The sequence below is a fragment of the Aythya fuligula genome, chromosome 1 (assembly GCF_009819795.1).
Source record: "Aythya fuligula isolate bAytFul2 chromosome 1, bAytFul2.pri, whole genome shotgun sequence".
Lineage (NCBI taxonomy): Eukaryota > Metazoa > Chordata > Aves > Anseriformes > Anatidae > Aythya > Aythya fuligula.
The window spans coordinates 62,552,740-62,624,828 of record NC_045559.1 but is presented as its reverse complement, the minus strand read 5'-3'; the positions used below and the strand labels follow the sequence as shown (position 1 = coordinate 62,624,828).

Below are 72,089 nucleotides of genomic sequence, written 5' to 3'. Positions count from 1 at the left end.
GCATGCATACTGTGGGGAGTGAGTGGGAAAGGCAGGTCTTTCACTGAAGAACAGGATGTCTGGGGATGCTGAGTGCTTCATAGGGGTGCAGTTTATTGTCTGTGTTGCCTGAAAAGTGCCCACCTTCTTTTGCAGCAATTGGTGTTAGCCCATTCTGAAATCTCACTTCTAGCCCTTAAACTAAAGCCATTTCCTGCCTGCCTGAAGCTAGCCATAGTCAGCTTCATTGCAGCTGGAGTCATCAACACTGCAAGGACATTTCAGCACTTCTTTGTGACGATGGTAAAAATTGATAGCCCAGAACCATGAAGTTTCTGAGAGGCAGTGGGTTTTGTTGGCTGCAAGCTGCAGTGAGTGTCGGGTTGAAGCATCTGTCAGCCCAAACCTTGTTTGAGCTGTGAAGCTGTGATGTTGGCCAGGCCAACCCAGCAGAGACTGACGGGCAGCCAGACATACCAGCTTTCTCAGCGGTGAATTACTCCAAGTGATAATGCCTGCCATCAATACCAGGAGTAAGCTACTGCAGGCGCTGGCTGGGTCAGCCTATGCTCACTCTCATTATCAGCTAAATATACAGCCTTTGTCCCCTGAGCTGCAGAGTAGTAGGGTTTGTCTGAATTTTCACCTTCCCTTTGCCGTTCCTTAACTATGCAGCTATTGCAAGCTGGGAGACATCCATGGAAATCAAAGCTGCTCCATCGTGGTTTGGGTAATGGAGAATTAAAGATGTCCTTAACCTGCTGAAACAAGCAGGCAACAGGCAATCCTCATTTCCCTGGGACTACAGTGACATTAACAGCGAGGCAGAAGATGTCTCTGTATTTCCCCATCTGTTATTACTTAGTTTTCTTTGCAAGTAAGGAGAGAGACTGTTCCTCAGTACAATGTGTATCCTACCAGTATGACTTACTGTAGGGTGCTGTTAGCTGTTTACGTTGCTTAACTTTAATGTCAAACAAGACAAACTGTTTTAGAGCCCAGGATAACTCCTGGCTGCCAAATAGTAGGGAAGAAGTCCAGGTGCAGCTGGGTAAGCACTTTGATTTTTGTGTGAACCTCAAATAACCCTGAGGAATTCATTATTCGGTCTTTACTATGAGCACACAAACAAACATACTTTCTATAAATAGAAGTTTCATTAACAGTGGTGGCTAGAGGAGCCTCTTGCACGTGTGGCTTTGATATTGTGGTTACACACAAGCAGCAGATCCTTTTTAACACCCATTAGTAATAACCATGATTAATATACAGCCTTTTAGGTTATATATGTACATATACTTATGAAAGGTTTTTTTTTTTTTTTTTACAAAAATATGTATATAAAAATAAGTGGATTCATATACACATATATACATATATAGATATACAGAACTACAGCCTTCTAGCCCTTTTAAGCTACACTGAAGCTCATGTGAGGAGGAAAAAGCGAAGCCTGGGGAGGTTAACCCCACTGTTGGAGACTTTCCCAGCTAGCTAACAACAATGCAGCTGCCTCTTTGCTGTCCGTCTTCCAGACACTTGGACTGTGGCCTGTGGCCTGCTGACATTTCTTAGGTCCAACACACTTGAGTGAAGAGGAAGAGCACAAGTAACTTCAGGAGCCAACTGTTATAAAGCAAAGCAACAAACTCAGGAGGCTGCTGCCTGCACATGGCACAGGCAGATTTGGAAGCTGCTAGGACAGTCCCTCAAGCACTATTAAAGTCATGGTAATCCAGAGCATCTCTTTGTTACTTCCAAAATATGCTATGTTTGCTAGGGAGTGACAAATATTTTAAGCCCACCTTCTCTCTTTCTGTGGTTTGCTGCTTTTGGTTCCTTGACATTCTGCATCCCAGGCCTCTGGTCACAACAGCCTCAGAAAAGCCCTCTGTACCTACCCTCTCTCAGCTATAAGAAGTGTAGATCTTCAGAGCCGTGTGCCCTCAGTAAAGTATTGTTTCAGCTCAAACCAAGGGCAAGTACTGGGATCAAAAAGGTTGAAGCTGGGGAATGAGAAGAATGTGAAAAAATCAAGTGAGCTGGGAGGAAGATGTAGCTGATGAAAAGATACTTAAGATAAACTTTCTTTACCTGAGACGTTGAAGAAAGGTGGTCTTTGTCCCACTAAAATCTCTTCAGCCTTTTGTCACAATTGTTTTTACTTTGTTTGGCAACTGTTCCATGGTAAAAACATTGAAAAAGTGGGAGACCTTTCTTCCTCTGAAGTCCCTTGGCTGTCCACCCAGGTATGGTAAAATTTGTGCCTCATACTAAATAGAGATGAGTCTCTGCTTTGTTCCTGAAGCCAAATTTCAGTGGTGTTGTGAATGACAGATAGCCAAGCAGAGGTAAAGGATACATTGATAAATGATCAGGATAAAAGGGTTTAAAACCAGCCATTCAAAGATAAATAGTAAAGTCACAAATAGTGTATCCATTAAATGTAATAAGAATTATTGGACTGTAAATCAGTTGCAAAAACTTTAGTGAAACACTAGCTTAAGATATTATGAGGCAATATATTTACTCAGAAATTTTGGCAACCATTAGCCCAGAATCATTCTTGTTTGCCATGTACACTATGCAGAAGTTTTATCATGGTTATATTCCTGTTTTTTTTTTTTTTTCACTTATTTTATTTTATTTGAAGGAGATAAACCCCCATACTTCCCAGGCAGCATTTTTCCTCCTGAGACTGCACTTTAACTGTTGAAAGCCTTTCTGCTTTTTGCTCATTTGTATTTGACTTGCTCTTCCCAGATAGTTTCCATGTCAGTACCTTGTTTATTACTTCTGTTCACTGCCCGATACATTGCCGTATCTTTTTAGTGATTACCTAAAGGATCATGGAAATTATGTGCAAATATAGAGGAAAAGTCCTACCAGTCAGCAGTATTTTGGGTGGAAAAGACTTACAGTGTGTAGGGTTTTGGTAGTGAAATGAAGAGGTCATTTTTTCTGGATAGCCATGATGTGGGAAAAACAGCAGCAGCAGACATCCAGGACTCCTGGGGAGACCCCACACTGTGTGTGGGCACTGAGGAGGTGATTGCTGCACCAAGATGGTGTTGGCTCAGCTGAGGTGCCTCAGGGCTTGCTGGAGGCTCCTGCAGCTGGAGATGTGGCCACACTGCTCCTCTCCCTGTCATGGTGCTGCCCATGGCCCTGCTAGGGAGGGTTGGTGGTGGGCTCTAGCCTGCCCTTGTCCTGCTGTCCCGGGTGTGCACTGAGGGGTAAGTGCTGCCCCACAGCTTGGTGGCCACCTCCAGCTGAGCTTCAGCCCTTTGCCAGAGGGTGTCTCACTGCACTCAGCCAGGTCTCTGGACACCCAAAAACGCAACTGCTGCTGTACCAGCTGCTGGTGACAGCAGGCCCTAGGGGGCTTCCAGGGAGACAAGCGCTCTGCTCAGCAGTGAGGTTGGACACTTGCATCCGTGAGCAGACACGCGGCTGGTAGGCTTCCTCCCCATGCCTCCACCACTTCTCTCTGGTGGCCATCCAGACCTGCCTTTGGGAACACCAAGCACTGCAGAAGCAAAGGCCCAAACGCATTTTTGATGGTTGTTTTTTCAATTAATTCTCCCTGTGCAGTGGAGTTAAACCAGACATTAATTTCGCTCTGGCACATATAATTTCCACTGGGTTCATAATGGGTTTCCTTTGTGCTGAGCAGCTTGATTTTTGTTTGGTTATTTAATATTGCCTGATCTGTTGCACTGTGATAGATGATTAATCTTTACCAGTTGTGTTATTGAGTAGTTCCTACAAAGTAGGAATTAAAATGTCTGCACTTCCCATTCTGCCTGGGCACATGTTGCATTTCACTTCTAATTACACACGTTAGGATGAATTATGTGCTATTATTCAAAATAAATTGTTCTTTGATGTAAGTTCAGCATATGAATGGACGCTTATAATTATACCAAGTTGAAACAGAAATTAGTGCTATTGTTCCTAGTCCAGAATAATTCTGTGTGTTTTATAATAGAATCAAATCAGCAATTTTCTATTGTTTCTCAGTTCAACGTGGCCATTGTGAAAGCATTTTTTTCCTTTGTATGTTTAGGTTAAAAATGCAAGTGGTAGCTGAATGGCATTGACAGAGGCAGAGGAAAGCTGATCCCATCCAGTTTGCTGTCTGGTTTCCATATCCCTTCAAAGGCAGCAGCCGCTGCACTGTTGCTTCAGTTCATCATTCCCATGGGAACATGCTGAGGCCCCCCAAAATACTGTGTGTCCTGGTATTTGTTTTAGGAAGACACTGCACCCATGCGTTAACTGTTCTGTGGAGTAACATAAAACCGAGTTGTCTACAATGTGGGGAAGGGGAAGAAAGGGAGGAGGACACACACTCCATTTTCAGGGGTTTAAAGATCCTGTGGATGTTGCTTAGGTTGTTTTGATGATTCACAAAATGATCCCCTGCCATGCTGGGGACAGTGTCCTCTGGAGCAAATCAAGTAGCTGTTTTTAATGCAAACATAAGATTTTATTGTTATTATTTTTAATGAGAGGACTAAACACATTCTCAGTGTCAGGCCTTAACTTCAAGGCATTTGGTTGTTTTGGTTAATCTGTAGCTAGTACCCACAGAGTGCTGGATGGAATCTGTTATCAGTCACAGATAGGTGCAGTGCCAAGGCCGCGCTGAGCCATGAGGTTCTTCAGAATTTGCAGTTCTGCTGTTGAGCTGCCTCTTTTACAAAAGCCTGTGTGCATACACGTGTTCCATTTTGGCTTTAATTAGTGGTGGTAAATATACTTAAAGAGTGAAATGTGTTTTGTCAGGAGAAATCTGGAAGTGCTTTCTCAGGAGAAAAATAATTAGAAAGGTTAATGCAATCCACTCTGTAAAAGACTTTAAACTGATTTGCTTGGAGATGTGAAGCAGATGCTTTGTTCACAAAACTATATTAAATTAGCCTGGGGCTGGGGGAGAGGGGAGCATTACTGTTTCTCAAGTGTAGCAAAAATGGCAAGTTAAATATAAATCAATTTTAAATATTGAACATAAAATCTGCTTCCAAATGTGTATGATGCCCCCTACAAATCACAGTTGTTTTACCGTGTACTTTGTTTCGCACAGACCTTAGGAGAGTGGAAATGAGAATTGCAACTCGTCTGTATTGAAATTGTAGATTTCCTTGGATCGGCCGTGCAGGAATGTAATTTCAACAGGATGGCAGAACAGAAAAGCCTGAAACCTGTAAGTCAGCTCTTGGCAACAAACACAGACCAGCTTTGGGAACAATTTCCTATTGAGGTAAACAGAATGAGTCGGTGGGTGTCCCTGGCCAAGAAGGGCTTGCTCCTTTTTGCAGAGAGGCTTTCAGGACAAGGCTGTAAGCACACACAGAATTGTGAAGGGCCTCACCCTGTCTTTCTGGGGCTTCTGAACTACCTGTGCTGGTTCACAAGAAGCTGAGGGGTGCAGGAAGTCTGGCCCAGCAGTCATGGCTCTTGTTTGGCGTGGCGCGGGCAGTACTCCGGCTTGAACCAAGTTTGCACAGTGATAGCAACGCTCACCTGATGCCAGCCATGTCCATGACTCTCACTCAGTTCCTCCTAGAGCCTAAGTGGCTAAAATCTGGCTGTGGTTCCAGCATGTGGACTTCCCTCAGGATGTTACAACCCAGATATTTCAACCAGAGGAGACAGAGCCTAGTCCTTAGAGAAAAAGCTAACCAAGAAAACACTTTTCTATTAAATATTTCAAAGCTGGATAAATCTGTGGTTGTGCTGCATATAAAACAGCCTTAATCTCCTGTCAGTGAGAAACATCGGTTGTGCAGATCTTATTTCCTCCTGTAATCCAGAGACGAAAGAAATGTTAAAGCACAAATAAGCTTGTTCAGAGAGAGGTGTGAGCCTCAAATCTGTTGTAGGTGTTAATACAGGATGAATTGCTGGAGCGAGAGATGCACAAAAATGATTCAAATGTGAAATTTTGAGTTTTGTGAACTTCCTCCCTTTGAGGCTAGTAGTTCCATCTGTCATTTCAGTTACAATGGGTTTGTTACCTCTGCAAATAATTTTTCACTGCTGAAAGCATAGCCATCCCTTGGATGGCATTAAGGCAGAAATTTGCATTGAACAAAGGTAACTTAGGGGCTAAAATAAGAGAAACTGTTTCTCAAGAAAGCACTTGAGAGGAATTAATGCTGCTCAATGTGTTTCTCGATCGTTACTTAAGCCAAGATCCCATATGTTTTCTAAGGCTGATGGGACAACAATGTAAGTGTTCTGCATTTTATTCCCTTGTTCTATACTCTCAAATTTATTACTTACCCTTTGTCCGGTTAAACCCGAAGATGTATGATATAAGAAAAGCTACTTGGCATAAATACAGAAATGCAGTTGAGTCTGAGGCACAGTGAGAACAACTGCAAAGGCAGATTTCTTAGTGGAAGGTGAATTTTTCATGTTTTCATTTCACCTCTTCCCAGATCATCTGTCCAGGTGACCTCAATGAGTAATGTTCTTTAAGCACAGTAAAAGCATTCCCTGCAGGTGTGCTGGTGCAGGTCTTAGCCTCAAGTGCTCCTCTTACAACTGTGAAGCTGACTACCCAGTAGCTTTACATTGTTTTCTCTCTGAGTTTTTTTTTTTTTTTCTCTTTTCTTTTTTCCTAGCATTCCTGGCATCTGAAATGCGATTTATCTTTTTGTCTCTATTCAGCTGAAGAGATTATGTTTGTGCTGAGTAGCAATGCTCTTCTCACTAACGCTCTGTTTGGTGACCTCCACAATGTTTGAGAAGAAGCAAACTTACTGCAGCTTAGAAAAGAGGAAAACCTGTCTCTCTCACTCTCATCCCCCTCTCCACCTACTCCCCCAAGCTCTTCCCCTTGGGAGATGGGAATCTTCTATAAACTGGGCATGAGGTACCCAGCCACCGTCTGCCTGGCACAGGGGCTTTCTGCTCAAGTCCTGCTGGTGGTAGTTATTTCTTTCCTTTGACTGGCATTTTTCTCACCTGAAAATCAAAGGTTATACAAAATTTAACCAAAACATTCCCAAAGTCTGTGTAACTAAAATGAAAGTTGGCCTGGGGCTTTCATTTATTTCCTTATTCCCCGAGAAGTCCTGGGGAAGGGACTGTTGCCCTAAAGGCTTGGTATCTGTCATCAGATCTGCTCATCAAAACATTTCAGAAGCTGCTTTCTTGCCTCCTGGGACACTGGGCCCCTGGCTTGTTACCAGCAGCCTAAGTCTACATTGCCAAGTGTGCTGAAGTCCAGCTCAGCCTGTTCATATGCAATTCTTCACAAAAATAATGAAAGATGGAGCCAGCAATGGGCTCAAACTAGCCTACTGAATTTGAAGTCACTTTGTCAAGGTGTTTTCCAGGCACTTGGAATAAGAGATTATTTTATTTTATTTTATTTTATTTTATTTTATTTTATTTTTAAATTGGCAAAATAAAGAGAGAAAAAAAAAAAAAAAAAAAAAGGTTTCATATCACTGAAGAGCTCTACCTGTGGCACCTCCATAGACTCTGTTTGGCCATGAGCTACTACTTACCTGGGGGAACACTGAGGACTGCAGGGCTACTAAAGCAGTGACTTCTGCTGGGTCTCTGGGAGCCCAAACCACCACTAGTTTGTCTTGAGCTGAAAGGCAATGTCCTGCAATAAGGCCCTTTGGCTTCACAGTGTGTGAACCTGCAGTTGCCATCCTCCTGGTTCTGGAACATTCCTCATCATCCTGCTCTTGTTTCTTGATCTGTCCTAACACCACCACCACCCTCCACTTTCTACCCCATATTGGTTTACCCGGCCAATGTGGTTAACCGGCCAGGTTAAGAGACACTAAATCCACACTTTTGAAAAGCCTGGTTGCTGGTATGAGGGAGGCAGGTTTTAGTTAAATTATTTTGACTTCCTCAGCAGTAATGTTGCAAATTAAATAAAGTGCTAGGGTCAAAAGTGATTTTATTTTGGCTTAATTCTCTTCTCTCCTCATTTGTAACTGTTTGTTTTGCAGGAAACAAGAAAATGTTCCAATAACAATATCAGCTCTGGCCCCACCAATTTTTTATTGTTCCCCACAACCTCTTAAATACTCAATGCTATCTGTAAGGACTATCAAGCTGTCACAGAGGATTTCTACCTATGAAAGGTGCTGTATAACAGGAAGAAGTAAGAGTATTCAGGTAGAAGTATACTTACCCCATTAGACTGAATGCATTTTTTACTTGTTCTATTTTTTTAATGATAGTTTTCACGATCGGAATAGGGGCAATTGCACGTGAGACTGTAGACGATACTTCTTAACTTCCAGTCATTAAACAAAGAATTTATTATTCTAATTCCTCTTGTTTTACTTTGCCTTTTAATCAGAATCTGAGGCCCTGTGTGGTCCTAAGACAATACTCTTCCTTTGTAATGTGATAGGCTGAAAGTTTTTATTTCCTAAATATGTTTCAAGTTAAATACATACCCTAAATGCCTTCAGTAGTTTGATGATGTTATATCAAGCTTAGATGTCAATAGGCTCTTGGGTTCAGATCATATTCACTGAAATTGCCTTATGTGGCCATACGACCTCTTGCTAAATTCCTGGAAAAGTGATGAATATGTTAGCAACTAGGAAAGGACACAAGTCCACCCTCCTGAAGAAAATGGGAACTAGCTCAAGGAAGGGTGGGGTTAGTGGTACTCTGTTAGCCAAAAGATATCATAAGAAAACTGTTACCTCTGGAAATGTATTACACTAATGCATTCTGATAACTACTCCTGGCAAATTGCTCCTGCCGTGTTAGGTTACACCTTTGTGAGAAAGACTCTTAACAAACAGGACCTGGGCTGCTTTTGTCCCTCCTGACAGCTCTTTGGAAGCATTTAGTCTTGTTTTGTTCTGTTACCTTGGGCCTAAATATTTGTAGCACCAGTAGTGAAAGAGAGATTGACTTGTCCCGTCATGCTGCATAGTGGCGGGACATGCTGCAATGAGTTCTTGGGGCTTGTAGGTCACCAGGTGGAAAATGCTTAACCGTGGCTCTCCCACACTTGAGGTGTGTTAACCATGAAATCACTGAGGATTTCTGCACATATGCATTTTATTTTATTTTATTTTATTAATTTTAATAATTTTATTTTATTAATTTTATTTTGCTGCTCTGCTTCCCTTTGCTTCTGGTAATACAAAAAAAAAAGAAAAAGCTACAAGTAGAAAAGTATTTTGCTCAGTTGAAAATCTAACACTTTATTCACCCCCACATGAAAATGTTTTCCTTGTAAATCTTGATTGAAACCTTGTCTGAAATGGCATTTTTTTAAAACCTGATGTTACTGAGGTTTGGGTTTTAAGAGAAATCACTGGGCTTTCTCTTCCAGGGCAAATGGGTTAATATTATCGGGGATCTGTTCTGCAGCAGCAATGTGGACTACACGCCCAGCAAGCAGGGAAAATGAGGCAGGGCTGAGGCGAGTGGGGCATTTGGAGCCCTGCTGAGGAGCTCTCTGCCAGGCAGGGTGAGTCAGTGGCAACCCTGCGGCTGGCTGCCAGCAGGGCCAGCGGCCCGGCCTGCGGCACTCAAGGGGACAGGTGACAGTAGGCCATGCTCCCCTGCTGCCACTGGGGAATCCTGGCACAGGGCTGTGGGTGCAGGGGATGCATTGATTTCCCACCATGCAGCTGCAGGAAAGCCCAGTGCAGACCCTCAGAAAATTAACTGTGAAAGAAAAAACCCTGAACACCAGAGTAATCCTATGTAAAGTGAAGCTGAGGATGGGTGCGGCTTTCCTGTCTAGAGTTCAGCTGGCCAGCTGTAAATGAAATAGCTGCAATGGCCCTGTAGTTCTACAAGTAATTGGAGATTGCTCATCAAGGTCAGGAACACTGTGGATCCCAGTATGACACCCCAGCTCTAGAAAATAACTCTGTGATGTGAAACCCTGCACAAGGCACTTTCCCCCTCGGTGCTGGTGTGTAAATAACAGCTGATCCCCTGCGCTCAGGCAGTCGTGGAGCAAGGAGAGTGCCTTCCTGAGCTGTGGTGCTTGAGTCCTGCACCAAACATGGGTCCTGCACCAAACACAGGCCCTGCACCAAACACAGTTCCCTGTTTCTCCACAGGAATTATCCCCGTGAGCCCTGGCAGCAGCTAATTAGGTCCCTCCTTGACAAGGTGAGCTTTTGATTTGGACACCTCCACTTTGCTCAAGCCTTGTTTTAAGCACAGAGTTACTCAGCTAGCTCCTTCCCTAAATCCTATTGACTCTTGTGGGATGACTGCTCTGCCTATGGACCACCGGTGTGTGGCCTGCTAGTGACTGTACCCTCTTGGGGGTCTGATGTGGCAACCTGCCACCATGCAAATCCTCAGTGAGGCCAAAGGAGGAGCTTGCTATGTCCAGCAGTCTAGAACCAAGGCTTTGAGGTACCAGGTGATATTCAAACAGCTTACATCTGTTGGGCTGCACATAATATATGGTATTGCAACTCTTCCAAGATAAATGAAATAATAGCCTATGATATGTATCTTTATGGCTTGTTTAGTGGTTGTGTTCCTGACTCAGTGGGCAATTTAAGAGGATGCTTCCTGAAATTAATTACTTTGGGGGCAATTAACATCATCCATGATCATGAAACAATGCAAGCAACAACTCTTTTGGTTTTTCTCATCTCCCTAGGGAGGAAGCACAAGTCTGGGACCTGAGTCAAATAACTTTCAGCAAGAAGAGACTTGAAATGTGTAAGATGATTCCTCTTGTCCTTTGAAGGAGAGAGGAAAGGAGAAGCTCCTTCCACACTCCAACATACAACGTTATGACCCACTTTTATGCTTTACCATGTAAATGGAATGTAATGGCCTGATATGAAATGCACCCATGCAAATATTAAGATAATCCCTTACTGGAGTGCTTGTTTTCTGAATAGCTACCACTGTGTTTCATGGGACCTGGCTCATTCTGTTGTTACACAAAAGCCCTGACCTGCAGGTGTGGCACCACAAACCAGACAGCATTGAGACTGGCTGGAGACGTGTGAGAGGACTCAGAGACTTCACTGAAATATAAATTGAGTGTGTAAAACAGCAAGAAAAGGATAGCTGGGAAAACCAGTTACTGTCATTGTGGTCTTGATTTCTCTCAAAGTCTGCAGCAAGAATCTTCCTCTGATGAGTAAGGTGCCCTTCAGGTGGTGCAGGTCTAAGCCGTAGCTAAGGCTGGTGATGTGCAAGGCTGAACTCTGCTGGGGTGTCTGTGGGAAAATCCTCAGCCTGCCCTGGCTGTGCCTGCCCTAGCCCAATGCCACACTACCCAGCACCCAGGAGTGCTGTCTGCAGAGCTGCACTGGCTGGAAAGAACCACTGCAAAAACTGTGGAAAACAGGTGAGGAGGTGTCAAATAAACACCAGAATTGATGCAAGAGAAGGCAGAAGGAGAGTATAGTCATGAGGGAGGAAGCAGCAACCACTTAGGTTGGTTTGAACTATTGCAAAACATAACTCTGAGCCAGCGATGGCACCCAGATCAAAACGCAGGATTTCCTGGTCCTATATGGTGCAATTGTGTCTACTTGCCTTTACTTTGCTGTCCACAGTAAATTGCCTTTGAAGCAAGCACAGGGCTTTTAAGTGCTCCATAAAACAGCTGAATCATGTGTTGAATAACCTCAGTCAGGGAGCAATGCTTGCTCTTTGCAACTAGTTGAAAACTAGTCAGCAACCAGATCAGACTGAAGAAGTTTTCCTTTACAAAGAGTCAAAGTACAATTAACCAATGTTTTTTCATACCTTCAGGCAATCTTTCTTTGGTTTCATCCATTTGTATTTTGTCTTTCAGTTCAATTCAAAGTCAATTAAATCTCACCTTGAATCACAGAACACCTGTTTGTTTGATGTCAATCTCTTTTTCTTTGAGCTTTTGTGAAGAAACAAAAGTAATGGCAAATTGGGGATTTTATTCCCCTGCAGTTTTGTTTCAGCTTAATTTCAATGAAAGAAGCATTTTTCAAATTTGAGTGACAGAATCCATTGTGATATCACCTAGGAAATTATTATCAGGCAGCATATTGGGCGTTCTCAGTCTCTTTCCATACTCCTTGACAGAACAGAGTTTCATATATCTTGCCAGAGATCAAGCTGGTTGTATTGCTCTACGAACTCCCAGCTCTCCTTTTACCCTTTATGTAGATAATTGTTATGTTTATCATTCTGCAGTCCTCTTGAACCTCACCACTTGTGCTGGAGATAATTGTTTATCTTCAGACAGCACTTCACTTTAAGTATTCCAGGAATATGTTTTACTAGACCTGACAATGATAACGTATTTTATTATATCAGTGATTATGGTCTGTTCTGGTCCATGCTTCTATCTCCTTATTTACCTTAGCAAGATATTGCATGTAGCTCTGTGGTCCTCTTAGAGTACTGCCTGATCTACTTAAAAAGTTGAAAATGAACTTAGGCATTTGACTTGGCCAACTTTAATACTGCACTAAGACTGAAAAGAAAGCAGTTAGACAATAGTTAACTTAATACATGTCAAACTTTTTAGGTGGACACGGAACTGGACGTTCTACAGCTTTTTTTTTTTTTTTTTTTTTTTTTTTCCCACATGCCTCTTTTTATATGAGAAGTAGAAAAGAATATAAAGCACAGGTGATAGACAAGTATCGGGATTGATTTTTTAGGGGAAAAACAAACAAACAAAAAAGAAACACAACAAGCAACCAACCAAAAACCACTGTGAGCATTCCTTTTGAGAGGAAACTTATTTTCCTAAGAAGAAATCTGAGCAGATGTAAGCTTCTTCAAAGCTAGAAAACTATAGAGCTGAAATACAAAATGTTACATACTATCTGAAAATCAAGTTATTTTAATTAAGCCATCTTCTGGCCATGGCAGAATTGTAATTTTCTCAAATGCTTAGAGCATGTTTTCAGTATTGCTGTTAGAGGACCTAGACTAGCACAAATCCTTCTATGCTCAGAGCATGAACTGGGAACAGTTTTTGCTCAGGATCTCCAGACGGTTCTCAAAAACAGTTGGATCCTGTCTTCCCTGGCACACAGGTGCTGCCTGGCTTTGTGCTCCCAGGGGACAGCACATGGCAGCAGCACAGATTGGCTCTCACCTTGTGGGTAGTGTAGTTCAGCACTGATGCTTCAGTGAGAGCCCCCAGCTGGGTTTCCTAGATGAATAATAACTTCTTAAACATTTTACAACATTAAAACAATCCATATTCCTATATTTGTGATTCTGGCAAAAAATATGTTGTGGGAGGCTATGATAGGTATTATCTGTCTCAAAAGGGTATTCTAAAACACAAAGGGTTTGCTTTTGACAAGGACTTCCTTGCCCAAACCAGGCTAGGAATAACAGCTGTTCTGGTTCACCTGAGCCGTTTACCCTTCCAACTCTCACTTTCATTTTTCTTTGCACTATCCAGAGTAAGAAACAGCGTCTTCTTGGTTTTCTGTATTTGTATTTTTTTTTTTATGTGCTGGGTGAGTTTGCAGTAATGCTGGTTAGGTAAGTCATTGCTGCTCTTGTCTGTGCAGAGAAGATTTAGAAGTGATAACATAAATATGCTTCTGTTCTCACTTTTCTACAGTTAACTTTATGGTGGTAAATGCGCTGCAGACATGTTCTAATGGCAACAGTCATTAGTGGAAAAAGGCTGCATCTAAACCTGGCACTGAATTGCCTCTTTCCAGGATTGTGGAGATGGCTTGCCAAAGTGCGTTCTCTTAAGCATTTATCTGTGCATCTGGCCTTCTCTTGGCATGGGATGGGCCTGTGCAGTGTGAAACGAAGCTACCACTTCAGCATAATGCTGAAACATAATAAGTTAAAGCCTCTAGCCAAATGAAACTTGTAAACGGTATGTCACTTTCAGATGAGAGAACAGTTCAGGCAGGTTCAGAGTTCTGCACAAATTGCTTAGCCAGCCACAATTACCCTGTGTGTTTTTTAATATTGCTGAGCAAAATGAAGCACACTAATTTTTAGAACTGCAGCCTGCTGCCGACATGCAGCTGGCATCTAGGCATTTCAACCACATGAAGCATTAGTGAGTAGTAAGCCAAGGTCAAATACTGCTATTGCCAATGGAGGTTGGGTTACTTGTAAAGTACTGTGAATTCTTGTGGACACGGACATTAGACTATCATTAAGGCTGTAATTGAATTATGGTTAGACTCTTCCTCTCTTTTCCCATGCAGAGCATATGCTGGAAACATGAGAGGACAGACTAAAAAATGTAATGATACTCTTGCTCCTTCCCAGCTTTCATTATTTGATTTTTTTTTTCCTTCAGTTCTGAAGACAGTCTTTTTATAACCAATGTGCAGAAATTTGTAGAGACACACACCTGTGCATATATATGAGAGACACTGGAATTCAGTGCACCTGAATAGATTTCACACCTTGTAAAAACAGCCCAGGTGATACGAATACTCTCCTAGCAAAAGGGTGCCCCTGAGCTAGCATATTGCATGAGGTAGCTCTTGCAGAGTGTGTGGGAGTTGTAAAAATACACGTAAGCTACAGTTGCCTGTCAGAAGTAATAAATCTCAGCAACAACAACAAAGTAGTTGGTAGCTGTTGTGCCTTGAAGGTGGAGTAAAGCCAGGCAATGCCTGAACCTGCCATGCTTGCAGCAGAGTGCTCGCAAAGGCAGGTAGTGCTGCTTGCAGCATCAGTGCTCTTATGTAACATGTTTCTTTAACAGCAATTGAAAATGATTTGTCTGCCTGAATGAGAGGAAGAAAGCACTTTATTTGAAGTAAGTACTTTCAATTCGTGTCCAAATATATAAAGTTTCTAAAAAATAAAGCGTGCTGTGCTTCTGCCCTTAAAGGTGGCACGACACTGCTAAGCTTCACTCTCCTGCAAATACCATCAAGTATTTAGCAGCCAAAGTTTAGATCAGGGAGATGAGAGAAATCACTGAGTCCATCCAAACTGTCAGAAAGTGGTAGGTTAAGTGATAGTTTTATCTATATCCTTTCTGGTCTCTGGAAAGGATTTCTTCAGAATTTTGATCATGTAGCTGAGATATAGTTGTGTAATTTTTCTTAATCTTAGCCTGGGCTTGAATCTGGGCTGCAGATCTGTTTGCACCAAGCTGGTTTATATAGCTGAGCACAGGCTTGTTGAGCTGTGGCATGGACTGATGATTTGTATATTCTGAAAACCTATTATTAAGTTATTATTTTTTTTTTATAGTAAGTGCAAACTATTTATTTTAAAAATACTATCACAGTACATTTCTATTTTAGCTAATGCATGTTTGTTCTGTAACCATAAGATACACAGACCTTCCTTTTCTTATCTATCCCAAGGATGGGAAGGGGACACATGGACTCACAGCCACATGTGTTTTATACTGAGGAGGGCTCCCCAGTGCGCGTTGCTGCTACAGGACATCAGAAAAGAACAACCCCCTTCCAAAGTGATATATCAACTGAAATCAGATATGTCTGTTCAAAACAAACAAACAAAAAAATCAATCCAAACCCAGCAGGTTTTCAGGTTAGTATGGAGTGATGAAACTGAACTTTTTAATAAAATACCTCCAGGTCCTCAGCGGTAAGTAACCGTTGCCAGGAGTGGAGATTGTTATGCTGCTCTGGAATGCTGAATTGCTACAAATACTCCCATTGCCTTAAATAACAGTTTTGATAGTATCTTTGACTTTTAAAAAATTTATTATATTTTTGTCAAATACAGCCCTGTATCTTCATGACACATGTGGGCTCCCAGTGGATGCTGCGGAAATTCCACCTGGTGCCAAAACAGTCCTTTTAATAAGCCTTTTCAGAGTATTACAAAAGCAACTGCAACAACAACAAACTATCACTTCAGTACTCTGCTGAGAAAGTGGTGTGGATTATCACCAGAGAGTAACCTGAGGTGAATATTTTAGGGTAGAATGGAGCTATGTTCCTGTGGCATCTGAGATGGAAGAGGTGAGGTTAATTCAGCCACTGCTCTTCCAGACAAGCCAAAGCAGGGCACAAGGTTCATAACAGGCTTTACTGATGCCAAGAGCCTTTCATTGATCTGACAGGTGAGCAATAATAAATAGATTACCTTTCACTGTGGGAATTCAGCAAGGTCTTCCAGAACAGGTAAAACCTGTTGGTCTTTTCCTGCTGCACGTTCTGAACCACAACATTAATACAGATAATGAGATTTGAGCACAGAGTTCTGGTTGTACTTTTGTGTGTGCTGAGGCTTAGATAGGCAATGCTACAGTGTAGTTCTGTCTCTACATAACCTTACAGGATTTTTTTTCTTAGAGGGCATACCTGTTGAGGAATAAAATTCAGTTTCATACATGATTTGTGATGGCACCTAGGCTTCTTAGGGCCTCCAACATCTTGAAAGAAAGACTCCAGTCTTCCTGGCAAGGTCTTTGGTGATTCCTAAAACACTTGTCTGCCCTCACTCAATTGCCTTGTACTTGGACTCTGTGCTTGGGATCTTCAGGCTTGCATTCCTCTCTGTTTTGTACTGACAGGACTAGCTCTTCTGTTAGTAATTAGTGCTAACTAGTTCATATATTTCATAGAACTATAACTGAAGTTGATCAATATCAATACTGAAATTAAGCTTTTAGCAGATATTCATTTAGTTTTCCATCATCTATAAAAGAAACCTGGGAGTTACCTTGTGAACATACAACCTCCAACATCAGTGCTGTTAGAGTAGCAGATTATGGTGGTATTCTGCTTTGGAGACATAACAAATGAATTATTTCAGCATGAAGTTCTTTCTTACAATTTCTTAAAATGTGTCTGTTCCCTCCTGAGCTGTGATATGTTTCTTTCTTTCACTTAGTTCATCATTTACTAAGTGACAGATGCAGTACAAACTTTTCCTATCTACTAAATGCCCCCCACAAGCCCAGTTATTTTCCCATTGCCCTTACCTGTATAGGAAATAGGTTCTAAATATGTTTAGAAATGTAGGCTCCAGCTCCATGGGCACCTCTTTTACCCATCAGTTGTTTATATCTAGGTTCCCAGGTGAACTAGCATTTCTAACAGATGTTGGAAAAAAAAGAATAAAACTGATCTGTAAGTTAGCATTACAATTATAAAAGAAGCTCCACATTTTCAAATGAACCAAGCTTCTATAGTCATTTCTAGCTTTTTGCCTTTTCCTCTGATTATAATTTTTCTTTAAGAAACAACAAACAAACAAGAAACAGAATGATGGCCCAGAAACAAAAATTAATCTATACATCCAAGTCCTAGTGCTTTACATAATGATAACCTCTAATATCATTACCTATTGAACGTGGTAATTTCTCTCCACGGTAACTGTATTGAGAAAAATTACTGCCACATCATACAAATATTTACACTGAGGGCCTAGGTAGTCTGTCTGTCTGGAAGCCATCTATTGACTATAGCTGGTGAAGACAGCTAATGAACAAGATTAGGTTTCCTCCTTGTCTGAGACCTCTTTCACAATTGACTGCATTGCTCATTCATCACCTAGGTGAGGCTCTAAGTTCTTTAAGAGATTGAACTGCTTCCTGATGTGGGGTTCACATATAAGCTCTTGATTAGTGAGTTGATTAAAGGAATTTCCAAAGCTTGCCCAGTCTGACTGATGGTGGCTATTACAGCTGTAATGTGAGAGTTTTACTGAAAGGAGAAGACAAACAGATAAAAGTATGGCAAAGGAAGCTGCCAGTGTTGTGAAAAATCAAGGCTTGAGCACAAGTACAGTAGAGTCTGAAAATAGATATGGGGAAGCTCTTTTGTTGCTATGACTTTTTTTTTTTTCTCCTTTTTTCTCCTCAGCATGTACTGTTCCTTTCAGGTAAGAGTTATATGAAATCTAATGGAAGCAGAACTGTTGGTTTGATTAAAATAACAGGAAACCAAGTTAACATTAATGTCAACTGGAACAAATGTTTCTCTGGTTAATTCTTCCACCTAGGCAAGGCCACATGGAGCTTGATTTTCCAGCTAGCGGATGGGACTGCCTTCAACTGGAAAAGATTTCCTAGTTTTAAGCTACAGTTAGCACAAGGAATTTCTCTTTCTGTCCTCATGAACCTGAAGTGGTTTGTCAAGTTTTCACTTTATGCATAGAGGCTTGTAAAATATAGTTGAGATTATATGGTATGAGTGGAGAGTAAACACTAAGCGCCATTGGAACATCACCTCCTGTCAGCAATTGCCATACACAGAATAGAAACAACTGAGTTGTCCACAGTTGTCCACATAAATTAATTATGTCACACTGGAGCAGAAAGATTCCAACCATAAAGTTATAGAAACGCTGGTTGGAAGGAACTTCTGGTGGTCACTTAGTTTATTCTCCCCCTGAATTTGCCCTGTGGATAACTCGCTTGTTTCTGTTCTCCGTGTGGTACAACTGGTGACATCTCCCCTGTGTGTGTGGCTGTATTGCACTGCTGCTACCTTAACCCACTCGCCAGGGGGAAGTGTGTAGATCTATGGGCAAATAATGTGTTAACACAGTTGCTGTTGAAACGAAGACAGACCTGAACAGCTGTATCTTACTTTGTTTTGGCAAGACAATCCTCCAGCCACACTTGAAACATCCTTTGTTTTGGGAGCTTCTCTTCCCTCCACACTGTCCTGACTTTCTGTGTCTGGGGATGGGTTTTGGCTTGTATGGGGATAAGCAATGTGTTACCCTGACTTCAGTGCAAAATTTACAGGAGATGGAACTACTGGATTATTTCTGGTCTCACTTTTGTCTGGTGTTTACTTAAGAGACTCTCTGCTAAACCACAGCAAAAATGATTTGTGGCGGACAGCATGTATACAGCTAGCCTGTACAAAGATGTACCCCCAAAACATTAAGTGTTCTCTTGGAGGTCTGTGGGGGAAAGAATCATATTTTGTTCATTTTAGGAGGAAAGAAAAGAGAAAAAAATATCAGGACAATCTTCTCAGAAACCTCTTTTCTCCTCCTCACCTTTCTCCTCTTACCCCCAAAAAAAGGCTGTCGTTAAATGGCACGAATGCAAAAATTAAACTGCTCCCTCATCTGCCTCCAGTAATGTGATAGATGTCTTTGTTAAATGGACAGCAGTGGAAAGGGGCAGCTATGGGTTATTTGCTGCCACTCCTGTGAAGATGGAAAGTCATGCTGGGGCTTTGCTCCCAGACAGAACTGAGAACCACCCATAGTCAAAGGAAAGAAGTAATCTTGCCAGTGACACCCTGAGCAGTCAGGAGAATGTTTTCTTGCCCAAACTGTGAGTAATGAGTGTTTAACACAAATTTTGTTGAGAGGTTTCTCTGGCTTGCAATTTTACACTGATTTTTATTTTTATTTTTTTTGCAGCTGCACGTCTATGGAGAAAAAATCCTAGCCAAGGCCATAAAACCAGGCTGCACGGATAGAAATGGAGATAGAGCAACACATGCATCTACTGCAAGGTGGGTGGTGTAAGCACACTAGAGATCGGGAACCATTATTCAGGGCTGCATTGTATTTACCTTTGCTTTGTATCCTGGCTGGGAATCAACCAGCTGCTATTTGCTGACTTTAATGGAGCACCTGAGAGTGGACATGCCTTTTCCAAGTGTTTTGCCAAGCACTGGTAACACAATAGTTTATCAGTGCTGCTAAGTGCATTTTCCAAGGAATTTCCAAGGAATGAGTGCCCACAGGAACAGCAGAAAGCGGCCTCTGCACTGCTCAACCCCTTCCAGGTTGCAGTGCTGTGTCCACCCCAAGCTTTGTTCAAGGATCCACAGAATCCATCCCATGGGCCACGTGTCTGCTTCGTGACCCCCCCCCCCCCCCCCAAGTCTTGCTGCTGCCTGGTATCCTGCCCAGCACTGTTAGAGCAGACACTGGTGGAGAGCCAGCAGGACACACGGTGTCTTGTTAGTTGAGAGCATTGCTTCTGCTGCAGCAGTGGGGAAAAATACCAGGTACCTACCTGTGCCCGTGTGCAGGCAGGTAGAGCCTTGCACAGAGTAAGGATGGGCTGGGGTGGCAGCCACAAGCTGGACTGCTCTCTGGCCTTGGAAGAAAGGTGAGCATAAGGGGGAACAGAGTGGGCACCATGAGCCTGATGTTTTGTGGTTGAAGTCCTCTGGGGGAACTGGCCTGCGGACCAGTTCCCCAAGTCAGAACAGGAGGATGTGAAATAGATTTTTCCATTGAAAAATGCACAGAATGGCAACAGTAGGGACTAGATTTTAAATCTGTATATAAACATCTTCTTAGATCAGGCTACCACATGCTCTTATGCTTTTTTCTCTTCTTATGCCATTTTAACAAATTCACGCCTGTACCCACTGCAGTAAATATAAAAAAAATTGGGGTTATCTGCAAACCACAGGTCCTTGTCTTTCAGGTGTACTAAATACCTCTTCTTTTATAGACCGAGCATATTGTAGATTACTGAATTAACTGTGCTGTCTTTACTATCCACAATTACTCCCACAATAACTTAATTGCAGCCCTAAGCCCAGATAATGGTGAATCTATCTATATTTCCATGTAACAGCAGTAAATATCTGATCTAATGAGGAAAAACCTCCTTGGTGGAGCAGTAGTACACACATACTCAGCAGGCACAGCCCTGGCCAGGCTGCCAGCCTGCAGACGTGGCTGCGCACAATGCAAGTGTCAGAAAATGCTGGTTTCCCAATGTGTAGGACCTTACAAACCTGCAAAACAAAACTCTTTGAGCAACACTCAGCCCGTAAACCTTGGCAATAGCAAACCCAGCTTTTTATTCACTCCATGCATGAGCTGGAGAGAGCTGCATGCAGCCTGACAGGGTTTACAGCGAGGGTCTCCTGAGAGATGCCCTTTATGCTGGAGGTGCAGGAAGCACCTCTGACCTTGATGGCCTTGCTTTCTGCTGAGTGAACTTCAGAGCTTCCGAAGTTTCTCCTTTTCCACACCCACTGCTTAGCCTTCCTCACTTTCACAGGTTACTGATCTCTCTCTCTTTTTTTTTTTTTTTTTTTTTTTTTTTTTTTGCCAGGGTAGCATTTGCTGCCCAACCATGGCTGGTAACACTTCTCACTGGAGCTTTGGCACCCCTCCCCTCTCACTAGAGAGGAGCCAGCTCCCTTCCCTCATCCCTACACTCTGACTTTCCTGCCTCTTCCTTGATGAACCAACTGCTCTGGCACTTACACCTCTTGCAAGCACCCCTACTTCAGCCTGTTACATGAGGAGACATGTTTTCTTCCTTCTCCTTGCGTCATTTATGTCATTTGTGCCAAAACTTCCACAATAACATCTGCAGGAACACTTCTGCTCTTGAAGCATCAGTTATTGACTTCCAGATTTTAAGTATTTTCAGGCAGAGTGGTAGTATCATTAAAAAAAAGTCTACAGCAATGCTGCTTGCAAATATTTCCACATTTGTAAATCTAAAACCTTGCAAATCTTTGTAGATTCTTCTTTTCATCAGCATATCTATTATCTGACCTGATATTTCTCATCACAGCCTCCCTTTGTTTTAAAAAGGAATTACAATCTTCTTCCATATGCTTTTAAAACATCAAATATTCTATTAATAAGATGTTATTTGAAGGCTATATGCATCATATTAGCCTTTTTTTTTTTTCCTAACTTCATGAAAGGAGAAACATCTTCAGGATCCTTATTTTATTTTATGAAACAAAACAAAACCAGGCTAAAATTCCTAAAATCCCAGCTTTCTTTTCAGGCTGAAAGCAGGACCCAGACAACACACCTAATCCAATGCGCTAGCGAAGAGAGCGAGCTGACAGCCCGCGTGGCTGCCCCGTCTCTCCTCAAGGATAGAAGTTGTCTTTGAAAGCCTCCATTGTTCTCCATGCAGCATCCTGCATGTTACCTAGCTGTAAGTGCTATGCAAACACAAAGGTAACCACAGCACAAACACACCGTGCAACCCCTCCCCTCCATGCTGCCAAGCAACATTTTTATTACAAATAATTTTTTTAAAAAACAGAAGTTAAAAAAAAAGTCTCCTCTTTATTTCCCTATTTTTTCTTGTCAGCTTTTTTTTCCACGGGCTTTGTTTTAATCTGTTACAGCTCATCTAAGGTTCTCCAGCCTTCAGAGGTTGTATGGCGTTTAAACTCTTGCTGAGTTTTTAATTGGACCATGCCAAGTGTCCAGTGTGGGTTAAACTAAAGTCTTCTAATGTATCTTGAAGCACACTGTGCTTTCCAGGCAGAGTTCAGTGCTGATTTTACATTACCAATTTATTTTGTTGTTATTCCAAGCCAAAAACAGCTATTCTAGCTGGGACCATTATCTTATGACCTTTGTGGGCTTCATTAAGTTTTTGAACTTTCCGAAAGATATTGCCCTCTTAACCAGCAGCTAAGGTCACCCTAAAAAGCCCCTCTGTCTTCATCATTTTTTGTGCTCACCCAGGGGTTCACGCTCTACTACTTGTATTGCTAGTGAACATGCAGACTAAAGGTATCACCTTGGCAGTCTTTTTGTTCCTTCTGCAGATAATTGTGGTCTTATTTCTGAGTAAAGCACCCTATCTTCAGAATGAAGGGATTCAAATCTCTCTATATTATTTGGAGATCAAATCTCCAAATGGCATCTCCATAAATGCCTCTTTCAATTGAGAGATGTCATGCAGGAAATGCTAGTTATGGCTTCAGTCTACCTGTAGCCAGCTCTTGTATCACTGCAGTCCTGCCACTGTCCCTCTCCTCCATAAAGCACCAGATGTTTACTTGGCTTTTGTGTGAGAGATCATCAGCTCTTCAGGGACGCCCTCTGTCCCTGATTCACACTTTAATATATACAATTCCTATGCAAAATAAGAACCTCACAAACAAAAAAAATTAACCTAAACACTGTGCACACGCACAGTGCAATATTTTATATAGCTTTATTCTATTTGGTAAGGGAAGAAGAGCACAAGGCAATAATATTTAGGAGCAATGATATCAAAAAAAAAAAAAAAAGATGAGAGGATGAAATGAGGGAAGCAATGGCTACTGTCTTGGCAATGAATTGATCTCTGTAGTCTTTGGTACAACATTATTATTTTATTTGGTTGTGGGTAAGACACTATCTCAGCACAGGATGACCTGGGGTCAGTTCCTGGTTCAGCCAAAGACTTTCTGGATGCCCATCACTACGTTTAAAGTCAAGGTCTTGGCTCTCCTCTCTGTAAGAGCAAGTGGGAAGGTTTTATTTCCCAAATCCAAGACTATGGCAAGGATGATTCAGTAGTGATATGGCCCATGGTAAAGTTTACTAGCAAAGGTTTAGCTCAATTAAAGAGGAACAAAGAAATTTCCTGGTGCCTTGACAGCTCAGCAATACTGGACAGAGTTGTAACAGATCGTGAAAGTATAAACAAATTATTTGCGAGAGTACTCTGATGCTTTCAGGCTCCAGTTGTAGGAGTCTCAGTCACTGTACCTAGATGTAATTCAGAAATGAATTTGCCCTTTAAAAAGAAGGGGTAAGATTTGAAAATACATTTGTTGCATTCCAGCAAGGAGTTTCACTAGTAATAACAAAGACCAAGGACAGTTTTTTTTTTTTTTTTTTTTTTTTTTTTTTTTTTTTTTTTTTATTGTGTGTGTGTTAGAGAGAACACTTTATTATTTCTCTAACATTTGTTGCTTTCTTTGGAATCCTGCTGAAATGTTTTTGATTACATACAAGTAGGAGATCAGTTGTAATAAGGCGTGTCATTGTTTCTCATCCATGTTTATAGCTTTCAATTGTTGCCAGGCCTGACATTCCTCTCTGGGACTTTTGAACACCACCGTGATTTTAAAGAGACACTATCTGTAGAAACAACTCAAAAAGTTTGCACCCTATTCTTAATTATCTCTTACTGGGAGTTAGACTAACTAGAATGCCTAAAAATGCCCAACATTGGTGTGTCTTCTTTTTAACTGAGTGTGAGTTTAACAGAAGTAAACCAGTGCTTGACTATTTCTAACAGCCCTCTCCCTGATCTTTAGACTGCAATTCTTCATTCCTGTGCTACTGTGTCTGTAGTTTGCTTTCTGTATGTTAACTTGCACTACCACTACCTTTATGCAGGGAAAGTAAACTTGTTCAGGCTTCTTGCTCTTTATTCATTCGTGGCGTATGCAGCATTATTTGGGTTAACAAGTTAGGAGATAAAGTTAGATTTTAATTGTCTGTTTTCTGTCGTATTTTAAAATATATAAAAATATTTTTCTCAACATGAGGTGCTATAAATTCCCCTCCCCTGTGTTGTTTTTGGACCTGGTGTATTTTTAAAATGACCTTTTAAAAAACAATAGTATTTTTCAAACCTCCTACTGGAATGCATTTGATTTGTATTATTCAAAGCAAATGTGAAAGGCCAACAGACCTATGAAAATGACCTGTGCTAGGAAAACAGGGTTGTTTGTTTAACTTCTAGGACACATTTTGTTCTGCATGCAGGTGTGTGACTTCCTGGGGACTCTAGGAGAACTATGCATCTACAAGCAGAATTTAGCTCCCTAATATCCAGAAATATGTTTGGACACGGTACAATGTCACAGTCTTCTGGCTGTACATTTCTTCTGGGAGCTAAACCTTTGGCCAGAACTGTTGAAATGAATGGGGCTGATGCTCTCCTCTGTGAGGTCTCTGCTTAAAGGATTAGCCATACCCTTCTGGGCAAGGAGAGCTGTGGTAGCTGCTGTGCCAGCAGTTCAGGGTGGGGGCACAGTACAGATTCCTTTATTGCAGGAAGTGCTGTGAATGAATATGCCAAAGTTTTGGTTGCCATAAACGTCGCTTAGCTCCTCTGATTAGCAGAGTAATGCCAGATCATGTCAACTCATAATCCAATACACAGAGATTTACATATTTACATATTCATGTCCAATTGGCTTAATGGACAATTTAACTGCTGGTTTGTTGAGATAAGTCTTGCTCACTAAAGGCATCAGATAGGGATTTTTAATACTTCTTTTTCCTCTCCTAGGATCACATAATGGGAACAGCCTTCAGGTGTTTAGGAATTTGTCTCCTCCTGTTACCTATTTCCACATGTGCAGACATAGTCCATGAGTTATCACACTGCAGGTATTTGCTGTAGGGAGGATGATGATTTCAACTAAAAGAATATGAAGCAGGATCAGATGAATTCCTCAAGCAGCAATTATCCTAATCTTGCGTACACATATCTATTTCTTCAAAAATAAAGACACAACTCCACCCCCTTTACTATATTTAATCAACAGAATTGGTTTGAAAATGTGATTTTCTTAAAATAATCACTGAATCACCAGCAACTAACTCTTCCAACAATTAGCAAAGAATGATGGATCTAAGTTCAGCCCAAAGTGGCTGACATATTGCTTCTAGAGAAAACCCTTTCTGGACAGAGTTATCAATTCCAACAGCCATGTGAGCAAGGATGAGGAGAGCCAGGAATAAGGAGACATATGTAAAATCAAGTTTGTTTCTTTTGCTGATGATATCTCAAAGGAAAGAGGTTTAAGAACCAGTGAGCACATGAATACAAGTAATATAAAAATAGTCATTTTAACTGCCTTGGTGCTTTTACAGTGCAGGTGGTGAAACAGCTTCTTGTGCATACTCACAGTCTGGAAATTCTTATGTGAAGAAAAAAACAGGTGAAAAATTACTACGTCCTGAGCAGTGCACTTGATGCTTACCCACAGTAGAAAACTATTTGTATAAAACAATCTGAAAATAATTTGCTGCCAATCAGCATTTCAAACCTCTCTGTATAAATGCCTGTTATACTAAAGGCAATCTGAAACTCTGAAAAATGGTAAACCTAAATGAAACTTCACCTCAGCTGTCTTGAAGAATCCATCTTTGGTTATTTATACATTGATATACACAGTGACAATGTGATTAGGATTAAAAACACAGGTCAGCTATCACAGGCCACTGAAGTCTCTTTTTTTCTGAGATACTTCCTGGTTTGTGATAGCAACACCAACCAGATGAAGATAGTTACATTAATTGATGTACAATCTCCTTTATCTTCAGTCGTATTATGATTTGACTCAGTCTTTTAGTGAGTTATAGGCTTTCGTGGTCCGGGTATTGATGAAATCTGTCTTCTTAAAGTCAGCCTTTGGAATGAAAGAAAGAATAATTAATTACCTTCGGTGCCAATTCTGCAAGGGAAAGGTGAGTTTACCTGCATAAAACTAGGTAGGGAGTCATGACAGAGGTCTAGGCAGACAGAGACAGAATATGCATCTCCCCAAAGTGACTCAGTTTAGACTAAGATAAGTGAAAAGGTCTTCTACAGCTCTCTCACGAGGGGTGCAGAGGGGCAGGCATGCTGTGCTCTCTGGGGATGGGGACAGCAACAGGACCCAAGGGCATGGCATGCAGCTGGGACAGGGGAGGGTCAGGCTGGGTGTTAAGGAAAGGTTCTGCACCCAGAGGGTGGTTGGGCACTGGAACAGGCTCCCCAGGGCAGTGGTCATTGGCTTTTGGGTGGTCCCTTGTGGAGCTAAGAGTTGGACTCAATGATTCTTGATTGAGTTGGATTCAATGAGTCTTCTTCCCTTCCAACTCAGGATATTCTGTGGTTCTATGAATTGTTGTTGGGAGTTGCTTAACTCTCCAGTGACTGTATGGGGAGCCTATTCCTCTAGTTCAGCTCTACAGACTTGTAACTCTAGGTTGCTAATGTCACGTGAGATTAACTCTATCTGAACAAAGAGTTCAGGACAATGCCAAAATGCCTCAGGATTGTATCAATCTCATTTGATCACATGATTTCCATTGGTTATTAGGCTGACTTCTAAAAAAAATATCCAGACGTTAGGTCGCCTTAAGTTTTCAGTGCTGTACCTGATATCTCTAGGGGCCATGATTCATACAGGAACAGCAAGTAATCAGGATTTTTGAAAATCAGAATAGACATATGTGTCTTATATGCACATCCAAAATACCAAAGACTTCAGAAAATTTGTGCCTTCTGGGATATTGTGTTATGGTTCCAGGACCCTTATTCTTGAATGCATATTTCTGATTTGTGAGGCAGCATACTGCTGAGTATGATGCAAGACTGTAAAAAGATACTGTATTATGTACATTTCCTTGAGCAAATTGGAATAAAAAATTTACAGTTCTTAATGTTTTTTTTTTTTTTTTTTTTTTTTTTAATTTTTAGTTTTTGTAAAGCTAGAAGCCTTCAGTTGCATTGTTACTTTGTTAAGAAACAAACTGGCTAACACGCTGAAGGCTGGGAAAATGGGATAATTTTAGGTTATTGGGAATTTTAGGTGACAAATTCTAAGCAGCAGGAAAATAGGGAATGAGTACAGTTTGAAATGCAAGCTGGAGGTAGGCAGGTTGAAGTCAACCCAGCTGTGCATAGAAAAAGCACTTATAGAACCTCAAAAGGAAAGAAACAAGTTGGTTTGTTGGCTGGCTGATTCATGCTGGTCATTTTTTGATTGATTTTGACTATGGCAGTAACTGTTTGCCAAACCTTTTCCTGGCTGTACCATTTTGTTTGTCCCTGGGCTTACAGAACATGCAAACAAGGAGAACAAAACTGCTCTGGGTTTAAAGCAAGAAGCTGCTTTGCCCTTCATTTGCTTTTGCTAGCATCTTATGCCCTCTGTGTCAGGTTCGTTCAGTCAGTGGTGGATGGACAGCTACTAAGCATTTTCTTCTCGCTATCTGATCTGGCAGGCAGCAGCAACATTTTTCATAAACTTTTCCAGTGCATATAAAACCGCAGAGGGAGAGAATATGAACAAAGATGAGCGAAAATTAAGGGCATGGATTGCTTGTGCAAGATTTTCTGTAATCATCCCCTGCCTTGGGCAGGGACACTTCCCCCCAGACCAGGTTGCCCAAAGCCCCATCCAGCCTAGCCTTGAACACTTTCAGCCACAGCTGCTCTGGGCAGCCTGTTCCAGTGCCTTTCCACCCTCTGAGTGAAGAATTTCCTCCTAATATGTAATCTGAAGTTTCCCTCTATTAGTTTTTAGCCATTATTCCTTGTACTGGCACTATACTCCCTGACTAAGAGTCTCTCCCCAGGTTTCCTTTAGGCTCCCTTTAGGCTGCTGTAAGGTCTCCCCGGAGCCTTCTTTTCTCCAGGCTGAACCACCCCAACTCCCTCAGCCTGTTTGCATAGGAGAGGTGCTCCAACCCTCTGATCACCCTCGTGGCCTCTGGACATGCTCCAGCAGGTCCATGTCCTTGTGCTGGGGGCCCAGAACTGAACACAACACATCAGGCGGGGTCTCATGAGAGGAGAGCAGAGGGGCAAAATCCCCTCCCTTGAGCTGCTGGTCATGCTATACATGAGTAAGAGAAACACCAAATTCAGAGATCCCTTGAAATCCTATCAAGTAATAGCGCAGAAGTGCTAAGAGCCACAGAGGTCAAACGAGACCTGAAATAGATCTGAAAGGACAGATTAAATGTTTCTGCTACAAGCCAGGTCTTACCTTTTTGTAAGCACTGTGGAGATCAGTATGTGACCACAAGGAACAGAGGAGGACTGAAGCAGCCTTACTAGCTTTGCTGAACATGTTACTGCAGTTTTGAAAAAAGAATGATAAAACGTTTAAATTTCCACTTCATAATCACAGTGCATATGTAGACTTCAGAATATGTAACCTTGTAGCATTTGTTCTGTCACCCTTTCCTCTTAAATGCTGCTTTCTTGCTCTTTAGGCATTCTAGTGCACCTCATGCTGTCCTGACTACTGAAGCAAATGAAATGTACCTTCCTGCTTAACTCATTCTGCAAAATTATAGATAAATGAAGTACTCTATAGACTTAATCTTAGAAAACTATCATATTAATTCAAATTCAGTTGAGGAAAATAAACCTCAGAATAATAAGTATTCTAAAGGATCTTCCCAGCAGGTAAAATATCTAGCTAATTAGACAGGATTAATACTGTTCAGGGCCTCATGAGGCTTCCTTTAATGAGATGAATTTTCTCTTTCTTTTTGTAAAAAGAGAAGAAGGCAAACAAAATAATTGTTCATATTCATAAAGCATTATTCTTTTTTATTTGTTACTGTTTGAATATTGGTTACATGTGATTAACTATTAAAGAATGATTGAAGAAAATTCACAATCTATTATCCATAATGCCACTTTATAAATAATTCTTAAGTATGGTTCCATCATTTCTATAAAATATATTCTTGTGCTAACAATTAAAGATTATCAGGGCTGTGTTACAAAGAATAGGAAATAAAGAAACTTTCTGGGGACAGATAAAATACGACTGTCTCCAGCTAAACATATTAGAATACAGTTAGTATTGTGCAGTCATCTTTGGAGGTGCTATTTCAGGTGCTGGAGCATGGCAAATTTACCTGTGGATGAAACAATTGTTACAAGAGATTTTTTTGTATTTTCTAATATGTGTAATCTTATTCAGAATGCAGTCATTTTTAAGCTGCCTTGTACCTTAAGACGCAGTGTTTTCCTCCCAGGTAGCAGAGGTTGCAGTTCCTTTTTTTTTCCCCAAGGGAAAAGAGGAAGAGGAGGGGAAGGAGGGAAGGCTTCTCAGCCATCTTACCTGTTGTTCATGCTAATCGTAATGATCTTTGGTATGCCATCAGCATTCAGGAGAAGCCGTGCGTTGTGAGAACTGTTCTGTGTCAAATTATACAAGGTGTAGCAGATGGAAGCTGTGGTTTCACAGGCAATATCAGACCCTGGGACAGACTCAGGAAGTATCGAGACCAAATCAGGCAAAACTTCTCTAGCTGTAAGTTGGAAAACAGACAACTCCATTATTAGCGGGTACAGATTTATCTAGGAATCCTGCAAGACCTCAGTCCTCCCATTCAGCACCTGTCATGGTGCTGTCTACTCCCCCCAGAAGGTCATGGTTTCATAGCTGCGTTATATCCCCACAGTTTAGGTTAATGCCTCCACACAAAATTTTACAGTGGCTGCCACTTCCTGAGGAACCATGTGCATCCTCTAGCTAATCATCGGGTTACAGGTATACAGCAAACTGAGGGAGGGTGACTATAGCACGAGTTTTTGTGGGAGCGATGTGGAGACCTGTGCCATAAGGACCAGTCCATGCCCAGAGCTGGTGGAGAAAATCGCAGCGGTCAGCAATTGGTTGTGACCAGTTGCTCCCCATGTAAAAAGCAGCATCAGGCAACAGTTGGGGGCATTTTGGAAAAGGAGGTGCTTTTTGTACTCAGCATGAGGCCATACTGGATATTCTGTCCTCTTTATCCAGTGTGCCACTTGAACTGAGAGCATTTTGTTCGCTCTGACTTCTGCTCATTCCTTCAGGTGGGTGTGTAACAAGGTTTGTTTATATTGAGATAAAATCACACACAATTTAGAATAGGACCTTTAAAACTGAATGAGACACCTCCTATGATAAATATCAGTCAAAGCAATTATGTCAGAGATGATAGCCTTTTTTTTTTCATTGGTAAATCAAGTAAGTTGATTTTCAGAAAGCAGTATCTTGAAAATGTCTGTATCTTTACATCTGGCAGTGTCTTGAAAATGTCTGTTCAGAACAGGCTATTTTTTTCAGATCAAATAAAAAAATTAATCTCATTTTCCAATCATTTTATTTTCACGTTTTATATGAAATTTAACTCAAACTGGTATCATATATTCATTTTGCTTGCTAAATAGAAACACTTTTATTTAAGAAACATTACACTTTTCCTTTCTTTCGGCCAACATTATTTGGAGAATTTGACCTGCATCCACATATGTCAAAAATATGTGGATCCACAGTCGATCAAAAATAACTCCTTTCCATGGAGAAAATGTTCACCTGAAATTCCCTCAGTTCCTTCTACCATGTGTAAAGAAAGAAAATGACTGTGAAGGTGAAGCACCTTTCTCCAGAGCTTCATGCTACTTTCTTCAGAGCTTCTGCATTTTCCACCATCTTTTATACATTTTTTTTTTTTCCTACGGAAACCCTGACTTCTTCCTCTCAGGTTACTTCCTACTCTTTCAAGAGGATTTACCACTTGCAATTTTTAACACCATATGTATTATACTTTTGAAATCAGCACAACAACGTAATATAATATTTTCATTAATTGGAATGTTTTCTAAAGATTAAACAGTGCCAAGGAGACTGTTCTGCAGACTTCTGGAGGTTAACCTATCCCATGAACAAGCTGTAGGCCTGTAATTTCCCCTTCCCCCTTTGGTGAGAACACAGAAAATGACAACAAATGATGTGAATGTACTTATCCTATCAGTAGGAAAAATATTCAAATATAAATTAAATTGAAATGAATTGAAATTGAACTCAGAATAGAAATGTCTTCTGATGTGAAAATAATTGTAATGTTTTAGAAATAAAGCCCTCAAAAAAAAAAACAAAAACACAATTATTTTCTCTGTAGCATCTTCTAGCTTCATTTTCTGAAAAGTTATACAAGATAAATGTGCAAGAGACAAGCTTCTAAAGTTTTATGTATAAGAGAAGAAAATACGATCTTTGCTAGAAGAACTGGAGATGTTCCACAATTCTTACAAAGGACTACATACCTGTGGCATACAGGACTCCGCGGTTACCTTCCTTTACCCTATTTTAAGCACAAGAAAAACTCCCTGTCCAAATCTGTGTAGATTTTGTGTCTATTATTTATTTTTTGAAAGTAACATCAATAGAAGTATCTGATGAGGAATACACAATGTACAGAAAACTACAGGTTAGATTCTTCCATAGGCAAATCCCTTATTTTTAACACTGCATAAGGACTACAAGTATCTGACATAAATAGTTATCTACTAAACCCACATACCATTTTTTTTTAATGTTTCTTTATTAAAGAAGGAAAGAATAAGTAAGCAGAGGAGAGAAAGAAAGCCCAAGACACAATGTTAGTCTTTGCTCACCTATATCGTTTTGCAGAGAGGTGTTGCGAGACAAGTTCCTGAGCAGTGATACTGCTGTCTTCTTTACTGTCGGGTGGCTTACATGCAGCATAGTTCGAATACTTGGAAGGCCATTTGCTTTCCAAACAACAGTCTGAGCCACTGCAAATGGCATCTGTTGTAAGGTACATGGCAATAATATGTCATTATGATGATTGTATAGCCTCATAAATAACAGCAGTAGGTTCTCTGCATCATCTTAAGTATATTTAAATTACTTTAGATCTGATGCTATGTATGAGTTGCAACAGAAGAGGAAGATGATATAAATCAAGTTTCAAGCCCTCTGTTTCCCACATGCTCTTTGGCCAGTTCCTAAGCCAAAACATGACAGAGGTCATCAGTTTCTTCACCATGAAAGTGATGTGTGGCTGTGTGACTTCTTCTCCCCATGGGACTGATTACAATCCACAAAACCACTCTTTCACAATTTTAGCATCAACTCATCCCTCACTGTGCAATGAATTAGCAAATTTCATACACAGGCAGAGTGAAAAGAAGTGATCCCTGTATTTGCCAAGCAGGAAATATCTGCAGTGCTGGTTATGACTTTCTTTTCAATGTTCTTTGATTTCACTGACTGTGCCTGGGAATCAGCGGCTTGTCAGTGGTTATTTGAGCTCAGTGCTGTGAACTCAACCCTATACTCTATGCATTTACATTAAGAAAGCAGTGACAGAAAAAAGAAAAAAGCTGCCTTACTGGTCCAGTGCCAGCTGTGAGGTTCTGAAGAGCTCCCAGAGATGCTTCCTGGGTATAGTTTCTGGTACTCTTTGCTATTAAAGAGAGATATATCCTAATCAGTGTCGAATGCCAGAGCGATTCCACACCCCTGGGATTGCTCCTTTCCTCAGGTAGTGGGGTGTCCTGCTGCTTCTAAACATATAAACAGATCAAGCTGTTAGAATCATATATGACATATGACATAAAGCATCACAATCTAAACTAGCAATTTTGTAACTCTATGACCAGATGATTTTGCAGAGATTACTACAGACTACTTTTGTCATAAGAATGAAAGTGAACATTAATGTAACACAGATATTTCTTAGGCAACTTGTAAGATTTCAATATTTAATTGTACTGACTATTCCATCCAAAAAGAGAAGACAGGGAGAGAAACTGCTTTGCATCTCTAGCTATTGATATTGGCAGCTGAGCTGAAGGAGAAAGAGAAATACCATGTTAGAGCCCTACTGTGGATGTAACAGGGGAAGAAGGAATACACTCTAGCAAAAGTAATGGATGTCCTTTCCCTTTCTCCCACCCCAATACCTGTTTTTCTCTCCACCAACTCCCAGCTGCCAGAATATTTGAGATCCATACCACATTGCATCAGAAGAAGAGATCCAAAAGCCAGCAAGCCATGGAAGCTGGCAAGTTACCCTGTGTTGGTTTCACTGCTAAAACTTCCACAATGCCCAGCCATTGGTAGGACACTTGCACAATTGCTGTATGTGGCACAGACACCATTTAGATCCATCAGAAGGGAGGAAACTGACTGACAGTATCCCTTAACTAAGGAAACTGTGATTGCTTTGTCACTTGCACCATCAGCAACTGAACACGACAATGGGTGTTTGGAAAGGCTATTGATAAATTTACATTTTTGGGGTGAGTCACACTACTGGATACATCACCAACAGAGAAGCAACCAAAGTAGATCACAGCCTTATTGTCCAGAAGTTGTTACAACTGTTTAACCAAATGAGATGTAAGGAAACATGTGCTTTACCTCTTTCACTTTTCTGCTCCGTGTTCCAAAACAGCCGGGTGTTCTGTCATGGGTAGGGATATTTCTTCTTTGCATATAAATGCTCTGGGCATAGCTCTCAGGGAGCTCTACCTCTAGTTGGTAGGAAAGATTGTGAAGAATGCACACACAATTCTCTGTGGCCTAAAATAGAAAAAGAATAGAAATCTTGAAAGCTTTGGCATGTTTTGAAGGGGCATGTGTAGACATGGGGAGAACTTTCATTTTTGGATCTTGAACAATTAACTGCAGATCTTCTAATGGCTTACAGAAGAGCTAGTCTTCATGCCAGTGATCCACAAGACTGTATTTACACCAAGAAATTAAACATGTCCTGGGATGTTCCTGAGCGCTGAGGCCAACTGGCACAGATGGTTGGGATCAGAGCAGGGTTCATGCCTGTTGGAAACGGTCCTGACACATTATAATTCTTGAATGTACCTGGGAATTGTTAGGACATGTGCTATTTGGCACAGACCAGAAGTGTGCCAAGGAACGTATAGGAACTTAAGAGCAAAGATGATCACGTACGCACCCAGCCATAATGTCAGCAAAAGGAAAACTTTGTGTTTTACCCAAGGATACTGCATTTTTCTGTCATAGATTTTTTTTTTTCCCCTCAAATCAGATGTGCCTTTCTAGGCATAGCTAAGGTCAAATTGACACTTTCTGAGTGATGAGTTTAATGGCAAATAGTTTTATTACCTCCTTTTTTGAAAGTGAAAAGGGAGTGAGTGGTTTTAAGATAAAATGCAGCAGGGAGCTATTGGCGCAAGGGTTATGTGCTGGATTCTCCCTGGAGCTAATGGCACTGAATACAGGGATACGGAGAAGCTCAAGTAACTAATCCTAGGAAAGAGCTATAAATGTACAGTAATTAACACTATACAGCACAAGTTATAGCAGGCATGCCCGAAGTGCCTCATAGGCTACAGTTAACCTCCTCAGTGACTGATGGTCTTCTCACCTAACCTAACGGCACCCAGCTAAAAGACAAACATTTAGTCTAAGCGATGCTCAGGGCTCAGTGGTGGGAGGAAGAGAACGAGAGGAACTGGCTTCTGGAGGTGTCCCTGTCCTTGCAGTTACTGGCTTTTAAAAAAAAATAGGAAAATGAACCCCATTCAAAATGATGAAAGCTCCTAAATTACACTGCCAGTCAGATTTAGGCTCTTCATTTCCTAAGGGGTATGTAGCACTAAATACATAGGAAAGTGCCCAGATTAATTTTTTAAAACTTCTAGCTAGCTAGCTCCCTTAGACAACTAAAAAGGTAATATCTAAATCTTTAAAAGTTTCTAGTTCTCTGTGGTGATTCTGAAAACTGTTTTCCTACAGCTAAGCTATGTTATTCTTTTACACAGTAGGATAAAAAACACTTTTAAAAGCTTCTTTCTGAACTTTCATCTTTGGTAGTTCTAAAAGCTTTGGAAATAAGTGCAGGCTTGGCAGCTATATCACAACTGTTTCTGCAAACCGGTTTCTGAACAGAAAAATGCTCTCTCTGTGATTTCCCCCAGGAAAAGACCTTCCATCTTGAAGAATACCTTGTCATTAGGCTCGTGGTCTGCAATAGCTCCTTGAATGTAATACACAAGAGAATCAATCAAGCCGTCACAGTCTCTCATCCTTTGCCTTCCTTCTGGGCCAGCAGAGCTCATGTTTCTGTGCAGGAAGGAATATATCGGTAAGAAAAGATTTAGGCAAAGATATTTCCTTGTGCCCCTCTGATGAACTATTCCAGATAAATCTTAAAATACTGAAGTTAAGGATGACTGTTTTTTTCTTCTGCAGAACTGTGAAATAGTATGAGCCTCTAAGTAAAATTACTTCAGTGGATTCCCAGATGATAACAAATAACTATGAAAAACAAGCTGTTTGGATGGATAAGGTATAACATGACTCAAATCTCCATCTTGTTGAACTGATCTTTTTAAGCAACCTGGTTCAGTGGGAGGTATCCCTGCCCACAGCAGGGGGCTTGGAAGTAGGGGATCTGTAAGGTCCCTTCCAACCCAAACCATTCTATGATTTTCCAAACAAACAAATTAGACTTTCCTTCTTCTTCTTCTTCTTTTTTTCTTTTTCCGATTATTCCATTTTTAGGTATTTGTATATATATGGGACATCAGCTATGTCAAACTATCAGAGGAAATGTACCTTGTAAAAAATGTCCATGCATACAAATGTCCTTTAGCATTTACCTAAACCCAACCAATTCTTGAACACCCCCCAACAGACACACGTTCTCAGTGTTTTAGCAACATCCACACATTAATTGTAAAAGCTCTGGAAAACAGAAAAAAAGCTGTTTCTTTATATCCTAAACTCATTCATGTGCTCGTAAATAAACCACAGAATAAAGGCACCTTTTCTCAACTTAAAGATAACCTATTTCAGTTACGGACCAGGTTCACACGGCAACCCATGTGCTCTTAGAGAGGAAGTGAAGGCAGCCGAGCCCACGGAGAGAGCTTGGGGCGTCTGCGTGATGCCCACGTCTTTGGAGATACCAAGGTCCTCAAGGTCCAGTTAATAGTTTCTATGTCCCACTGAAAACACTCTCAGTGCAATGCCTCCACTGCCCCTGTGCTACTCCTTGTGCTCCTGCACAGCTTTCAGCAGAGAAAATGTGCAGGGGTGAGGAAGAGTTAAAAGTACACCGCACTCTGCTGCTTCCCAGCTTCCCAGAGCAGCCTTCTGCCTGCTGGCACCTAAGCAGACGAAGCTGAAGCCTCCAGAAACTGCTCAGCCCAAGTGGGAAAAATGCCAGATGCCTTCTGCAGATGCCTTCTGCTGTTGCACCGCAGTGGCTCCAGCATGCCTGCGCACACTTTCTGCCTCCTCCAGGCTCACAGGAAGCCACTGCTGGCCCTGCTTTCTGCTGACTTTTCCTGTGCTTTGTGGTAACCCGAGTGCAGCTTGAAAATGAATGATGAAAGTGATTTAAAAACCCATGAAAAGCCAAGGACACACTTCCTGTATGAAGTTTGGCTCTAAATAAGCTCCTGATTTTCGGGGAAGTAGCAACATTTACAGTTTTGAGGTATAATTATTTTTACAACGGAACGACCTCTGAATTATGGAATGCTGCAATTGTAAATCTAGGCCTCATTATTTTGGACTCCTGCTGCTCTGCTGGCCAAAAGGCTGCACACAGTATCACATTCCTGCTTCTTTGTTTGAAATAACATTAAATACGGCCCAGTGTTAGCATCTATCACAAACAAGAGGGTCATGCACTTTAAATATTTGCAGGGAGTTTATTTTACACACTTACTTTAACCACTGGAAATTACAACAGTTTAAAATGTTATTAATGACAAAGCCAGGAAGGCATAGCTTTAAATTTTCCTGTGGCTTACTACTGTAAAATGCATGTGATTTTAAATACTGCCAATGAAGTTCTGTACCCACAGACCCTGGGAGGTACATCTTTAGGTTAAATGCAAATGCATTGTAATTTTAGTTTTACTTTAGGTCATGCTGTTAATAATGTCCCTATTTATAAATTAGTTCATGTTCTCATGGAATTACATATCACAGAATTAACATTCAGGTTCCTGTATATGGCATCACTTTGGAATTTAATTTTACCTAGAGATGTCACATTTGAGACATGTCATGCTTTAGTGAGTTTATGGTTATGCTGACAGAAATGTACATGCTACAGCCCTTCTAGTGCATAGCATAAATAGTTTCTGAGGTACACAGACTAAAAATACCATTAAAAGATAAGCGTGGAATTTCCCACACCAAAGACACTTCTGCTGATATAGCACTTCATCTTGTCACAGTACGTTATTCTAAAAATCACTGAAGTTTACACAGCTGTGATCACGCTGAATGGCTCTAAAAGGAAGAGCCATCACTCAGCCTTGTTTCTAGTGTGACTGTGGTGTGGCACATGGCTTCATAGATCAGGAAGCAGAGAAGGGTATGAAGCTGAGGCACTGTCCTGCTCTGCAAAGGAAATGCATTCCTGAACTGTTTCCTTAAGTAATTGATCCTCAACTGTTTATCCAGAGGCAACACTATGTGTATCCATGTGTGTGCATGCATATATGGCCACTCCATTCTCCATCTCCCTTTCTCTCCTTATTACCACAACGTAGACTGGGAAGGGAAGACCTCTTACTCTCCCACTTGTCCAACTACAGTTGGAACCATTTTACTCTGAATAGGGTCAGATTTAGTTCTCAAGGCAATGGGTTGACAACTGAAGCTTTTTTTTTTTCTAATGAAATGCTGGGAAATACCAGGAAGAAAATGTTATTAGACTAGGAAAAAAATGTTTCTGAGAAGCCTCACATAAGAATCAATTGCTAATTTAAAAAAAAAATCATTTTGAAACAATGGCTTAGCAAATTGCAAAACTGACTTCATACTGCCTTCCCAAGATTTTTGTCTCCTGACAACTGTAGCACCTCCCTCTGAGTTTATGAATTGGACTCTCTTGTAGTGGAGCTCCCGGAGGTCTTGAAATGTGCATCACTGGGGCAATTGCCATGGTTGGACTGGCCCAGAATTGCAGCTCCTGGCAACCTCAATGTGAGACTCCAGGGATACCTACAAATCTTCAAGCCTGTTATGCAAGCTTGTTTTACTTGCATTTCATCAGAAGTATACTAAAACAAATACATCTGTGGAAAAAAGAATCAGCTGGAGTCAAGATCAACAGTTTTGTAGAAAATCTCTTCTGCTACACAATTCCTGATACTTCTGCCCTGCATCAGTACTGAACGGTTGGGGAGATGCAGCATTAGACAGATTGCTGCTTGCAGGGGCTCTTTCCTTTGAGAGCCTTGGAACTTAAGCTTTGATATCATCTAGCCATTAAAAATCTCTGACTTCTGGCATGCTTACATATGCTAATCCTGGTGACATGCCCAAACAATACTGCATGCTAAAGTGGATACATGTCACTACCTACATGCCTCATTCATCTCACACTGAATTTGCTGCTTCTATTTTCTCCTGCACATGCATATGGTAGAAATATATCTGTGTCTGAAGTAGGCATTCACCCTTATTCCAGTGGCATTTATGGAGGATCAGCTAATTCCATGTCAGGGAATATTTTATGATCCAAGTGAGGTAAGTACAAAGAATTGTAACACAGTAAAATCAAGCATGATTTCGATAGAAGCAGAATGATAATATATGTTCAGTTGCACTGCAAATTTAACCAAATGAAAGGGATACTTCCTTTAAGCCAGCACTGAGTAACATTCTGGCAGACAATGTTGGAAAAGGTTTTTGCACTGCTGTGAATGATCCATACTACTGATAAGAAGAAGGCTTTTGCTCCTGGGACTCATCCTGCCAAAACTGGTAATTTGAATTTAACTCAATTATGTGACAACAATTTCCTGAAATAGTTCAGGAAATTGTATTCACTTCATGCCTTATGCAATTCAAAAATGCAATGAGAAGGGAAAGGAATCCAGGGATCTACACAGTAATGCTAGGCTGCAAGCTGCTGGCTGGAAATAACAAAATTCCTTTCAGGAATGGGGGGAGCAGACAGACCAAAGACTAGACAAGAGAAGATAAGAACAGATGGAAATAAACCTAAAGGAATGGCTATGCTATGCAAAAAGCCTAGGTTCAAAGACTTGTTATCATTAGTCATTTGTTTTACAACCTTGGCTAGAAGCTCCCATTACAAACTTGATCTGCCATTATACTTCTCAACCAACATTAAGAGCTTTTGCCCTACTTATCTCCAGATAAAATGGAACTGGATTGTTATGCAGCCTCCTTGTCTGAAGTGCAATGATACTACTTCCTCAGACAACAGCTTTCCACCGTCTTTAAAGAGTCCCTGTGTAATATAAAATAACGCTGGGACAGACAACAGGTGAAAATCAGTGATGCAAAACAAACTGTAGTTGTGGTTGTTAGCTCTTAAAAAATATTTGCATGAATAATTGTGATCAGTGAACATAACTTTTGGAAAGATCAACCCTCCAAGGCAACACCCAGGACAATGCTCCCTTTAGCTGCTTCAGAACAATCACGTTCTGTCCCTGAGTAACAGAGACATCTTACATTCCCAAACTTTGGGAACAGGTATTTCAAGGTAAAAGTGTAACAAGATCATCATCAGCATTCAAAGTATAATAGCCTTCTGCTAAGCTTTCGTTTTAATTCACAGGAAAAGTCATGCCAGAAATTCAATTACGTATAAATAATATACAAACCCACATATTCTGCATCTTATTTTTTCAGACTTGGAGGAAGAGTATGGAGGAGGAGGCTAAGTATCTCCAGAATACATAGCCAATACAGTTCTATTGAAACTGGAGACAGAACTGTTATGCATACTATTTTCAGGCCAAGAAAGAGTGGCTTTTACTTTAAAATCCAACAAGAGTTGTCTTGTCTGCAAAAAGTTCACACTACTCCCCTCCATAGTTTAATATGCCAATTTTACTTATTTGGCTTGTTGTCAGGCAAACAGTGAAGTCTTTTGACTTGTTTTACTCTGCCTGCTCAGGGCACAGTGTTTTTCTAATCACATTTCAGAACTGAACAATACCGTTATTTATTCTAATTGCTAATGTAGAATTGTGTGGTGTACACTGCTACATTCTGGTCTTTAAAGTTTTGTGTCCTGCAGTTTCCTTAAAACTGTAAGAAGCAAAACTTTGGGACAAATAGAAGATCTTAGAGAATGGGATTAACAAATCCTTCCAACATTGGACTACCTTATCAGTGAGTGCATACATAGACCCAGGCAGCTGGTGTTCAGAATTCAACAATATTTCTTGCAGTCACTGGTTAGCAGAACAGGGAATGTTCTGGTTGTTCACTCATTCCAGCAGTAGTATCTGCAATATCATCTGCTAGATGGGGATTCACTTTCCCTCTTGACACTATGTTAAAGAGAGCTTTATTTTACTAGCTGTTAATTGTGTGGCACAGTGCCTACAACCATGTTAGATGACAGTGTTGGATTTGGACTGTGGCTGTCTCTGTCAGTCAATGGTTATATGCAAATTTTTTAAAAGAATTTTTGGCATCCTTCTATACCTAAGCACTGTACAATGCATAATATATTGTACTTCAAAGTACTATTTTTATCCTGTAATAGAAGCTGCAGGCTATAGACCTTATCAACATGCACAACAAACATGTTAGTATTACAAAAAAGAAGACTAATTACAGATTTATATTCTGGCACATATCTATGCTTAAAACATCTTTATTACTAGCATCATTCCCTCAATGCACAGATTTTTTTTTTTTTTTTTTTTTTTTGTGGTTTGCTGTTTTTACTTTTCAGAGCTTCTTTGTACAGAGATTTTTTTAAGCAGCACATAAATTAGGAATATAGTTGGTGATACTTTGGGAGGTTTGTTAATTTCCATTAAATAGAAGCATACTGATTTGTGCTAAAAATATTGTATTTTTGGTCTGTGCAGAAATGATAAACCTCGTCAAAAACTATTCTGTGATAGGAAGTATGTTGCCAATCCCACAGATCAACTTTAACTGCAAATTTTCAAGACCTTGTTCTCCTCTCAGTTATCATTTTCAGTGTTCAAGCATTTAAAAATGACAAGGACAAGCATATGGACATCATATTTTTTAAATAGGCAATGTATCTTTGGGAAAAGGTCAGTTTGAGAGACTTTTCAATTAAGGCTACAGAACCAACTGCAGCTTTGAATTAGCCCCATTCACTTTCTGTATAGAGTTAAGGTACATTCAGAATCCACTTTTATTTGATTTTAAACAACCCAGCTACTGTTATTCCTTGTTTGTCACAAACCAAGTCATATCAAGTTGCTTCAATAAGCTCTGAAAGAGTAATACCATGCTAAAACTATGAATAACTTTGTGTCCCCATACACTGGCCTGCTGAGAAGAGATGGTTCCTGAATCCAAATGCAGGAGGAAGTAGCACCATCACGAGCGGCACATCTGACAGCCAGACTGTTCTCTGTACATATGCAGCTCAGATTAATTTCTATGAAAAAAGACGATCTGCTTTACTTCAGAGACAACATCACTAGTCAGAAAGATTTTGTTATGGCTAGTTAATGTTTCTCTGAATTTGCTTTTGAGCTATGGGAATAAATAAAAGTTAATTATTACTTAAAGCTGAAGTTAATTAGTAGTTGGTGGGCTGTCAGGGGTTACTGCAGAAGAAGATGCTTTATTGTTGAGTGTTTTGTATAGCTAACAACCCTTTTGTCCTTTGAAACCACCCATGACTCAGACAAAGGACTGTTTACACAGTACAAAGTCATGTAATACAGCTAGACCTACTCTGTTGTAGGACATCTTAGCAAAACAGACAGATACATGTATGTGTTAAGGCAAAACTGGGCAGCTTCCCAACCTCTAAATTCCAAACTTAATTCCTTTTACTTTTCTAAGAAAAGTTTAAAACTTAGGCCATGCCTTGACTCTCATATCATTACACATTACTTTTTTCAAACTATGGCCTTTCGTGTAATCAAAAGGCATGTGTCTCTGATACCCACATTTGTATTTACATAACATACAATCACTTTGAACTCACAAAAAAAGACAAAGGGCCACAGTTTAATAGATTGTTATTTTAAAAGGCGTATCCTGTTTTAAAGATGTGAGTTTTATACTGCAGTCATTTAGGGGTGGGTCTGCTGAGGCCTTTTGTACTCTGTTTCTCTGTACTAGCTGTTATGGTGTTCATGACGCTGTTACCTGATTGCAGCAGTAGATGCACACCTGTAAAACTATTCATCAACCTCAGGCAGCCTGGCCTTGAACTAGTTAAACTCGTGCACAAAACTAAACATGACTTATTTTTATTCAAAAATGACTATATCCTAATTTAGCCATTTTCCAATGAGCATAACCACAGGTTGTGATACACTGAAGTAAGTGTCTTTGGCAGTAGTTGAAAACCGAACACTCCTCTGTACTTCTTTGTTCCATGTCCCCTTTCCAAGTCCTCTATTTAGATAAGAAACAATTATGGCTAGGGATTAACTCTTACTGTGTACTTAGCCAAAGGATCTTTGAAGATGGTACTGAATATAACTGTTAGGTGTGGTTTATATGCCACATATAAAAAAGAGTGATTTGGCTGCTGCTGAGCATGTTCTGCTTACTACCCAAAGGACTGCTCCCATTCCTGGTAAAGCAGGTAAGACTCAGCAGGCACTGCAGCAGGTCTAAGAGGTGAGCAGAATTTACCCAGCATAAATGGCATAATCATTGTTGTCCCAATAATATCTAATGTTGCTGTAGATGAAAATGACATGCTCAGTCTCTGGAAAGAAAATTCCAGGTACACAAGCACTTCAGTTGTCCCACTGATGGTCCTATGACAACACAATTAATCCTTCAAGTATATTAGTCTCACAGTAGCCCAAATGGAAGCTATAGGGTTATTCAACACCAAAGTATAATACGGAAAAACTGTAAGAGAAAGCTGCCTTCCCTCTTTGTGTTTTTTAATAGGAAATACTAATGCTCCTGGCTGTCCACAGTTAGTAATCCACTGTAAATGCTGTTAACCACTGCTTGAATAAAACAGAAGACAGCAAATTTCTCTTGAGGCTTTAAAAGTCACCAGAAGAGGCTTTAAAAGTCATCCACCAGGGCAACGGCTTCTAAAGTGGGGTGCAGAATTAAAATATTTTTAGACCATTAATAATTAAAATAATATTAAAAAATAGCATTAATTCCATCTTTATCTTTTAGTTATTTACTTTCTATCATTGAGTACATTTTATAATGTACATAATATATTAGCACAGTAGTATGTGTATATAATTTATATATAAATAAGTATACTGGGTAGTGTGCTCAGAAGTTTTTTTACTGATATGGGTGTGTAATCAAAAAAATTTGGAGACCAGTTCATTAAAGTCCTAAAATAACTTTAAATGGTTCCCAGAGGCTTAAAGTTTCTTTTAAGTTACTGTTAGCTTTTCTCAAATGCTAATTTGTAGTACCATTCCTACAACTTTTTTAAAAAGCTTTTTTATTATTACTATCATCATCAGCCAGGAGCTGATTTCATACATCATATCAACAACTGTTATTCAGGAAAGACCTCTCTGACTTCAATGCAGCTATGCACGGCAGCTAGGGCTCTGATTACTATCTTCTGTTATGGGTATAAATAGCCTGCAGAGTACCCATCAGATCAATATAGAAGAACCTCACAAAGAAAGCTGTTTTTACTGTAGCAAGCAGTAATTCTTCTGGTCTGACACAAAGTACATGAGGCATTTCAAAATATGAGCTGTATGCAAACCCTTCTCTTGGTGCCATCACAGTTCAAAGCACGAAAGAAAGTGTGCAGGTCTGTTTTAGCACTATTATTTTGGGTACTTGTAGACTGAGTGCTCACCTCAGGCATCCTGTGGCATTGTAGAAGATATCAGGGTCAGACAGAACACTTGACTTTGGGTAATCTCGATCTGGCCAGCCAGAACAAGGGATGAGAACAGCTTCCGTCAAGGTCTGAAGGGCTTCTTTAACCAACAGATGCTTCAGCTGGTCATTGGAGGACAAATTCCACAATAAACCTGCAATATACAAAGTAAAATCAGAGTGGCAGAAGACTCTCCCAAAGTTTGCAAGACGTAATCTCAAACTCCTTTAAGTTAATCAGTGAAGGAGCCTGTCTGGCTCTTGACATCCTCAAGAGGAACAGAAGAGGGTGATAAGAGCTCACCAGCCACCATGACACAACACCACACAACACCCTACCATGTGTGATTGCACACTGCTCAGTCTTTAGAGTCGCCAGTGAGAGTTGAGAGGCTTTTTTCTTATTTTCTCTCATGAGATAAGCACTTTGGCATTCAGCCATACACGGACTACATGAACATACTCTTCCTTTATCTTAAACTAGCGCAATTAGCCATATTATGTCAAACAATCACTAAAGCGATAATCACAAGAGAATCTGAACTACAGTGTGGAATTTCTCTGTCTGAAAAAAAAAAAAAAAAGCTGAACTTTGATTGAACATTGTTAACATCTGAAATTGGTGCCTATTGGTTCATGTATTCTTTCTAGGATTACGGAAAAAGGAGTCAAAAAATAGTGAATGTACAACAAATTTGATTTTCTGTGTCCTCTCATTGAGCAGGTAAATGACAGAGCTTTTAGGCATATGTACATGACTGGAGAGCACAGCAAAAGTTGTACCTTAACACTGAAGAAAGAAATAAGTAGCTCTGAATGTTCACTATTGCATTATTTACTGTAATTTTGACTACCTCCTCCAGCTGCGTCAGTTTCACAAAGAAAACACTTCCTAACATAAAACTCACCTTTCTGAGGATGCAGGTAGTTTTTTGACACAGGGAAAAGTGTTTATACCTTCATGGCAGTGTACTGCAACTCTAAGAGTGAACCTGTGTGACAGGACTTTGATCTGAGGATGTGGAAATGGCGCCAAAACAAAGGGTGCACTTATCTGTGTAATTAAAGTCAGTTATCCATATAGTCCTTCCAACGCCTGACAACGAAGTGCAGTTTTCCATGGCTCTGCATGCCCATTGCCAATTCGTAGCTATCATCTTCTCAGTCACCAAGTAACACACATAAAACAGAGCTAACACCCAACACCTGTGATCATTTACACATTTCCGGGGAGGAAATCGGCCCATCTTGATGCCTGGCAGGACTAGTTGCACTTCCAAGTACCAACAACACACCAGAGAATAAACTTGCAAAGAGGGGTAGACGGGAGGCACAGTAAGTGTCTTTGGAAACCTGCTGGAAGATGGGAGATGCCCATCACCAAGTTTCTCTAACACTTGAAGGCAAAATTCCTCGTAAGAGGGAAAAGTGTTAACAGTTTATTTAGTGACAACTGTCTGAACAGTGACAGTCAACCAGTGGTTAAGTAACACTACATACCTTGTCTACTCACATTGTGCAAACACTGAAACAAATCTCAAGTATGATATTGTAAATTGGTTAGCTCTGCTTCTGTTCTATATCAACAGATGAAAAATCTCTTTAAAGAAGTCTTCCCTAGACAAGTATTTTCACTACAAAGGCATTCATTGTTTCCCCCACTTGCTGCTCTAAGTTTCATAGACCTCCTCCTCCAAACACTGACAGGATATTAGTGAACGTTCCTTTCATCAGTTCACAACAACAACAAAAATGTTTCTTTTGTATCTCCTTACACTTTGAATTTAATTACAGCTATTGTGAGCAATAATAAAATCAAAACAAAAGCCAGCCAGAAGCAGCCCATTCCTTCTTCTTGGATCAGCTCTTGAACCTCTGTATTAGGGGATAAAAGGAAGAATGTACTTTCCTGAGGGATAAGTAAGGCTTACAGGAAGTCAGACAAGCAGTCCAAAGGGCATTGGTAATGGAAGCATGTTAAGACAGAACTGCATAAATGCATGGGCATAAGGACAGAATATCATATTAAAAGGCACAAGTGCATTTTGAATTACAGACACCTAGAAGAGAGGTCAGAATCATCAGAACAGGATTTGAATGCTGTTCATGTTGTACATTTTTTGACATAAATCCTACCTATACCCACAGGCACTGTCTCATTGGGGTGAGAAGAATTCTCTCGGTGGCATTCTGTATTTGAATGGATTTGTTCAATTTAGTCTTGATAAATTGAATCAATTTAGTCTTGATAAATAAAGAAAATGTCTTTAAGAGTGGGCCCTTTCCTTGCAGCTATATATAATGTATTCATATATATAATGTATTCATAGTGACATATTTTCCCCTTCGATGGTTTTTTGGGAAAATGGGTGGGGTCTCCTTAAAATTTGTATTTCTTACTATGACAGTTCTGTTTGTGCAGTAATCTCCCCTGCAGAAATAATTTTCTTTCATTTCTTTGATTTACGCTGCATGATAACAAGATCAAGAGGTTAGATTCTCTCTAGAAGATCATCTGGCTTACCTTCAAAACCTTTTTTTTTTTTTTTTCATGCAGCAACCATTTTCCTTTTTGTTTCTCAGTGTGCTCACTAAACCCTACAAAACATCATTCCTGTCTTAGCTCCTGCATTGTTTCAAAGTGACGTCCTCTCCTATTGTTCAGGAGTATCCTCATTCCTTTCCTAAAAGACATACAAGAAGTTTGTATGTCAAATAAAGGACAAAGCCTATGACTCCTTCACTTTAGTCTCATTAACCCTGTAAGCACAGACATTGCACAGAGAAAGCTAGCAGCTATTTTCTGCATGTAGGCATTAGGTAAACAGGTCCATGGCAGTTTTCAGACCACTGTCATAAGCACACAGCCACTTTGGTGGGGACACTGGTTTCATGCTTTTTGTGCATTCTTCTGGAAGGCACAGACTGTGTGGCAGGACACAGAACTTGCTACAGTCAGCATTTACCTCCTTACATTTCATTGCTTTCAGTCTTTTCACAGGACGATACAAGCCTCACTGCATGACTATGCTCAGGCTGTTCTCCTCAGCCGAAGTGCTGGCTTGCAATTGCATTTCTGGTGTTCAAATTGGAGTATACACAAAGGGAAGAGCAGCTGCAGGTTCTTATTTGTGGTGGAGTCAACACAAGGGGGTCACATTTTTGATATTGAGAGAGCTTTCCCCTACTTTCCTGTTATTCCTGTGGGCTTCTTTGCTCCTCTCTTCACAGTGGGAAAGAAAAGGGAGAGACAGGAAGAAAACACAGACCTTCAAAATACTCTGTGAGATATACAACATACGATATGGCTCAAGATTAGGTACGGTTCATCGGTACTAACTGTGCTGCTGCTAATTAGCCACTGACCTTAAAGATAAGCTTCTAAGGGTCAGATTTACTTTTCTCACATGCACAAGTATTAGGATCATATTTCTGAGAGGTAATGACGAAGTGTTTAAGAACACAAACATCTTCTCTCCAAAAACGTCTTTATCATCATGCATTTTTGTCAGGTGGAATGCTTTGGTACAAGGCTTCCTACACAGCAGCAGAAACAAAAAGCTTTCCTCTCTTGAGCTTAGGCATCTTTATTGATGAGTGTCACATGCTTTCAGTTCTGGGACAGGAGACTCTCACGGGAGTGCAGTGTGTTATTACCAGCTGCTGATCTCTTATGGGGCAACACATGCAGCTAGCTATCACATCATATATTTGGAAGTCTCTAATTTACAGGCAGCTAACAAGTATGATGTGGAAAGATAGGCACCCTTCTCATGCTGAAGAGGTGGAATTCCTGATTCTGCATTAACCTTTTCCTGGAAGTATGTTACAACACTCCACTGCAATTGCATGCATAGCTATGATATTCCTCTAGGCAATGAAGGAAGCCAAAGGCAATGAAAGGTACCAAGGTTTTGGTCCTTGAAACTTGAGACACTAATCATTCAGGGAAACATGCTCTGTGGGGTTAAAAACATTTTGGTAGAAAGAGCTTTGCACAGCACTTGAAAAAGCCTTATGATGCAGCCCTTACAGGACAGAAATTCCAGTGTTTCCTAGCTATCATTGTACATGCCAAGAGCATCTGGAAGTACCAACCTCAGTAAGCACACGCTAACAGTGATTGCCTACTTTCTGCCTGCAGCCTGCTCCTTGCCTGCCTTGTGAAGGCTGGGAAAGAAATGTGGTTGGAAGCAAAGTTAATATTCTCAGAGAAAATCAATCAACAAGTCCCATGGGCTCCTCACAACTTGCTAGTGAGCAAGAAGAATCCCTGAAATGATGGCAGAAAATCTGCTGTAGTGACATTTTCACCAAGGGACCCAGTGTTCTTCCTCCTGACCGCATATTTGCTCTTGAAATAGTGCAATACCCTCTTTTCCTTAATTTTTAAAGCAATCACCTGCATCTGATAGGCATGAAATAACATCAGAATATTTTGCTATTTGCTATTATGCTAACTACAACAACCTGCTCAATATTGCTTAGATATTACATTAGTGTATTGTATACTTCATAAATAAATGTTCAGTGACAGCAGTAATTCCAGAAAAAAGGTGACCCTTCATTGGTTTTCACACTACTGAAGGGGAAGACAATACTCACAGTACCTGTATCTGTACATGTCCTCCTGCATAAACAGTCAAATCTCGTATCAGAAATGATGGAATTGCTAGAAAAAAATGACCAAAGTTTTCTGGCCACTGTGCCACCATTTTCACTGCTTGCCTCACTGGTGTGTAAATGCACCAAAAGACAACATGCTATGCAATAAGTTATTTAATGATCATTAAATTAATGCAGATCCAGTTCTACATCTGATGAATGCAAAAAACTTCAAGACATTTTAATGTTGCAGAGTGGTAGAACTGAGCCAAAAGAACCAACAATACAAAGCTTTGTTCTCCAGCTCAGGGAGCACAGTATTTTAAATACTTAAAAGAATGCAGAACTACAGAAGGTTTCAACATGCCTTTGCTTCAAGGCAGGGCTGCTTGACACCTTCTGTATCTTTGTAAGCACTGCTATTTTAATAGCTTCTGTTGCTGGTGTCTTTAAAGAACACTTGAAATAAATCTCCATTCATTTATTCATGTTTTCTTCCATTTGTAAAATATAAACCTGTTCTTCCTTTGCATGCCAACTCAAATGAATGTGGGTCACCAGCAACTGACTTCCTAGAGATACACTACAGGATTGCAGGGACAAAGTGGTGGGCATTTCTTAACTGATTGCCTCAAAGCCAATGGTGCAGTAATCACAGGTTTCTTGTGAGAAATGGTGGCCTTTTACTCCCAGCATTCCTTCCACTACACTGATGTATGAGAAAACATGTAATATGGAGGTTTTGGTCCAAAGGGCTCTTCCTCCAAGAACACAATGGGCCACACTCATTTTTAAAAGTTTGTCGAGAAAGTAGAACAAAAAGGATGAGATCCTAACCCCCGCAAAAACTGAGTCAAGAAAGCAGGTCACTCCACTGATTGTGTCATATCATCTTTACAAAAAAAAAAAAAAAAAAAAAAAAGGATGTTCTCCAGGAATTCTCTCCCTTGCACACAGAAAGGATGCAATGTTTCTGTGGCAGGGTTTTCTGCTTTTTACCCATCTGAGAAGACTGGCTCTGGGGTGTAAATTGCTATCAGTGAGTGATCTCAAAGTAGAAATGTGTGGCTGTAGGGTTTGTGGGGAGCACCTGTATTCTATACCTGGCACCTGACAGTTCTGGGGGACAGACCCAGCACAGTCTCCAACAAAGAACTTGCAGCAGCACAGTGAGGGCTGAGCTGCAGTGGAAGTAGTGGACAATAATTGCACCTCTGGGACTGCTCAGAGCAGCATTCATCAATATGGTTTGGAAGATTTGCTATTTGGAGCTTTACTTTCTTTTCTGGAATTTCAAGACCTTTAAGGTTCCTGTAAACATATAGACCTATGTCATCTCTAAAGAAGCTTTAAGAGGGAAAGTTGCAGTTCCTACTCTCTTCCTGCTGTCTTACACACAGACTGATATTGGGTCTGAGGACCTTGGAATTTCACCCTAAGAGAAGAGTTTAAAATAGGTAACAATGCTTTTTTATTTAGTCACTAAGCACTGGCCTAGGTAAACAATCAGGTACCTCACATGGAAAGCCTGTGCACTACTTAATGCACTTCATGCCTGAAGGCACAGAAGACTACCTGTTATTTGCTTTTTAGTTTCCACATCCTTGGTGTATTGAAGTAAACGGAGCAAGACTGGGATCCCTTTCTGCTCTGACACTTCCAGTTTGTTGTCATTGTCCTCAAACACCAAGTTTCTCAAAGCACCGCATGCTGCACGCTGAATGTCCTCATTCTGAACGTCAAGAAGCTGTAAAAGTCTGGGGATACCACCAAGTGAGAAAACCTGTGAGGAGGAGAAAATGCAGCAGAGAATAGTTAGATGCTGAAAATGACAAAATCCACTCCCTCTTCCCCTTGCCAAAACTTTATTGTTGTAGGGCCTTTTTCATTCGCTTGTTTGAAACACTTGAAGCACAGATCATTAATCATTTGGACATGACTGTTAACTTCTGGGCTTTCATATGAGTCACAGTTCAAGTCCACACCTAAAGGAGGCATCATGTTTTAGTAATTAATGCAAGAGAATGAAACAAGCTGTCTTCCAGCTCTGCCACAGATTTGTACTCGTTGACAAGACATTTGATTGCTCTGTATTTTAGCTTCTACATTGCTGAGATGTATATTTAAGATTCATCTCTGGAACATTCATTAACTGCTTTGAGATTTCTGGATGTTACATGTTCCTGATGTGTCAGATTGTATTTTTTACTTGGCAGCCATGCTGGTGGGAAAGATAATACTTTTCCCTGTTAACTTCTGTGCATGTGCTGACTATGTGTTAAATAAGAATACAGTTTACTTGGTACTTATCTGTGGCATACTGAGAAAAAAATAGAGAACTTCAAAATATAAACTGTTAAACATTGTAAGCCAGTCAACTATTGAATCACCCACATTTAACAAAGACTACTCTTCAGTGTCTAATTTTGAAAAAATGAAATTCTGGCCCCAAATGAATGAAGAATTAAGAGGCTGTTATTTTATAACAGCTATATGGAAACAAATAGTTTCCAAGTTCTATGCTTTGTGACAAATGATGAATGCAATATGAGCTGTGACGCAGTATACTCAAGCCTTGGCTCATTGAAGAGTGAGATTACAATAAAAATATCTTAACATTCATGTACAATTGAGGATGGTTTCCTCCAGCATCTAAAAATGCCATATGGCTTTGAGGACAAACTCATCCTTGTGTAGAAGTGACAGCATATGAAAGACTTAGAAATCTGATATAACTGTTTTGAGCACTCCAGAGCCTAATGATAAAAAGAATTTGATATGACCAATAGATGTTGAAAACCAGAAGAAATGAACTGCAACAAAGTCTTTTGCCCTTAGAACCCCAGCAAACTACACTGCATGTCTGCCTTTCCTCTGATTCCACTGTACAAAAAGCAGTTTCTTGCTGCTGTTGCACTGTTGACCTGATCTACCCTGCATTCATTCAAAAACACCTAGATTCTAACAGAAGGAAATACAGAAATCTATATCTGAAGGTAAGCAGAGATTAGAACACTCTGAAGGTAAAGGCACATTTTATTACAGTAGATAAGCCTGTTTGACACCAATACCTTACGGTTCTTTTATTTGTTTCTTTGTTTTTAATTCAAACATTTATGCTGACTTTCTGTCAGTAATTTTAAGTGAGTTGTAGCTCTTGTAAAACAAGTGTAGTCAGCTGGACCCCAAGTGCAGAGGAGCTTTACAAAAGCTATTGATTGTTCTGTCTAAATTTTCATTGGTAGACAAAATCCACCAAAATACTGTAAGACCACATGTTCAGAAGAAAAAAGAAAAGCCACTAGACTTACAAACCATTGTGTAATGCGGAACAAAGCATTAGGAGACAGAGAAAAGGAATGCACACTGAAAAGCTAAAAATGGCAAATAAGACAATGCAAACAAAGAAAGGTCTGATGGGCACCAAATAGAGAGGCTCAGCTAGGATATGTGGTATAGACAGGAGAACAGAAGAAGGCTTCAGGCTGACTGGTTCAGTTTGAACACTTTTACTCCTCTGCCTGGTTTTCAGGGAAGCTGCCTGAGACAGCTTTGAATAATAAACCACCTTCACACATTCAATTCTGAAGCTCTGTCCTCAAACTAAAGTTAAAGCTGCTAATTATACAGGTATTCTTTCCAAAACAGAGTTTGACCTACTGTGAAGTACATTGAAACTACTAAAGGACTGAGTGATGTCTGGTTGTCACTGAACTGGACTGCATATACAGAGTTCAGACTGAAATGACTTCATTTCAGTTCAGACTGAGCAAATCATGAAATAAAGAAAGTGTAAGATATTTTTAAATGGTTAAAGTAAAATAAATAACTGCTGTACACATGAATGTACAGAACTATCAGTCAAATGAACCATGATTCTGTTTAACAGTGAAATTTAAAGAAAAATGAAGAAGAGGATATTTTTAATATGTCTTTTCAGAAACGTTTAAGAGTTTGACCTGTTTGATCAATCTATACAATATACAAATGTATTTGTACAGTCCTAGCAAGCCCCTATCAGTTTGCTTCATCCACATCCTGTTTTAACACATTAGTGTGGTTCTAGCAAACCCTGAAGCTTGGATAATTTTGCAGAGTACTCCCAGACTTTCAATTTCTGGGATATTTCTGCAACAACAGTGTAAGCATGCCAGTCAAATGAGAGATGAGAGCAATTATATTGATAAAAAGTTCAGGCTCTACAACTTATAAAAGCTGAAAGAATTATGTTCATTTAGCCTGCAAAAGAGTAGGCTTGAGCAAGTATACACTTAGCAACCTCAACACACATGAAAAATCATTATAAAAGGGACTGAAAAATAGACATTTTTTTCCATATCCATCAAGACAAAATAGAAACTAATGAACAGTTTGCAAAAGGAAGATGTAATTACACTTTAAGATTAACTGAGTAGTAAAGTTCCTTGATTGTCTGAGGGAGCTTGTGTTTTTATTATTATTATTATTATTATTATTATTATTATTATTATTATTATTATTATTATTATTATTATTATTATTATTGTTTTGTTTTGAAAAAGGTCAGAAACATCTGCAATTACAAATAGTTCGGGTGAATTCTTGATGTCCTTTCTTACTCTACGTTTCCATGTTTCCTATCACAAAATGCTAAAACCTAAACTTCAGCTAGGATAGACCAGTGCTACTCTACAGACCTAACTAATCTGCAGCAAAAGGCATCAGCATATTTTAGGGAAAATATTCAACACCAGTATCCTACACGGTTTCCTGGAATGCATTTTTTCATGCTGGTAAACAGTACCACATAGAACAATTATTTGTTCTACCTGATGGAAGCGTGTATAAAAAAATCACCTACTTTTCTTCTGGCTTCTGCTTTCTGGAAACACTCATGCTGTATGAAAGTCACTGCAGCAAGAATCCTAGGTATTGACTGTGTATTTTCACTCTTCAATATGCTCACTGCATGTTCCAGGGTCATCTCCCCTTCTGGGCTCCTTAAAAGTATAATTGAAGAAAATAGAGTGAAGGAAGACTGTAGTAAATCATCATTTATCCTGCAAATTTTCTTGTAATACCACACTATTCATATTTTTCAACTAGCTTTACTTAGGAAATTATTCTCTTACTAGTAGAAGAAAATATTACAAAAGCTTATGGTAATATTCTGGGGGAAGAGAAAATCATAAATTGAATTGTTGCAGCAATACGAAGTTGTGGACAAAGCAAGACATCCTTGAGATTATAAAAACAACATGGAAACATTAGTAGCTGTAGGGTACAATCACCTTGAGTAAATTGAGTAAGTATGTTGCCTGTGGTAGGATTAAAAATATGCATGGTCATTTTCTTTCTAACTGCCTGCATGTTTGCTTGAATAATAATTGTGCTAGACCATATCAAAAACTGGAAAGAGAGATCACCACACCCATTTTTTTTTTCCCTAGTAGAGGGAACAAAACAATTCATGGCACAATCAGGTGCATTAACTCTGGGATAACCTAGGTGGTTATGTTCCCCAGCCTTTTTACTTACTGTTGGTTTCAAACACTCCCCACCCTGAGGAGGGAGGAAAAAGGAAAGGAAAGGAAAAAAAAAAAAAAAGGTGTGTGTGGGGACACAAAACCACACCTATTCTATTTATTTTTTTAACTTGAATCAGAATGGTTTTCATGTGAATCATTTCAGCAAGTACATCTAAAATTTGAATTTTTCATACAAATACTTTCCTTGATAAACAGGTGCTTAGGAAACACATTTGCTTAAATTGATTTTTTTTTTCTTTTAACTAAGATGAAATGTTAAATAATACATGATGTTCAGATTAGTGAAGTTCAGATAAGAAATGTTTTAAAATTGAGAAAAGAACCATATGTAAAGCACGTGTCTGTGCACTGTACCAGGGGCCACTAGGTTCTTCAGCTCTGAGGCCATCTCAGTAATGGACTGGCAAGGACAAAAGAGCCTGGAAACACAGGCTTGCCCAGAACAGGCTGTGGAGAGGCAAGGTAGACACAAGCTGGCAGAAACCAGGCAGATCTCTCACAGAGAAACCTGGTACAAATGCATTGAAATCAGACCAAAGTATTTACGATGAACTTATGACCTCTGAGACAAAAAAAGATTTTGTTAGATTTTTTTTTTTTTTTTCTGCTAGCTATCCTGTAATTCATAAGGCAAAAGGCAATTAGTATGGCTGCAAGGAGAGTAAAGAGATGAAGATGCACCTGTTCCAAATTAAGTTCTGCTCCAGTACCCTGAGGTCTCCACCTGACTTTACATTTCCATTTGGTGTAAATCATTTTATTTCCTGTCTTCTACCCTCCCCAGAATTTGCGTTTTGAGCAAATATGCTGCATATATAGATGCTGAAGCACACTTGTGCAAGACACAGATGAAATGAAGTGGGCAGTGCGCTGAGGATGTCAATGGAGAAGTTAAGTCAAAGTGCAAATAGACAGAACAACAGTTGGTATTTGTAGTGCCCTGGGCTCTGTTCTGGCAGTGCTTAGGGCTTTCAGATTTCGAGTTTACTTTAGCCCTGATTTAAAACAAAGTAGCTACAAAGTTACTTTACATTGCTAGTGGGATGTACTGATCAGAAACTTACTTAAAGATCTTGAACAATGAATATGGAAAAAAAACAGATCATATTTCTTGTTCTTAGTCGCTCTTAAGGGGAACAGAAAAACAGGCTTTTCCAGCATGGGTTTTAGCCAGGTTTCTTAAATTAACAATGTTTTTGTGAGCATGTTATGTATGTGTGCACGCCTTCCTGCTTGCAAGTTAGTGTAGTAACTTTGGAGACCTTTTAAAAATTTTGGCCACCTTCTATGGAGTGGCAGACATCTCTTATGTGTTAAATTGTGAGTTATTTCACCAGGCAAATAAAGACTCTATCTATGCACTAAGGTCAAGAGAGCTGCATGAGCTGATCCCTGATGGGATATCAGAGAATACGTGGGAACACAGCCTCAGGATGCCAAGAATGTACTAGAGTAGTAGAGGCCCATCAGCAGTCACCAGCCTGCCAGACTGAGATAAATGCATCTATGGCCAGAGACCAAATTTCTAAGTGGTGGATGTGCAGAACTGCACAGAGGCTGACAGCAGCTCAAAATCCACCAGTATCATCCCTTCAAGGCTGATACTCCTTCATGAGTAGTAACCACAATCTTTCCTTCATGTTGTACACTGCCATACTAGGACTGCTCTTTATTGGATGAAAAACAACATTTGCTCTCACTAAAGTTTTATCAGGCAGTAATAAAGTTTTATAAAAAAATAAAGTTTTATCAGACAGTAATACTTATTCCATACTACCCTCAAAGACATTACAGGCAAACCTTAAAGCCGCATGGCTAATAAGCATGTGTATTGATGACAAACAAAGGGATATTCAAGCAATGGTTGTTAAAAAGAACAATGATTTGACAAGTTTTAGCTTCATCTTAATTTCCAGAATATAACATTTTTGAAATCTACTGTTTTCTGATCATTTTGTGACAGTCCTCAGCGCATTTAGAGGTCTGATGCTGTAAGCTGTTTCTCAGGTAGCTTCAGGTACTATCCCTCTCTTTCCTTTGATATATGGATGCTTTTAACTGCTTCACTCTACCAGAAGATGCAGAGATAGCATCACTATATTGTTCTTTTTTTCTTTCTACTTTGATTTCACAGCATGAGTTATTCTTCTACAGAAAGTTTGCAAATACATTTGTACAATTTTAAATTTTATACAGAACTAGTCCACTATTTCTCTCCAACCTTACTAAACTATTTAATATTCTCTTAATTATTAAAACTTAACCTTGAAAAGTCCTAAATTGTGACTTGCATTAAAAGTACAAATTTCAGGAAAAAGCAAATTACTTTGAAAACAGGCTTATTTTATTGTCCCTTCCATTATTAAGGGAGCAACAAATAAGGCAGCAGTCTATCACATAGTGCAACTTTGAAATCAAAGAGGATGGGAAATGACAAGAAATGAGAAAGTCTTTACTAACATATTAGACCGAGAAGTCCTGCTGGAAGAAACTGCACGTCTGGTGATATGATGCAAATAAGTGAAACAGCTCTAATTTGACAGCTGTGTGTACTCCAAAGCAAAATTTGGTCTATTACGTTTTAAACACTTAATTCTACATTAAATTGTGCAGTAGCTAGATGTGGATGAAACGGAATGTACTATAACCAAATTAAGATTTCAACATCAAGCCCTTCCAGTGACAAGAATTACAAAGGAACTTATTAAATGTGTATTTTAGACATCAAAAAAGAGTAATAATCTATGTGGATATCATGAACAATTATATAAGCAAATGTAATAAATACTGATTTCAGTCAGCTAAAATAACTATAGTCTCTTCCTCAACATTTAAGAAACTAGTGGTCCAAATCTCTTGGGGAATTATCTCACATGTCAATTTTCACCAGCCTCTCCCTAAAATAAGCCATTACATTTTACAGAAACTTTTTAAAACTTTGGGTAGACCAATGAGCTCCTTGCTCCCCCCCCCAAAAAAATAAAATAATCTAGCTATGAATCCAAAGTAGAACCTAGTTTATTTGAAAATCTAAAGATATATACAAGTAAATTAAATGGTCAGAAGTACTGAGATAAATGAAATGTGTAAACATTTGCAAAAGGAACTTTACAAGCTTTCATAGCACTTCCAATCATTTTCTTCTGTAATTTCCAGCAAAAGCTGAACTGAAAAGCTGTCACTTAAGGAGTTACACTGCCAAATAGATTTCCAATAGGTCACAAATCTTTCACATTGAGTTCAGCACTGTCCCAAGCAAGCCACCTGTACAATGACTAAAGATAGATGTTTACTTCTGAGGGTGTGAAAAACACTTTGGTTGAATTTGTGCAGGCAGACAACTAGATGCCAATGACTGCACCTTGCAGAAGAACCAAAATTGCTTCTACACGAGATTGAATATCAATATAGCTGTCTGTGGCTTAGAAACACACTAAGGAATCAGCTGGAGCCCCTACCACTGGGGCCAACAAAACCTCAGAATATGGTACCCTTGTTTGCGAGTGGCTTTGGGGTCCTGAAATTCAGAGCAAATTATATTTGTTCTGAGGATGAATATTCTAAGGAAGAAATTTCTGCTTATGTTTTAATGAAGTTCGTCAAAACTAAAAAGTTTCCTTGGAACCATGAAAGTTTCAACTGAAGGCTGTCAATCTGCTAAAAGCCGAATTGCAAAATATGCATTGGCATATTTTTGATGTACTCTAGTGAGAAGCAGTGATAAAATCATTTGGTTTCTTACAAGCAAAAAATTTGCCAATATATTACTATGTAACATCATTTAAGTCGTATACTGCTCAGCATTTACTTTGTGTCTCCTTAAACATATGATCAACTGTTGGAAAAAGGTGGTCCCGAATGTGAGCAAGAGGTGTGGACCCTGCAGGATGTGCAGACGTGCATTTTTTCTCTCTTTCCTTTGCTGCACTGGAAGTGAATTTTCACACTATGTTGGCTGTATAGTTTACTTTCCACTCTTAAACCAATATGTTTCTTTCAGCTGTGACACCCCATAACCTAGATAGGTCCTGCATTATGCTTACCCTAGCTGAGATCCATTGATGGTGACTTGTTCATTCTGCAGGAAACCATTTCTCCCTGCTGCTGCCATAGCAGCTGTCAGTGTCATCCTCTTTCCATCTGTTTCTGCAGCAACACCAGTTACTGAAGCTGGCTGGGAAGCATCCCTCCTGGTCTGTGTGTTTCTGAAAGTAGTTTGGTGCCAGCTGGACCTAAAAGATTGCCTGTTCTGAGACCCCAAATGGGAAGCAGTTGGTGATCTTACTTGTCCCATTGCACTGCCTGATGTCAGGTAGTTCTCTTTCTCTAAAAGGTTGGTCATACTGCGACTGTTGCCTGCTTGATGGTACAGAAGTGCAGAAGGGCTAGGGGGGACACCATCAGGGATAGTGTCATTAACAGCCACCATCTGGGGGTGTCTTTTAAAAGAGCATCCCCTGTTCACTGAATCACGAAGAGTGTAACCAACAATCTCAGACCGAGCATATCTTGGTGGGACAGTCCCACTGGGTCTCCTATTATCTCCGTGCCTTGGAGAGAATCCAGTTGAAAACCGGCTGTCATAGTGAAAATCATTGGACACATATGAAAATCTTTCAGGACCCCGCTGGGGTGAAACCTCTAATCTCTTCAGGGGTTGTCTTTGACCTCTCTCTTCCATTGTCTTGTAAGTAACTCTTGTCCCCCAGCCATTTGTATAAGAGGATGGTGAGGCCACCTGTTAAGGGTGCATAAAAGAAAAGTCAGATTACGGTGGTTAGGATTAATGCCAAAGAAATCAAACCAGTAATGTAAAGATAAAAACTATAAGGTCTGCTATGAGAATAAGAAAATAAAAGGTGAACATCACCAAAACTGGTTATTAAATGGGATTCTGCAATACTTCTTTGTATCTGTGTAACAAAGGTAGGAAGAAGTATGATCTAAACTTTAGGAGACAAAGTCTAAGGAACTAGTCTTCTGATACTACCTCAAAATAGGTGCCAGAGTCATTTATACCTGATAGCGAGCAGTATTTTTAAACAGAGATTTTAGTTTCAGCTTGAAAGTCCTTGAGGATTAACACTCACATCGGTTATTGAAATTAAATTCAAGGCTGCCCAACAGAAGATAATTAGTCGGTCAGATATTAAAATATACTAAAACACTTGTATATTGTTATGATGTACACCTTGACAGGATATTAAGAGGTTATTTTGTTCTCCTGTTCACACTGTGGGGGGATCTAGTAAGGAGAGATATTCCTTTTCCTGTTTCCTTAACTTCATACTGAAAACGAATGGGATTCCATAGCATTGCAAGGAAATCAAAATAACCATTTCACCTTCTCAATGGTTTCCTTTAATCTACAACTACAATTTAAGATGATTTTTATTTTCCTGTCCCCAGTGGGCAAGGACAGTAATCGATCATATTCTTGTTTTCCAATTTTCTCATTTCTAAACTCAATAAACCCACCTCCTTCAACTCTTCTTTGTAGGATTTGTCTTCAAAACTTTTTACTGTATGGGTGCTGTTTGGATTCTCTTCAATTTTTCTATCTTTTGTTGAACTGTTATGTTCTAAATTGGGTCATATTCAACACTTTCCAGAACTAAATCAACTTGGGAGACTATCTGCTTTATATAGAAGAGTGATGGCTAATTATTATTATTATTAGTAGTAGCAGTAGTGAGTGCAGTAGCATCCAGCCATAAACCTAAGTCCCACATATTTTCATGTTGTATTAAAATATTGTAATATTACAGACATTTTTAAAGGTAAACATTGAAGTTTACACTGATGTTATTCATTGAAGGGATAGGGCTTAGCAGATAGTGACTGAAATCCCTTTTTTAACTGTTGAGGAGTTATTGAAGGTGATAACTGACTCACAAAAGGGGCAAAGGTTGCTGAATCTATTAGGCTGAGGCTAGGATCATTGAGTCTATCTGTTTATTCTACAGGAGTTATGCAAGGATATCTTTTCTTTATCTCTTGTCTGGCGGCAAAGAAAAGAATGCTTTTGTGAAATACTAGACCTTGTGGCTTTTTCTGACTTTTATGGCAGCATGGGAGAACAGCATGTCCTATTTCCTTTTTTTTTTTCTTTTTTTTTTTTTTTTTTCTTTTCCTGTCAGGAAAGCTGTACTATTTTATTGTTGTTCCTATGTCACATCTAGTTATCCTCTTTTTGCTCTCTTCTAAAAAGAACAGATTCACATCAAATACTAGGGACTGGGTAACAGGTGAGAACAAATGATAGGAGGACAAATGTAGTCAAGTAACTGGTTCTAACTCTTGCCATAGAGTGCCAGAGCTGCTTAATTAATTTGCCAGCGGCCAGGATATTTCATTCCATGAAAACATGCCGTTCTTGTGTCATCTAAATTAAGAAGAATTTGCCCCCTAAACTATTTATAAAATAAATATTCCTATTCCCAAGCTGAACTGATTTGTTTACTGATGTTGATCACGCAGCAGCACTGCTACTGTGTGATTTCCAAGCTATATGTTAATTGAGCTATGTGTTGATTACCAAATTATATGGTTGCTCCCTCAACCATATAATAACTGGTTCATAGTAGTTATGAGCTGAGTCATGAACCCTGAAGAAAATCAGCTATTTATTTTAGCATTTAGGCCATGAACCCAAGTGAAGTGGGTCAAAATAAAAAGTGAAGCTGTAATTAGCTTAAAAACGCTATTGTATTACAAAGACTATACCACTCACATTCTTGTAATGCTAAAACAGATTACAGCAGGATTATTTAAAATGATAAGGAACACTCTACCTGTCATTGTGAAACTAGTGTGATCTGTTTTCCTATGGTTTTGGATGCTTAGTTCCCTAACCTCTTTCACTATATTCCCAGGTCCAACCCTTGTCATTCTTTACCCTGCAGGACTCCTGAACTCCCTCCAGCAACCTCTAAATGTTTGGCTGGGTACATGCCAGCATGGCCTCTGGCTACTTTGGGCTAGGTATGTGCTGACTGACCTGCTGGCTGCTGGGATGGATAAAGGTCTGACTTGCAACAGCCTCTGCCTAAATGGCATTTAGTACGATTTTTCATTTTCTACCCACATTCCAGTTCTCACAAAACCAATAGGATTGCAAAAAGCCCATCTGTCATACCATGTTGAGTTTAGCCACTGGGCTCAGAAGTCACCAGAAGGAGAGAAAAACATTGATGGATCTCAATCACAAAAACCTCTTTTTCTAGAAATCAGGCTTCAAAAAGTGAACAAATAAACCTTGAAATGTCATCTGCATACTGTTATCTGTGGTTTCAAAATAAACTATGCATTTGATAATGCACTTATCCCCATTCATTTTCCTTACCTGGTTTGACTGGTAATAAGAGACACCATACTGAGATCTTGATGCAAAATCATTTTCAGTAATCCCCATGTTATAAACACGTTCCGGAACACTGGAAGCACGGTGTAAACTACCTATAAATAAAAATTAGTAAGATTTTAACAAAACATAATATTACTATAAAGGATGGTTTGGGGTACTAAGGAAATGACTTGTACACTGCTGATAATATATATTAGCTGAAAATCAGAGAGGGGAAAGATGGAAAGGTGTTTGTGTTCAGTGCATAGCATTCAAAATATGGCTAAGAAAAGATTTCTGAGGGCACAGGCCTCAGATAATTCTCATTTATTTTACTTAAGACATATTTAACTTTTAGAAGTCTTATTGTTCACGCAGCTATTTCACAAAAGAAATTTAAACACAACAAGCTGATGTTTTAAATATCCCAGATACTGGCACATAATTAAGTGCTACCAAAAACTTATTTTTCATTGTTACCGTTTTGAACGTGTACGTACAGTTTATGTAAGAGTGACTCTAACACACCCAGTACACAAACTAGTTAAAATATTGCAACTGTAGATTGCAATGGAGCAAACTGGGCTTAAGTGTATGCCTCTGTTACTGTTAAACCCTAGAGATGTAATTTCAACTGTCACTAAAGAAATACTATACACTCAACATAGACTATTTACTTCATAGCTGTCTACCTCAACTGCTGATGTTTCTTTTCCCTGAAGTACTAGTTTAATGACAATATATTGGAACAAGCAATACTTCACTAATCTTCTTAGTGCTTCACCCAAAAAACATGAGTCCACAAACAAAATCTTTGGCTTGTGGAGGCACGTGGTGTATGAAGCTGAAAAAGTAGCGGTGTTTAATTACACTTCAGACCTGTACCTGTAAGGTTCACTAATCTGCCAAACAAGGTAGAAGATCCACAGCATATCTACCTTGATAGTTTCTTTCCACAACCTAGCTCTGAAAATGGAGCAGTGCCTGGTGATTATTTCTTTCACTAAGACCTCACTATTCTTTAAATTAAAGAGAAAGAAACAAAAAAAGAAAACACATGCACAATAAAACCCACAGAACCAAAAGCCTCAGGGTGTTTCTCTTTCATTGGTACAATGCATTTTCAAATAAAAGTCATTCTATTAAGAAAAAATAAGTCAAGCTTTGTAACAGATACAGACAAAATGACTGTTAATGAAATTTCCAAGTTACTATGAGAATCTGCATACAGGAATATAAAACCCACAGGTTTAAAGAGGTGACACAGAAATCAAAAGCAGAAGGAAGATATTCCTCAAATCTGCCATAAATGGAGACACTGGAGGTTGCAGATGTTTAGGCTGAACATAATGCTGGTTAATAAAGAAGTTGGCCATGAATTTTCAAAATAGCAGATACTGTCTGAGAAAGAATACAAGAAATGGCAGAAGCAAATCATTAACTTGGTCGAATTGACGAAGTCTTCATTTCTAAAAATATTAGGAGTCATATGCACGAGGGACTTCAGGTGCTAAAAACATGCAGGCTAAATCCTGCTGGCATTTTTGATAGCACCTAGCATTTGTGCTGAACAGCTAAGGCTTTCGGTTTGTGCAGTTAGACTCCTGGCTACAGCAGGTACATGTGGGTATCCCTAGGAACTTCAGTACCCCCAAGCCTTTAAAACCTTAGTGCATGTAGATCATAAAGGTTTGGCAAGGGTGAAAAGAAACAAGTCTCACATAACAGCAATAATTTGTAAATGATAAGTCCAAATTTGTGCATAATATAAAAGTGTATTGAGTGCAATAATTTCAAATCCAATTTATCATACTTTCCAGTTACTTTTACTTGTTTAATCATATTTTCCAATTCTTGTACTTTGACTATGCAAGACAGTTTTGAACATGCATTAGGTGATTTGTTAAGACACATTCATGCTAGCTTGGCGTCAGTGAGAGTAGAATGATCCGGCCTGGTCTAACTCATGATTTGGATTGTAGTAATTCCTTCATGACACATTACAAGGTTGTCACAGCCAAAAGGTTACCCAAGTACATGACAAAGCAGTAACAGAAGACTGTTGTTTTCACACTGCAAAAACTTTCTGCCAATATACACTGACATCCAAAAACCGAAAATTCATCCGTCTCTCATTTTATGATATAACTCCAATGTACAACTTCAGGTGCCCAGTAAGACATAGCCACATAGCCTATTGCCCAAGCCTGCTTTTTGAAGATTAGCTTTATTCATTGCTACCTATTAGAGTACTTTCATATAATTAGTGTTTAAGTACATACTCACAGATGATTGTTTCTCTATAGTTAGCATTTTTTGTCTCGTCTACTTAGGGAGAAATTATCTCCTTAGAACATAAAGAACCCTTGAGTAAGTAATTTTGGCATGTTTTTGTTAACTCTGAACTCTCTGTCTTTACTAAACTAAAACAAAATAATCAGGATAAAATAAAAATAATAAGGCAGTCCATGAAGCATACTAGTGTAAACTACATATCTAACAGTTGCTCTATTTGTAATATCAAAACATAGTCAGAAATTGCAACACTCATTTATCTCTGCTTGAACAGTGGCTTTATGCAGTCATCTGTTTTTAACCTTCAGTCTCCCTTTGAAACTATCTACCAGTAAACAAAACATTTTTCTCTTTCAGAGATAAACACAGTATATTTTAGCTTATGGAATTTCACTTTGCATTTTGGTATCTCTTGCTTTCTCTTACCGTACCAGTATTTATTCTTTTGTCAGCGTTTTACCCGAAGATTTATTAGGTAGGAATAAACTGTAGGTTGCGAGATGGGCCCTTTACTTATGCCAAAAGCCAGTGTGATAAAAAAATAAAAAAGTGGGTAACTAAAACACTGGGACCTTTCTGTTAGTTATGAGAAGCAGCATAGGTGATCTGATAAAAACTTGCCTCCGTCAGTGAGGCTACCTCCAGGTAGGTTTTCACCATACTACAAACACTACACATTTTTCACCTCTCGGATTTGCTCAGTATTACTGTATTCAAAAATCATTAGGTAGTTCTTATATATCAGTGCACTGGTTAGGAGAATAAAAAATAATATATATATATATTTAAAGTATTATGTCTATAAATATGTCTTTATATTTAAAATATTATATCTAACATTTACTGTTAGAATTAATATTTTCTAACTGTGAGAATTAGTGTTTTAAATCTCACCGAAACTCTCTTCAGAAAATATAAATTCAGTTACTCATCCACAGGGGTCCATTGGATACCACATTTGGTTTCCAGCAGCCAGCAAGGAAAGGATGGGTTTTCCTACAGGCCCTGTGTCACATCTGTCAAGCAATGTGAATATTTGGAAAACTCAGGCTTCTCAAAGAATAGCAACCACCCACGTGTGGATAATTGAATGGAACCTTTTATCACGACCTCCCCTTTCTCCTGTTAGTCTGAACTGAAGGAGTTCAGGAATGCTGGCTCTTTGGACGTGGACAGTGGAGTAGGAACACTACACCTCTTCACTATTCCTCAAGCCTAAAATAAAAGCTGTGCTAAAATCACCTAATATCACAACAGCTATGTCAAAATTTTGAGGTCTGACATAATAATTACATTATCAGGAAGGAAACTGAATAGATGATTGAGAAAAAAAAAAAAAAAAAAAGTCCATCCAGCCTTGCGGTGGTTCTTCTCAAGCCCTCTTAGGTGTGATAAACCCAATATTTCTAAATGCCCTGAAAGTTCTTCCCTAGCAATTGCTGGCTATAGCTGCAGACAAATCAATGTGCTTGGCCCTTGAAAATAACAATGCCAAGTGACATCGCCATGATACATGAGACATGAAAAAGACAATAATCCTCTATTAAGGAGGAATGTGTATCGGATTCCTCTTAAATCATGTGCATTGTTACCTCTCTGTTGTGCATCTTTTTCAGTACTTTTGTATCTCAATTATAACTGTGAAAGCCAAAATTTTGGCTTTAAATCTCCCACAGCAGGAATTAACTTTGTTGTACTCTGTACACAGAAATCTACTACGGACTATGATACTTTCATGCATGCTGAGTGCCTGCCTGCTGAGTATCTATTTTCCATTCCTTCTCATTGTGAGTGGGTGGTTATATTCCCAGCAGAAACTTGTAAATACTCCTGGTTTGTCATCTTTTAATCCCTTTGTATACCTCACCACTCACAGTGGACTGAGCTAGTGCCATTTAAGAATGACATATCAAAAACTTCACTGAATCACCCCATCTAGAGATGAAGGAGCCTTCTTTTTGATCATTCCCCTTCGTCACACTACTAGAGCATAAGTGGTCCCAAGGGACATTCCAGCATTTTTTACTTTGCATTAGTCAGTACATTTACACAAATGCTCAAATATTTTTCTTTTCTTCTGGCTCAGAAACCACAGGTGAGGTATTTAATGAAGCCAACAAAAATCAGAGGTCACCATCCGTATTTTCTTCTACTTTTATTTTATTTTTTTCCCATGAAGATATAAAGAGAAAATTACTATGAAATTTGGTAAGATTTCTGCAAAATAGAAAACCGAGGACAGAAAACTCCTACAATTTCCTTGAAGCAAGTTTAAGAAAATTACTGTTAAGAATTTTAGAAGTGAAGAAATGTAAAGAAAAAAGTAAGGCTCTGAATGTAATCATTTAATGGTGCTGATTTGAAAACCATATAAGTTTGAATCCTGTTTTTTGTAAATATTCTGTGATTATAACACCCTGTGTTAGAGAAAACATCTCTACATAGACCATCGGTCCATTTGGTTTTGTGTGATATAATACTAAATTCTGCCCTCATCTTTTACAGCAGACCTGGTAAGGATGAAAGACAGGAAGAAAGACTTTGGTCCAACAATTACACTAGAGAAACATATATATCATAGATGAATTTAAAAGTCAATCAAAATCCAAGCCAAACAAGATCAGAAGTGGAATCATATACTGAAGTATACAAGGAAAACTCCCAGACAAATAAGACTGAACTATCTATCACTCCATTTCCATCTTTAAATAGCATTCATTTATGTGGCTGCTTTAGTTCAAAAATTTTCAGGGCAGGGCAACAATGTTTAATTTCCAAAGGTTCAGAAACTGATGAACTGAAAAAGTTATAGCTATTGTCAAACTGATGCTTGAAAAACTATAAACAATGTTTTACAATGTCTTCAAAAATTGTTGAGGCAGATTGTAATTTTAATCATTTAGCAGCTGAAGGAATCCTCAAATCCGATGATGACCTGAATATCTGTTATAAAAAACAGAAAGACGCCAAAAAAAGGCGAAGGGCATAAATTGAGGAGCAATATGAAGAAAAAAACTACCAAACAAACAAAAAAAACCAAACTTTTTTTTCCATTCATTTTTCTATTTAAAAGTCATGTTGAAGGCTAAGCAGGCACCTTTGGTCTAAAACTTAAGGAGAAATTATCCTGCCTGGTGGGGTACTTCTTGCAGCTTCGAAGCCTCCACTACAGTTAGTGGAGAACAGGTGTGTGCAAACAATGCTGGGTAAGGGTTCTACTAACACTGATTTTCCATACCCAGTGGTTATGTGCCCTACTAATTTTAGACATGTATGTGAATGCTCTGGTTAGGTATGTGCTAAGTACCTTGCTGAACAGGGTCTGAAATACTCCTACAGATAGGACAGTTATAGCACAGGGACCTGCTTCTGCCCTTTTTAAATCTCCGTGTTATCTTCCTTGCAACTTCAAACAACATGAAACCTTTGCTGAATTATCTTGAAAACTGTTACAACTTAGCCAAGTGCGTATTTCTTTTTTTGGCATACAAAATAGTGTATATATTTAAGATGTAGCTTACATATGAAAATTAAAATGTTTTTTAAAAGCCTAGTCAATCTTTGTGCAAGTCTTCTATGAAGAAAAAGCACGGTGGGACATAAATGCACATATACATTTATTTTTTAAGGAAAGTTAGCATGTTAAATACATAATAGACATTTCATGTACAAATATTTCAGATATATATACATAGATGGATAGCCATATGCATATATTTTTAATACACACACATGCATGTATAAATGGATGGAATATATGGAATATATTTTAGTTCCATTTATTTTTTTCTGAGCTTTGCAATGGGACTAAAAAATGCATGGTAAGTTGGGCACCAGAATATGTCTTAAAGAATAAAAGTTCATGTTACGCATGAACAATACATCTAACAGACATGACATTTGCCACTCCTCATCTAGAAGCCTGAGAGTTTTGCTCTCAGAAATGCAAAGTATTCAAATACTTGACCTTTAGAAAAAACAAGGCACACCATGACAACTACCCCTAAATCCGTCAGGTCTGTTAATGTACTGCAGAGAAGTTAAGACAAGCTAGAAAGATGGGAACTTTGTCTTCATAGTTTTATTACAGTTTAGAGACATGATCTCAGGTTCATGACACCATCTCATTTGTTCAACAATTGCTTTAGCAAGTCTTTTTCCAGGCTGCTCTTCTCTACTGACAGAAAAAGAAATGGTTTGAAGAAAAGAACAGAAGAAAAGAAAAAAGTTCTGAAAACTGTTCAGAAACTTATTTAAATGCGAGCTGCCAAGTTAAGGACTTGCACACGTAGCTGCACATCCACACAGCCATGTATGCCTCTTTATGTGATCTGTGTGCCCCAGTTTTTCAGAGTATGTCCACACCTGCACTGTACTCTTTTTCACAGAATGGCTTGGTTGTAAGGGACTTTAAAGATCATCTAGTTCCAACTCCCGACTTTTCAGTCTTTTCATGTTCTTCATGACTTTTTCAGCCATGAAGTGTATTTAGATGGAAGACAGAAGTATGAGGAAACATTCTTCTGCCTGACAAGATAGGTGAGTGGAGTATAGTCATAAATTTAAAGCCCCTTTGCTCATAGATTTTTGCAAATGAAAGGTGACGGCTTCTATAATGACACCCCTAGCAACATGGCGTATAACCTACAAGTTTGCCATATCTTTGTATGTAAATACAAGATATATATATATATTTAAGTTCACTGTAAAAACAATGCTTTTCTTCTCTATTTGCAGTTAAGATTACACCCCTCAGGCAGCTGGCCTGAAACCCTGAGTGCTGACGAAGTCAACCTGCTGGGGCCTGATGCTGCAGATCCTGGATGTGTCAGACCGTGTGGCGACCTTCCATTTGCACCGTTGCACGTCGAAGAGCAGCATGAATACCCCTCTGGCAGCACTGCTGCCCAACGTTTCCCCATCCCACGCCTTTCCTGGAGTTATTTTGCCAAACCTCCCTTTAGTTTCACCTTCGAGGTGAACAGGGAAACCACTTCCGACGTTTCTCCCCATTTCATTTCGCAGACAGGGCCAGTGGGTAGACACGGAGTTACTCAAGCAAGCCCAAGAGATGGTTGCTGGGGTTGGAGGACCCAGTCTCCACTCGTCCGTCCGTCCATCCATCCACCATCCATCCAAACGCCATCCATCCATCCATCCATCCATCCATCCATCCATCCATCCATCTGTGCGTCTGTCCGTCCGTCCATCCACCCACCCACCCACCCCTCGGGCAGCCGTGCAGGGCGAGCAGCTCCCCCGACTCCCCGCAGCTGCAGCGCTGGGGAGTCACAAACTCCTCACCCGGCCAAAAGCACGATGAGTCGCGATAGAACCACGCCTGTCGCGAGTCCCGCAGCGGTACCGGCTGCTCGCAGCGACCCGCCCCGTCTCCCCAAACCCCCTTGGGGCCAGGCAGGGCGCGGGGCTCGGGCACTCACCATTGTGCAGCGAGCCTCGGCTCCTCCTGGCCAGCGTCTGCTGGACCTGCCGCTGGATCCGCAGCGCCTTCTCCTCGCCGCCTCGCCCGCCCGACAGCTTGAGCCCGGCTCGGAGGGCAGCGCCAGGCTGGAGCTGTCCAGCTCCCCCAGGATCTGCTGGCCCAGCACGGTGCGGATGTAGCCCTGCTCGCCGCCGGGGCCGCGGACGGCCATGGGCTCGGGCGGGCTGAGCACCGCTGGGCATCCGCTAACCTGATGCGCCGCCGCCGCCGCCGCTCGCCCCAGGACGGACGGCAGGGCCGGGCCGGGCCGCGCCCCGCGCTCAGCACGGGCCCGGGGCCTGCCCCGCCCGCCGCGCAGGGCCAGGCACGGCCCGCGCCCCCGCCGCCTCCCGCCCGCTGCCGGGCCGGGCCGGCTCCTCCCGTGCCTCCGCCACCGCCTCTCCCCTCCCGGCCCCGCTCGTCCCCTCCCCTGCTGCCTCTTTTCGTCCCTGGCAGGGACAGGGACGCGGCGGGGCGCGGTCACTTCGCCGCCGCCGCCCAGGCATGTCGCCGCCCGGCCCCGGCTGTCCCGTAGGGGCTGGCGGAGAGAAGCCGCTGGACGTGACCGCTGTTGTAGACACGTACACCCCTCACACGCCTTGCGCTGTAGCTATTTGGCATTACGCTGGCTGGTTTAGGCACTTCTACGCCTTACACTGAGATACGAAACTGCTTTTACACACAGCGGGCCCCGGCTGTAAAGATAAAAACTTTCGGGCGGGGCTGTGCTGGGAGTAGGCGCAGGGCTGCTGGTGGAGGAGTTCTGCTGCTCTCCCCGGTTTGCAGCTTGCCTGAGGGTTTGCAAAGGGGTGAACTGAAGCCGTCCTGCCCTCAGTGCCATTGTAAAAAGGTGGCAAGGGAATTTCGCAACTAAAGACCGTGGAAAAACAAACAAAACCAAACCAAACAGCAACCAAAACGCCCGGCAGGCTGTTCTGCAAACATCTGTGCTGGTGTTTTACTGTCCTGAGTGGCTTCTTACTTGCTGAAATAGGGCTCAGTGAAGGGGAGCACGATGGAGGCTCCAGCTCCCCACTGTCTCGGATACGACGTGGAGTTACTGTATAAACGAGCCCTGGGGTCGGCTTGATGTGAGAGGCGGAGGGAAAAGGGAACATGCAAACTCTTGGGATAGGAGAGTGTGGACTTGCACGCTCCGTTTAGAAAATAATAGGTGAAGCAGGGTTTCTCAATGTAAAAACCAACCAACCAAACAAAAACAACAAACCAACAAAAACACCAACAAACTGAATGTAGGCACTTTCATGGAAAATCTGGTAGTTCTTAAAATCTGGTATTTCGTAAAAGCAGATGAAAGGTGAATATGGCTTTTAAATCCATTTGTTGCTATATTTCTGAGGGCCACTGGCACTCAAAATGATCTGGGTGTGGCTTTTACTTTTTTAACCAGTACTTCAGACAGTGGTGAGGGCACAGGGTGGCTGGGAGTGGGATGATCCTTGCTTTATGCCATATGTAGGAGCAGTTTCCTGGTTATTCTCTGAATACTGAGGAGTGGGGGAGGAACTGGCTCTGTGTGTAGGAGTCCTGCTTGCTGACACACATTGCAGCAGCGCAATCCTTTTGCCTTTGATTCACTCTTTGTCTCTCTCCCATTTTTCTTTAAGAGGAGGAGGCAGTTCTGTCCTGTCCTGTCACTCGGTCTGGCTCATGTCATCTCCTTTTGTTCTCATGTGCCTTATCACAGGAAAGGTCATATTAAAGGTTGCATATGACATGCAAAAATAGTTTCACTGGTTAAGAGAGATGGAGCGACACACTCCTTCAGAACGAACAAGGAATGGTTATGCATGGAAGCAGAAAGGCTGGAGATAAGCTGTGGGGTACCAGGTGGGAAAGAAGAACAGAGATTTGTGAAGAGGAGGAAGATGGAGCTATGTGGCAGAACTATGACAGGCAGGCCGAAAATGCAACAGAGAAGTAGAACAATAAAAAATGGAAGAACGGGCAGGCTAAAGCAGGAAAAACAAATGGAAGATGCATCACAACTCAGAAAGAATGTAAACTATGTTAGAAACTATGTTAGATCCTTTTAGTAAAATACAGACAGTCACAAAAGCATTTGCAGTAAACAATAGATACTATGTTCTTGTTGCGCGTCAAGAACTGGCAGGCACGAATGAGTGGAGACTACTGAGGAGATTAAAAAACATTTTTAAAAATGTGGAACATTTCCTCCCATCCTCTCTTTTTCTGCCCTCTTCTCCATTCCTGAACTTCAGCACAAATATAAATTCTGTGTAGTTTCTATAGTTTGGTTTTAAGCATACAATACACCTGAAATGGATCCAAGATTTAGAAGATACTCTTGTAGAGGGTGTCCTCAGATGCCATTGACACCACATATGGTTTCACAAGCTCTTAGCACATTAGCATTACTTCTCTTGGATTAATTAAATTAATAAATCGAATTATTTAATTATTAAGTTATTGATATTTTATTTTTTAATTATTTATTGAATTATTAACTTCATCGTGCAAGTATGTATGTTTGTGTTGTAGCAATCTGTGGCAACAGAAGTGACTGTTTTCTCTGGGCTTTAAATTTTTAATGAGATTTCTGGGACAGATTGCTTTCCTTGTAACTATAACTGCTAACTAGAAAGCTGTGGGGGTGGAATATTTTTCCCTGCACATCCATTCAAACAATGCTTAGTCAAGAAAATAATAAAATAAAAATGAGTTAGGACACTTTCTTATGCAAGGAAAATAACAAGATACCATGTAATGATTGTTCCATCGATACAAAATTATTCAAAGTTGATTCATGTTACGTGAGAAGGAAATATGTGTCATTTGTAGATTCAAAGCAATGGATAATTCAGGGATTATCCTTGAATGGATGGTGACTTGTGATAGATGATTGATCA

General features: G+C 40.1%; 1 protein-coding gene across 1 annotated transcript; it reads right to left on the bottom strand.

Annotated features, from left to right (window-relative positions):
• Nucleotides 1–23,490: 23,490 nt before the first annotated feature.
• PKP2 (plakophilin 2) lies at nt 23,491–69,378 on the bottom strand. Its single transcript, XM_032188492.1, is given in 14 exon segments — nt 23,491–26,006; nt 28,356–28,443; nt 29,448–29,637; nt 31,769–31,922; nt 32,510–32,683; nt 33,543–33,704; nt 35,108–35,225; nt 43,921–44,098; nt 50,124–50,331; nt 53,389–53,527; nt 58,120–58,814; nt 61,422–61,534; nt 69,158–69,262; nt 69,265–69,378. Coding segments are annotated over 14 exon segments (2,499 nt in total). The 5' UTR covers nt 69,371–69,378; the 3' UTR covers nt 23,491–25,937.
• Between the last annotated feature and the right edge of the window lie 2,711 nt (nt 69,379–72,089).